The sequence below is a fragment of the Salarias fasciatus genome, chromosome 18 (genome assembly GCF_902148845.1).
Source record: "Salarias fasciatus chromosome 18, fSalaFa1.1, whole genome shotgun sequence".
NCBI lineage: Eukaryota > Metazoa > Chordata > Actinopteri > Blenniiformes > Blenniidae > Salarias > Salarias fasciatus.
The window spans coordinates 30301603-30370868 of record NC_043762.1 but is presented as its reverse complement, the minus strand read 5'-3'; the positions used below and the strand labels follow the sequence as shown (position 1 = coordinate 30370868).

The 69266-nt window shown below is 48.0% G+C and overlaps 6 protein-coding genes across 6 annotated transcripts; 3 read left to right on the top strand and 3 right to left on the bottom strand.

Moving 5' to 3' along the window:
• Nucleotides 1-3745: 3745 nt before the first annotated feature.
• On the top strand, nt 3746-4683 carry dusp28 (dual specificity phosphatase 28). The gene is made up of 2 exons (XM_030116051.1): nt 3746-4096; nt 4564-4683. The coding sequence occupies exons 1-2, from the start codon at nt 3746-3748 to the stop codon at nt 4681-4683; spliced, it is 471 nt and encodes a 156-aa protein (XP_029971911.1).
• A 4603-nt stretch (nt 4684-9286) lies between these two features.
• proca (protein C (inactivator of coagulation factors Va and VIIIa), a) lies at nt 9287-12823 on the bottom strand. The gene is given in 9 exon segments (XM_030115205.1): nt 9287-9926; nt 10002-10119; nt 10243-10361; nt 10547-10687; nt 10790-10900; nt 11661-11685; nt 11974-12120; nt 12122-12132; nt 12760-12823. Coding segments are annotated over 9 exon segments (1317 nt in total). The 3' UTR covers nt 9287-9345.
• Nucleotides 12824-16108: 3285 nt separating this feature from the next.
• On the top strand, nt 16109-31058 carry LOC115406146 (collagen alpha-1(X) chain-like). Its single transcript, XM_030116050.1, has 9 exons — nt 16109-16147; nt 16558-17068; nt 17264-17344; nt 17427-17507; nt 17596-18509; nt 27314-27683; nt 28873-28953; nt 29265-29345; nt 30136-31058. Exons 1-9 carry the CDS (start codon nt 16109-16111, stop codon nt 31056-31058), a joined length of 3081 nt encoding a protein of 1026 aa, XP_029971910.1.
• Nucleotides 31059-34208: 3150 nt separating this feature from the next.
• saga (S-antigen; retina and pineal gland (arrestin) a) lies at nt 34209-44129 on the bottom strand. Its single transcript, XM_030114788.1, has 15 exons — nt 44031-44129; nt 43090-43150; nt 40464-40508; nt 38316-38515; nt 38117-38176; nt 37971-38038; nt 37702-37837; nt 37471-37555; nt 37328-37400; nt 36031-36168; nt 35872-35949; nt 35393-35407; nt 34967-35019; nt 34808-34817; nt 34209-34335 (listed from the first exon to the last, which is right to left on the bottom strand). Exons 1-15 carry the CDS (start codon nt 44076-44078, stop codon nt 34209-34211), a joined length of 1197 nt encoding a protein of 398 aa, XP_029970648.1. The 5' UTR covers nt 44079-44129.
• A 3547-nt stretch (nt 44130-47676) lies between these two features.
• cldn15la (claudin 15-like a) lies at nt 47677-51155 on the bottom strand. Its single transcript, XM_030115406.1, has 5 exons — nt 50939-51155; nt 49150-49314; nt 48988-49069; nt 47926-48036; nt 47677-47755 (listed from the first exon to the last, which is right to left on the bottom strand). Exons 1-5 carry the CDS (start codon nt 51153-51155, stop codon nt 47677-47679), a joined length of 654 nt encoding a protein of 217 aa, XP_029971266.1.
• A 3937-nt stretch (nt 51156-55092) lies between these two features.
• On the top strand, nt 55093-64106 carry crfb16 (cytokine receptor family member B16). The gene is made up of 7 exons (XM_030115643.1): nt 55093-55196; nt 58131-58257; nt 59294-59484; nt 62863-62987; nt 63193-63340; nt 63654-63808; nt 63969-64106. The coding sequence occupies exons 1-7, from the start codon at nt 55139-55141 to the stop codon at nt 64074-64076; spliced, it is 912 nt and encodes a 303-aa protein (XP_029971503.1). The 5' UTR covers nt 55093-55138; the 3' UTR covers nt 64077-64106.
• Nucleotides 64107-69266: the final 5160 nt, after the last annotated feature.

Below are 69266 nucleotides of genomic sequence, written 5' to 3'. Positions count from 1 at the left end.
CGACTGGGAGACCTTTGATGAAAGAAGCACAGTTATTAATGATTACATTAATTTCTGTGTACAGTTAGTTGTTCCAACTAAAGAAATTAAAATATACCCAAATAACAAATCATATGTTACAAAAGACATTAAAAGAACTATAAATCTGAGAAATCTGGCCTTTAAAAAGAAGGACACAAGGACTCTACACTTTTCACATTTGAACGTTATAACGAGGCTACGGCTACACATTCAACTGTGTCATCGGGAACTTCGCTACTCCATAAACATCCATTTTCATCATGTTTTGACCTCAAAGGGGACATATTATGCTTTTATCACTTTGTGAAGTTTCTTAAAGAGATAGAAAAGGAAATAAGAACTAAAGTAAGAGAGGCAAAATCAAGATACAGACGAGATTTAGAAAATGTTTTCAAAAGTAACAATTCCAAAAAGGTATGGGACACTATGAAGTCATGACATGACAGGGATGACTTCTTGGAGTAAACCCGTTGAAACAGACAATGAGTACAAACTTGCTAATGACTTAAACATCTTTTTTTCAAGGTTTGAAATCTCTGACAGTCACCAAAAGTGTAATAGAGCCCTTGCAAATATCCAGCCAGGTTTGGACAGAATTGAGATCACCGTTGATGAGGTGAGGAAAACGTTTAAAGCAACCAACGCTTAAAAAGCTGAAGGGCCTGATAAGTGCAGTCCCTTTCTCTTAAAAAACTTTGCTACTGAGCTAGCTCCAGCTTGGCAACCAGTTTCAGTTATCGATTGATACGTGTACAGTTCCTTCAGCATGGAAAACTTCTCATATCAAACCATTGCCCAAAACTGAAAATCCAAAATAATACAAAGATTTCAGACCAATTGCCCTAACCTCAGTTATCATGAAGGCTCTAGAGAGAATCTTGCTTAAATATCTAAGTGCAACCAGTGTTAACTTGGAACAATTTCAGTTCGCATACAAAACAGGTTGTGGTACAGAGGATGCTGTGGCCGTCCTCATCCACACTATCACGAAACATCTTGATAAACCGATAAACCTAACAACTATGCAAGAGCTCTTTTCTTAGACTATTCATCGGCCTTCAACACAATACAACCGGACATTTTGATTTCCAAAGTTTCTGACAAAGCAGTAATTACAAATCTGATTGACTGGTATGCTTCTTTCCTCATCAACAGAGTTCAGCAGGTCAAAGTAAATGATACCCTGTCCTCTGCCATCACAACCTCTGCTGGTGCTCCCCAGGGCTGGGTCAGTTCAGCTTTGCTCTTTACTTTGTGTACTGATGACTGTCGGACACTTTCAAACATATCAATACCCAATCAGATATTCTGATGCCACTGTCCTGTTGACACTGTGGTCAAACAGACAGTCCCGGGCTACACCAGCAGGCCGTCCACCAGGTTGTGATGTGGAGCAAAAACAACGCTCTGGAAATAAACACCAAAAAAACAGAGGAAGTTGTGTTCGGCTTGAAACCACTAAGCACAGCTCCAGTTGTTATTTACAATGAGCCAATCAAACAGGTGGAGACGTGTAAATATCTTGGGGTGATGATAGACTGCTTCTTATCATGGAAACACCATATAGACTTCATCTGTAAAAGACTAAACAAAGAATAGATTTTCTCGGCCGCTTGCGGTCTTTCGGAGCTTCTCGTCAGGTGCTGCTTCTGTTTTTTACATCTGTCATCCTCAGCGTCCTGCAGTGCTGTCATGCTGTGTGGTACAGCTGCCTCTCAGTCACGACTAAATCTGGACTGAGACAACTGGTTAAAATCTGCTCAAAGATTGTGGGACTGCCTCTGGACGGACTTTATGAGGCTGCATATCATAACAACACACTGTGGTTGGCTAAGAATGTGGCCTCTGACCCCAGCCATGACCTGAACTCTGAATATGTGCTGCTGCCATCAGGGCGTCAGTACTTGGTGCCACGCTTCAACAGGGTCAGACTGAGCAATTCTTTTGTCCATCAGTCTATTCTGAAACTAAATGAGGAACTTAATTCATAAATCATTACGTACGAGTGGACAATCGTTTTAAATGTCTTGTGTCTGTATTTGTGAAACGTTTTTGTGTTTGTGAAACGGAGCCGCTGGAACATGTAAAACAGATTTCAGATCCTAGAATCTGACAATAAAGTATTTAACTAACTAACTGATGGTGAACCAGGAAATCCAGAGGATCTAAATGTCCTGATGGTTTCTTCCGTCCAGAGTCCAGCTGATGGACAGTGTTGGGTGTTTTTAGCAGCACTCAGATGAAGAAAATGAACGATCAAGCATGCTGTGTCTGCTGTTTCTGAGGGGAGGTTTGCTCATTTTTCAAATGTGTTGATTTAAATCTAGAAACATAAAAAACTAATTTTATCAGCACCTTGTTCTCGCCGATCCAAATCATCATCACGCTGATGTCTTCCAGAAATGTCAGCAGCTGGACTTCAGGAGGAGGCCGTCTGTGTGAAACTCTGCAGTCTGTCAGCAGCAGAAGAACAGTCGTTTCACATCCTGCCGCCTTGGACAGATACAGTCTGTTAACGTAACGGTCTGCCTGCAGGACGCTAAATGAACACATTATTAGTGCTTCCTGTCTTTTACTCCACTCTTCCTGTTCCTGATCCTCCTCTCTTCCTCATGCTCTGCGCTTCTAAATTATTTGTATTTTTTTATTCATTGTTCAAAATGCTCCCAAACTGCTGGGTTTGAGCCATCAGGATTTAATAGAGGAAGTTTTGTTTTCCAGCTTTAATTCAGCTTTAATTTAGTCTTTCTTTCATTCCAGTAACAGACTCCTGCTGCCTTGTTTTCAGTGTGTAACTCAGCAGACTCTCTCTAGTGGCTGCAGACTCTGCTGCTTCCTCCTGGAGTTGGGATGAGTCCCAGCTGCTGTCAGGCTGAAGCTGAGCGGCTTTAGGACCCAGCGGAGCGGCGCTGGCTCCCTGCTGGTAAATATAGCAGGCTGGTGTGGACGGCAGCAGCTGGGGGTCAGCAGGAGGTCCCAGAGAGCCGGCCAGCCTGGATCTGCTCTGCTGCTGGACGCAGCGCCGCCAGTCTGTCCTGAAGAGACGCAGAGTCCTGCTGGGAAGGAGGCGGCGGTGAGTCCCTCCGTCCTCTGGGTGATGAGAGTGAGACCTTCATGTTGTCCCCGGTAACGTCTGGACTGCAGACAGTCAGACACCAGCTCCTTTTAAAGGGAAACGTACTAGTTTAATGTAATATCTCTGTTTTCATGTTTGAATTAACAGGAAAAGTATGGAAGTGATATTCAGAGCTTAGAGACACATTTTGATTTAACTTTAGAATCTCTGATCACTCCTTATTATCACTGTGCTGCAGTTGGTTTTTACTGAAAACTGCCTAATTGGACTGAAAAATGAAGCTCCAGCTCCCCTGAGTCTACTATGGGTCAGTCAATTGTATTTTTTTAATGGGATCATTTCGCTGCTTTGGCTGGAGATTGAAGTTAATGTAAGATGGTGATTCTGCCTCGTGTCCACATGGATTCTGTGTTTCTGTTTGAAAGGAAGATGAGACTGTGGACTGATGGACTGAGTGTCTTTTCTCTTCATGTCTCTTACCTGGTCAGTGAAAGCCAGAGTGCATTACGCAGACTTTATGAACTGACAGAACTCCAGAATCCAGGGAGGAACCGTGTTATATCACCTGTAATCAGGTGAAAAGAACAGGATGATTTCAGGAGGCTGTCTGTGTCTGTGACCTTCAGGAAGTGACCCCTGGAGGCCGGGATGCTGCAGCTGTGTCAGGTGACCGGCGCCCTGTTCATCAGCAACGCCCGCTCGGCCTGCAGCGAGGAGCTGCTGCGGCGGGAGGGCGTCACCCTCTGCATCAACGTGTCCCGGCAGCAGCCGTTCCCCGCCGCCGCCGCCGCCGTCTCCCGGCTGCGGGTGCCCGTCTACGACGACCCGGGCGAGGACCTGTACGGCCACTTCCACCGCTGCGCCGACGCCATCCAGCGGGAGGCCGGGCGCGGCGGCCGCACCGTCGTCTACTGCAAGAACGGCCGCAGCCGCTCGGCCGCCGTCTGCATCGCCTACCTGATGAAGCACCGCGGGCTGACGCTGGCGGACGCCGTCGGGGTGAGAAGGGCCGGCGCCGTGGCGAGGGACAGGGTCACAGCATGGTCAAAAATGTGCAGCGGAGCGGTTTGAGTCCTGCAACCGTAGCTTTTATCCTCCAAGCTGGCCTGCAGCCAGCAGCCTCCCCTCCGCCAGCACACACACCAGACAGGGTCTTCAAACTGAGGGCAGGAAAACACTGATCTAAAACTAAATGCACACTGCTGTGGAGTGTATTTACATATGAATCATGAAGCTGACGAACAGCAGGTGATATTCATGGTAAATGAAATCAATCCAGACAGCAGAGGTTGGTGTGTGAGCAGCAGGCTCTGGACTGGGACTGTGCTGCTCTGCGGCGCTCACCCTCCATTCTGTCTCCAGAGGTTAGGGTTAGGGTTGATCTTCCTCTGCTCACCCTCCATTCTGTCTCCAGAGGTTAGGGTTAGGGTTGATCTTCCTCTGCTCACCCTCCATTCTGTCTCCAGAGGGTGAAGACGGCGCGTCACGTGATCGAGCCCAACCCCGGCTTCATGGCCCAGCTGCAGAGGTTCGAGCAGGAGCTGCAGAGACCTCCAGGAGAGTCCCGATCCTCCGACCCGCCGTGAGAATCTCGCGGGCTTCCTGCTTCACGCTCAGCAGCTTCAGAGCCGTTCTTCATCTCTACAGAGTGGTTAATATTTGACTTATGTAGAAAAGTCTTCATCAGTTCACTGTCTGCGTCAGTCATGCTCGCTCAGCCTGGCTTCATGTACAGATTTTGTCTTAAAAAAAAGCTGTGAAGGTTTTGCAGCAGTTCTTCACATGAATAACAAAACAAATGGCAACATATGAAGCAAATTAACTATTAGGACTCAGTAGATTCAAATAAATCAGGGAATGTTAAGATATTTGCTGTAGGACATTAGAAATGATCAAATACTGAGCATATGGTTCTGACGTTGTTTCAGTAGCACCAGGAAAAATAGAGCAAGTGAGAGATTATATAGAAAGAAAGGAAGAAAAAAAAGAGGCTTTATAGTGAAATCAATGTTGTGGTTTCTCCTGAAAATTTGAAATCATCATGGACTGAGTTAATGTCTTAGATACTATAAAAACCCATTTAGTGGATATGACATGACTGAGCTTTAACTCCAGAAGTCCTGTTCATGCCTTCACTCCAGATACTCAGACTGTCATCCATTTGTTTATTTTTATTGTTTGTCAGTCTGGAAATTAGATTTGCAAAAGATATGTGTCAGTATTAATGGAGACTGACAGCAGAAATGGGTTTTCCTTGAGAACACAGAGTGAAGCCGGAGGTGGATGTGACGCCAGCCTCAGCACACCTGCAAAACACAGCTTCTCTGTCCAGGGTCCAGAGACAAACACGTTTAGTTCTTCCTAAATTTGATCCCAGACGACAAAAAAAGCTCAAATCAGTTCCTGAAAGTCTGGCGGCCAGATGCTGCAGGCCGGTTTCACCAGTGATTCCAGCATCCAGGCAGCTTGTCAGGAGCGCAGCGGGACTTTCTCCAGGTCTCTCATGTATTCATGCTCACCCTCTCCCGGGTCAAAGGTCACACTGACTGTCATCCAACGTTTCTTACTGTCCATGTTTCACCTCAGGAAAGCTCACTGACATATAAATTATGTGTGTGACATAGGCAGACAGCTGAGACAGGGACATTTCATGTAGACATTTATAGCACAATGGTTTCTTTTTTTTTATTTGAATCTTCAGATTTAAAAAGTGTATTTTTTTTGCGGTTTAGAAAAAATGGTGAATTTGCAGTGCCTAACTGAGTAATTTTTATTATTATCTTTATTAGTGGATAGAGTTTTGAAGCTCCTGTATTGTGTGTTATTATGTATAATTAAAATTTATAATTTTATATATAATTGAACTGTTGGGTTTGTTCAGGTAGAAAATGGAGGTGCAAAGATTGAGCCTTTTTGTTTTTTAGTGCATTTGGGCTTATTGGATATAATACTGCTGTTCAGGTTCACTGTAGCAGAACACGTGAAACGGAGGTGGAAAAAACCAGAGGTGAAAACAGATCAACATATCCTCAGGACTTCATCTTACTGCAGAGAGAGAGGACTCCTCTCGTCCAAAGCTGATCCCTGGTCCCTTTAAGGAAAAATGCTGAATTTATTTTATTCAACAATGTTTAATGTAAGACATTTTGTCTTAAATTGTAAGATGAAAGAAAAAAATCTCAGGTCAAAAACCAGGAGCAGTCAGAGAAACATTACATAAAGTATGAAATGGTGATAAAAATGTTTTAAATGTGTCAGAACAGCTTCTGAAATGGCTGTTTTTTTCATCCTGTCGGCTGTATTTCAGCTCCGTCACTGTTATCTCAAGTACAACCGTTTCAAAGCTGCTGCTGGTTTTTATTTATATCTGAACTGTGAGTATTTTGTGGACAGAGTTTCAGCATTACTGCTGTGTTTTAGCACTTTATGTCTGTTAATCTCAGACGTGTCCTGCTCAGTTTAGTGCTGTTGCCATTGGGGTATAAAAGCAATATGTCTGATGACACAGGTGACGTTGAAACCAGGTCAACCTCGGTTTGGCTGCGAGAACAAGGGGAGAAGCCTTTAGAAACAGCAGCCCCTTCAGTCTACAAGCCTGTGTGTTTTGATGAAATGTGAAATAAAGTTATGTGAAAAACATTCAGCTCTGTTTTGTGTTTTGCCAGTGAGTATTTCAATATCATCCATCCATCCATTTTCGACCACTTACCCCGGCCCAGGTCTCGGGGGAAGCAGTCTCAGCAGAGATGTCCAGACTTCCTGTCCCCAGACTCTTCCTCCAGCTCTTCCTGGAGGATCCCAAGGCGTTCCCAGGCCAGCTGAAAGACACAGTCTCAGCATGTCCTCAGTCTTCCCCGGGATCTCCTCCCGGTGGGACAAGCCCATAACTCCTCCTCAAGGAGGCGTCCAGGAGGCATCCTAACCAGATGCCCGAGCCTCCTCAGCTGGTCCCTCTGGATATGGAGGAGTAGCGGCTCTACTCCGAGCTCCTCCCTGGTGACTGAGCTCCTCCCCCTGTCTCTAAGGGAGTCCAGCCACCCTACGGAGGAAGCTCATTTCAACTGCTTGTGTCCGGGATCTTGTCCTTTCGGTCATGACTCAAAGCTCATGACCATAGATGAGGGTGGGAACGTAGACTGACCGGTAAATCAAGAGCTTTGCCTTTTGGCTCCTTCTTCACCACAATGGACCGAAAGACCGATACGACTGCATCACTGCAGCTGCTGCACCGATCCGTCTGTCAATCTCACCTCCATCCATCCTCCACTCGTGAACAAGACCCCAAGATACTTAAACTCCTCCACTTGAGCCAGAGTCTCTCCACCAACCTGGAGAGGGCAGACCACCTTCTTCCGGTCGAGCACCATGGCCTTGAATTTGAACAGGGGATCCACATTCCTGTCACTTCACAGAGATGTGAACCGCCTCAGTGCATGCGGCAGGTCCAGGTTCGATGGTTCTTTTCAAAAAAACAAGCATGACATCCTGTGACTACCAAACCGGACCCCCTCCAGGCCCTGGCTGCACCTACAAATTCCATCCATAAAAATAACGAACAGAACCGGTGACAAAGTTCAGCCCTGTCGGATTGCAACATGCACTGGGAATAGATCCAAGTTACTGCCGGTAATGCGGACCAGACTCCTACTCCGGTCATACAGAGACCGGTGGCCCTGGGGGCCCCAAGGGGCCCCAGACTCCGTATTCCCGGAGCACCCCCCACAAGACACCATGAGGGACGCGGTCAAACGTCTTCTCCAAATCCGCAAAACACATGTGGACATGTTGGGCGAACGCCCATAAATCCTCGAGCCCTTATGGAGGGTCGAGAGCTGGTCCACTGTTCCACGACCAGAACAAAAACCGCATTGTTCCTCCTCAATCCGAGATTTGACTATCGGTCGAATCCTCCTCTCCAGTACCCTGGAATAGACTTTCCCAGGGAGGCTGAGGAGTGTGGTCCCCTATAGTTGGAGCACACCCTCCGGTCCCCCTTTTTAAACAAGGGGACCACCACCCCGGTCTTCCAATCCAGAGGCACCGTCCCCGACCACCACGCGATGTTGCAGAGACGTGTCAACCAAGACAGTCCCTGCACATCCAGAGACTGAAGGTACTCAGGGCGAATCTCATCCATCCCTGGTGCCTTGAGACCGAGGAGCTTACCGACCACCTCGGTGACTTCAGCTTGGGTGATGGACGAGTCCACCTCTGAGACCTCAGTCCACCTCTGAGACCTCAGTCCACCTCTGAGACCTCAGTCCACCTCTGAGACCTCAGCCACTGCTTCCTCCACGGAAGACGTGGCGACAGGATTTAGGAGGTCCTCCAAGTATTCCTTCCTCCGTCCAACAATATCCCCAGTTGAGGTCAGCAGCTCCCCACCTCCACTGTAAACAGTGTTAGTGGAGACCTGCTTTCCCCTCCTGAGGCGCCGGACGGTTTGCCAGAATTTCTTCAAGGCCAACTGATAGTCTTCCTCCATGGCCTCCCTGAACTCCTAGCAGATCCAGTTTTTGCCTCCTCAACCACTCGGGCTGCAGTTCGCTTGGCCTGCCGGTACCTGTCAGCTGCTTCTGGAGTCCCATGAGCCACCAGGGCTCGATAGGACTCCTTCTTCAGCTTGACGGCAGCCCTTACTTCCGGTGTCCACCACCGGGTTTGGGGGTTGCCGCCACGACAGGCACCGGAGACCTTACCACCACAGCTCCAAGCGGCTGCTTCGACAATGGAGGTGGAGAACATGGTCCACTGGACTCAATGTCCCCAGCCTCCCTCGGGACATGAGAGAAGCTCTCCCGGAGGTGGGAGTTGAAAGCCATGCTGACAGAGGGTTCCTCCAGACGTTCCCAGCAGACCCTCACAACAATGTCTCCTGAGCTTGAAATCTAATGCTGACAGTGTTTTTTTCCTTTTAAAATGTGTGTCTTCTTTGTTGTATTGTGTGGTGGCGATACATATATTGACACAGATGCAACACAGAAGTCAGGCAGTTGAATGTCATTCTTCAATGGCAAAGACTGAATGGATCAGTTTCAGAGTAATGGAGTCCCTATTGACCTTCAGCAGTCAGGAGATCTGATGTAGCTTCAAACCAGCACTGGAGGGAGGCTGAGTGTTAAAAAACCAAGCCTGCAGAGGGAGATGACTTTATTTAACAAAGTTACATTTCTGACACATGGAGGCCTTTGTCTGCATTGAGACGTAGACAGACGGTTTGGACCTGCATTGAGACACAGACAGACGGTTTAGACTGCCGGTGCATGGTGCTCTTTGTCCCACTGCTCCCGGACTGTGTTGATCCAGTCGTTGTAGTTCGACACCTTGGTGTAGATGCCCAGCTTGTCCGCTTTGCCACAGCCGTCGCCCCAGGAGACCAGGCCCACGAGGAACCAAGTGTCCCTGTACAGGGTGACCATGGGCCCACCGCTGTCCCCCTCGCAGGCGTCCGTCCTCTGGCCCAGGATCCCGGCGCAGACCACGTTGTGGGTGATGTTGAAGGGGTGCATCTGCCGGCTGCAGACGCCGTGGCTGACCAGCGGGACCTTGATGACGTTGAGCGCCGAGCTGAACTGGGCCGTGTTCAGGTCCTCGCTGCCCCAGCCGGACACCACGGTCATGGTGCCATTGAGGTGGAGCACCCGCTCCGCCATGCTGCGCCCCGGCAGGCAGACGGGGACAATATAGTCGGACAGCGGAGCGGGCGTCTCCAGCCGCAGCAGGGCGATGTCGTTGTCCACCGTCAGCTTGTTGTAGTCCGGGTGTTTGAAGGCCTTGACCACTCTCAGGGTCGCCTCGGTGCCTTCGTCTCTGAGACGCTCGTAATCACCTGAAGACGCAGGTCGGAGGTTTAAACTTAGCCTACTCTGATGAGCGCCTGCTGACTGGAGGGGCGGAGACTCACCCAGTCGCACTCTGAACCGCAGGTTGTTGTCGAGGCAGTGAGCAGCAGTGAGGACCCAGCTCTCGTCGATGAGGACGCCTCCGCAGTGGAACCGGCCCCTGGCGTTCAGCAACAGCGCCTGCACACACACACACACACACACACACACACACAAACACACACGCACACACACACACACACACACAGCTCAGCCTGCAGTGCCTGCTGTGTGACGGCGGGACTGTAAGGTCAGATTCCTGACCTGCCAGGGACTCTCCCCCTTCTTGCCCACTTCTCCTCCCACCATCCAGGGCAGCAGGCCGTCCATTGGCTTGGTGTACGACGACCTGCCGATCAGTAGCTGGCCACAAGATGAGGAGCCTGCAGAAAAAAAATTTTAATTACAAAATGCCAAGCTTCATTAAATTAGAGCTCAAACTGCAAGCTGAATCATGATGATATGAATCATTTCAGTTCCTGGAAGCATCAGGAACGGGCATTTTGAGACTGTGGTCTAATTTTAATAGTTGTTTTAGGACGCCGACGTCTCCCTGGAGCAGACTCACCTTTCGGAATGCATTTCCTGTGGTCGTCTGCCAGTTTGTACCCGTTCAGACAGTGGCACCTCCGTGTCGGGCCGTCCTCGCTCTCCGTGCAGTCGTGGTCACAGCCGCCGTTATCCACCGAGCAGTTCGTGGCCGTCTGGGCTGAAAGGCAGCGTTAGAAACCACCAGTGAAGAAGTGAAGCAGGAACTAACTGGATGAACGAGTGGGAGGAATGCTGTGTGTAAAACTAAGGAGAAACTCACGCTGTTCGCAGTATCGGCCCTCATACCCGGGCTCGCAGTGGCAGGCGTAGGCCTGGTACAGGTCCACACAGGAACCGTGAACACACATGTGGGACTGGCACTGGTTCCCGTCTGAAACGCAGTGTGTCTTCCTCAGTGCTCTTCAGATGCTGCAGGAACTCAAGTGTATTTTTCAAGCTGCCTGCTGTGAATATGTGTGTGTGTGTGTGTGTGTGTGTGTGCTGTGGAGAGGCGATCACGACAAGGACCCTGCAGGGTTTGTTTGAACATTATGGAGGGGTTCAATAATAGCTTCAGTCGTTTATGTGCACGGTGCTTATTTTAGATATTGTTCTGGCCTTTTTTTTATTGTTCTATTTTTCAAGCATTGTTTGTTTCACTTACATCTCTGTTTTCTTTCCTTTCACGTAGAACATGAATGTGTTTCAGTACAGAAAAATGGCACTCAGGGACGTTGTATTTCAGCTATGCTGGACCGACCGGTTGATTGTTCGGGACGTTAAATTTTCAGATGCAGGGTTGGCGTTCCCCACAGGGCCTTAAAATGTCCCACACTAGATCATGTAGAAAATCTGGGGCTGTGGCTTAGCTTCAGCCCCAACATGAGACAGAGTTTCATTTTCTCTCCATTTCTCTTTTCTGAGATATAATGGATTCTTCCCAAAATCTTTCATCAAGGGGGGAGGAGAAGATGAAGCTTTTAACCACTGAATGATGGCCGGTTGATTCAGCCCATCACATTTCTTCATCACATCTCTTTATTATCACAAATACTGACTCATGTTCTCTCTTTCTATGTCTTTAAAATACTTATTTTTGCGCATAAACATTTCCAGAAGAAGAAATCTAAGCAGGTTGAGTCTCAGCTCACCTGTATACACTGTCCAGAACTCCAGCTGTAAACACAGAGAAGAAGAAATCAGTCGTGGTTCAGTCGCTTTGAATTCCAGGGCAGACAGTTAAAAAGTCTCATTTCAGAGTGAAACTGTTATGTGTTTATTGCAAAAACTGAATTTTATAGAAGAGTTTTACATCACTGATGATAACTCCTCGAGCCGTTCAATATATTTTATTTCAATATACCTCATTGGCTGTGTGTTTTGTGTTTTGTGTTGAGCTGCTCGTTTCCTACGACTTATTGAGAAGTTTCATTGCACACGGGTGCGCGAAGTGAAACGTCTTACCGTGGCCTCCCTGGTTTGGAAAATCTCTCTGGCCTCTTCAAAATCGCACTTTTCCTCCACACACTCGCGCTCCATGGAGGGAGGCTTCAGCTCCTCCAGGAAGGAGTTGGCCCGGCGAGAGCGGAGCAGCATGTGAGCCCGGGGGGGGGTCGGAGAAGACTGAACACAGAGCAGGAACTCAGCTTCACGCCACTCCTTCACCGTACAGCTACCGACAGTGCAGCGGACCTGAGCTAACAGAACTGAATCAGTTGTCTCAGAGCTCCAGTTGTGGGAAGTGCCTTCTTTGTCACGCTGCTCAGCTGATGACAGCAGTCACTATGTCAACAGCAGCTGAAAGAAACCTGCATCCTGTATACACATGCATGCAACACTAAAAAATAGGTTTTCTTGTTATTTACACAAAACCATCAGACCCAAAACAGATAAAATAAAACAAGATTTTAATGTTGTTTTCAGTCTTTTCAAGTGACTATCAGATTGTTCCTTTTGGTGAACTGGACGTGTTACTCTGCTAAATACAATAGAAATGTGTGAAAATGTCATGAAATAGTGGGGGATAAAGTGTTGCAGGTTCTTTCACAACCCCACGCTGGTGTCTTGACTATTTGCTCTTTAGCTCCGGTTTGTTTTCGCTGGTGTGTCGCCATGCCTGTGGCGTGTGACCGACATGTTTGACCCACGCTTGTTTTCTGACCTCTTGTCTCCAGACACTGATTAGAATACAATACAGAGACGCCTGGATGAGCCGGAGACTCAGGGTCTCGGCGAGATCCCCGCACCCACCTGACACGCCGATGACGGACGCCGACCACAGCAGGACGCCGGCGCAGAGCAGGAGGCGAGACATGACCCGGACCTGCAGCCAATCACCACAGCTGTGTGTCATTACTGGAGGTCAGAATCAGTGTTCGCTCATTAGCAGAGACTCACCGGACGGCGGCGGAGGAAACGCTGAGTTCTGAAGGCGCTGCGGGAAAATCACAGTCACTTCCTGTTTTTAACTCGGCTTCTGTCTGATCGATCCACATGAACCCAAAGGCCTCCAAACAGAAGCAAAGCTGACCTTTGACCTCTCAATCATAATGTCAGAGACTATGGAGACTTGTGGAAACTACATCCTCAGACAAGTGGAGACAAAGAGCCGAGAGCTGAGAGCCGTTCGTACTTACATGAGCAGGATCGAAGCGACGGAGAGGAAGATGCTCCGCTGTGTGTCTGCCGTGTTAATGACTAAACCACCAGTGTTTACTGAGAGTCCACAGTCTGACGCTGAACGCCGTCTGCCCGCACTGGCAATGTCAACACACACACACACACACACACACACACACACACACACACACACACACACACACACACACACACACACGAACACAGCTCCTCGTCACCCTCCACCCACTCACCCCAGCTGCTGCCAAACCTCCACGTTCCCCAAAACGTTGCTCAGTGTTCTGATGGAGTTCTGTTCAGCATTTTGCACGAGATGCCAGGAAGAGATGCTGAACCTCATACCGTCCGTGGAATCAGAAAACGGTGCTTCCATGCAGTAAATGTTCGTGTTTCATCACGGACACAGCAGTGGAGAGTCACTGTGCTAATATGTCATATCTTCAGTATAATGTTTGAAATCAATCCATTTTGTTGTTGTTTACTCTGCTGTGTCTGTCTTCTAGTGTGGACTGTGATGGATCAGTGCTCGTTAGTGTCTTTCTCTGTTTGTAGGGCCCAAGCACCTGGAGCAAGCCACACCCGAGTCTAGGGTGACCAGATGTCCCGCTTTGTGCTGGACAGTCCTGCATTTTAAATACTTTTCACGCGTCCCGCAAATTGAGGTAATGTCCCGCATTGACAGCAGCACTTGATTTTTTTCTAAACGCAGTCTCACCGAGGCTGCATTTCATCTGGCGCTGATCAAACAGCTGTCTGTGGTCGGGACACGGGAGAGCCGTCCTCCGGGGGCGGGGCTAGCCCGCTGCCCGACCCGCCCCGCCACAAACAACAACAGCGTCGCTTCAGCTGCAGCAGCAGACATGGAGGAAACAGAGAAAGACACGACTCGTAAAAAAAAAAAAAAGAAAATGCAGCAAAGAGTGTGACACAGTTTACTCCTCCTGGTAAGAACAGTGCAGGGTGACTGCTCCAGAGGTTTCTGTGATGTTCGTCAGAGCAATTTTTCCGTTTCACATGGAGGTGAACACGAAGTGAGACGACACCAACAGTCCCAGACCTTGCAGCAATTTTTTATTCAGATTGCTGGATTTCATTTGTTGACCGTTTGAATGGAGCCTTCTTCAGGAGCCACATCTTGTACTTGAACATGTGGTTCATTATTGTTCAGAACAAACACTTTAATGTTGTGGTGTTTGGAGGTGAACGAAGGTTTCTTTGTTATCTTACATGAACCTGGGAAAGTTGCATTAAAATGAAATTTCATATACTTGAGCAGAATACCGGTACATTTTTGGGTACATTAATTATTGAAGACAACCACGACATCTCGGTGTCCCACATTGTCCCACTCAGATATAGTCTCTGTCCCACATGTGTTAAATTGGGATCTGGTCACCCTACCCGAGTCTGACATGAACCCTGCAGAGTTCTCCATGATTATTGAAGCTGTATCGCCATCATGCCATGGATAATATCACAGTCAGGTTAATATGATGATCATATGATATGTTAAATAATTAAATCAGAGGGAAAGTCCTGCAGATGTACTTAAAAAAGCCCTGACTGAAGCTTGTGCCGAGGCTGCTGAGCAGAGCTCTGTTTAGAATGATTACTGGAGAACTTTAACCTCCATTCCAGGGTTGCTTTTTGTTTTGTTTGGTCCAGTTGTCCAATCTTCTTCTTGTACTGTCTATTTCTTCCAACTATACGCCTCTGGAAGGTGGAAAAGCTACATCTTAGAAAGTGATTGAACAGCTGCTTTAGCTGCTCAGCACCATCTTCTGATGCGGTCCTCATCCAGCCACAGGCTGCAGGTCCTGCTGATTATTTTTAGGTATGAATTAAAGGATCAGGTCCGGAGAGAGGATGGATGAACTCTGTGTGGAAGGGAAGTCCTTGAATTTCTGTTAAAAATGAAAGCTTTGATATTTATAGTGGAGATTATGGAAATGCTTTTCTGTGAAGGCTCGAGTTCTCTGCTGACCTTGTTTGGCGTTTCTCGGTGTATGTGTGTCAGTCTGAACACATGACCGCTTCAAACGTGCCACATGTATGAACTCAGCTCAGCCTCACTACCGTGTCACAACTGAAAGGAGAGAGGTGTGTGTGCGTGTGTGTGTGTGTGTGTGTGTGTGTGTGTGTGTGTGTCAGCCTGCAGGGTAAGTGATCGCTGCCGGCTGTGGAAACCAGGACAGGTATTAAGGTTAACTATTCATCTATTCCTCTGCTTTGTTCCGGGTCCTGGACTCTCAGCTCGGTTTCCTGTGTTGTCCCCTTCCTTCTGGATTTTTTACAATAAAAGCTGTCCCCTGGACATAAAGGAGTCCTCTCTGGTTCCGCAGGTGACCCGGAGATGGAGTGGCGGGAGAACAGCCAACACACACGTCTGTCTGGCCGGGCTGAGATGCAGGACGGTTCCTGCTCACTGCACAGGATGCTTGATAAACAGCTGCTCTTGTTTGGGTTTTCTGTTGAGCCAGAGAAGGCGTTCAGATCAGAGTTCTCACATCTCTCAGGAAGATACTATGTTGTTTCTTGTAATAAAACAAACACTTTACAGATGATAAAACTATTACATTTTTGTTTGAACTTGTTGAAGTAACAACACTCAGCACACTCAGGTGTGTGAAGCTGTGGAAAACTCATTAGACGTCATTTTTTGAAACCCAAACAGAACTTGTTCAAAATGTCGAGCATCAAACAGCAAGAGCAGAGAATAAGATGAGCATGGAGCCTGCAGTGGAGTCACAATGAGGAGGGTGGAGTGCGATGAGGAGATAACCAGGAGCATCTCCTCTTTCTGCTCTCAGTGTGTTTCTGCTGTTTCACGCTGAAGGAGGTCACCCCCCCCCCTGCTGTCTTCAGCCTTTGTCTGTGGCTCCTCCAGTCCAGACGGACCCTCTGGTCCTGGGCGAGGCTTATTTAAGCGCCGCTGCCCCTCAGCTCGGCTCACGGACCAGAGATGCTTCTCCTGACGGCGTGGAGCGTTCAGGACCGAGCGGTGAGTTTCCCCCAAGCTCCTCAGAGCGCTCCACGTTCCACCCTGGAGATCAGGACGACTGGAATACCATGCGTAATGCATCATCATCATTATTATTATTATTATTATTATTAGTATTAGTATTTTCTGTTTATGCTTTTTTTTTAATAAATACAAAAAAATTGAAAAGGTTTTTTTATGTTTTAAGTTAAGCTTGAAATCTTTTGGAACACTTCATGCTCCGGTAACCGCTGATCAGTAAGACAGGTTAGGACGTACTGAAGACTCTGTCCTTGTTATCTGGGTATTAAAAGCTCTCGTTAAATAACTGGAACCACACTAAACTGAGTTAACTCCTCAAGAGGATCAGTTGAAGGTAAAGAGAGCGACTGAACTTTTGTCTGGCTGACCCCGCCCTTGTCCTCCTCCAGATGTTCCTGCGGTTGCTGGAACTTTGCGTCCTGTCTGCCGTGCTCTCCGCCGTCAGCGGCGAGGACGGCGAGGACGCCACGGTCTCTCCGGAAGCCCACACCCTGCCCAGCTGGTACGGAGGGAACGGGGAGGCCTTCAGCGTCGACCCGGACTCCCAGAAGCTGCCTCGGCTGCGCAGTCCGGTCGGCCAGGATTTCCTGGTTGACCCCAACACCTTCTTCAATTCCTCCGAGCTCCCGTCTGACGGGTCTGAAGAGTCGGGGTTTCCCGATGACCCCGACCACGTGGTGCAGATGTGGCCCCCTGCTGGGAACATGACCAAAACTGACAACAAGCATCGGATGTTTGACGGCCCGGCGATCGCCCCGCCCCCTGAGGACGACGTCTGTCTCATGCTGATGAGCGCGCCGGTCCCGCCGCCGCCGTCCCAGGTCCCTCTGCCCTGCATCTGCAAGTACTGCAAAGGAACGGCGGGCCAGAGGGGGCAGCGTGGAGACCGAGGCCGTCCGGGTACGGAGAGCTCTCTTAAAAATGATTTAGCCGTCCAATCTCAGCCTGTTTAAGATTTTAGAGGCTTTACTGACCCCCAGAGGGAAATGAGGTTCTAGAGTTTAGTGGCGCTCAGCATGGTGGAGGTGGCAGCTCGTCAGAGTCTGGATCTGAACCGGCTCCCTGAACGCAGATGTGGTTCCAATGTGTGATCAGGTTCTCCTGGGAGCCTCGGGAGGAGAGGACCGACAGGGTTCAAAGGTCGCCGAGGATTCACAGGCCTGCCGGGGATTAAAGGTGAGCAGCTTAATACCCTCAGGCCGGCTGGGGGTCTGCCTGTGGACCCTGTCCTCCTGACGGTTCTGGGGTCATGTTCCAGGTCAGAAGGGGGACGTCGGACAGGAAGGACAGAGCGGCACGCCCGGCTCCGTGGGGTCGAAGGGAGAGCGAGGATTCAAAGGTCAGAGCAGACGGTCCTGAAGGTGGATCCTGATACAGACAGCTGTTCAGGTCTGAAACTGGAGATGTATGAACATGTTGTGTTCCAGGAGAGAAGGGCGATCAAGGCCTGACGGGGGGCCCAGGAGCACAGGGCCCACAGGGAGAGACCGGCGTATGTCCTGCCTCCTGTCAGACTGTCCCGGGAAGACCAGGCCCACAGGGCTTACCTGGACCCGCCGGAGGTCAAGGCCTGCCAGGGGTGAAGGGCCTTACGGGATCCAAGGGTGTGAAGGGAATTAAGGGTGACCCCGGTAGAACGGGTGACCCCGGAATGACTGGTGAGAAAGGTGATCAAGGCGAGCAGGGTGTGTGTGAGTGCACGGACGGAAGAGACGGGACTGATGGACAACTGGGACCGAAGGGGGACAAAGGGGACAAGGGGGCCACTGGTGCTCAGGGCGCTCAGGGCACCGCGGGGGTGAAGGGGGACAGGGGTGATCTGGGCTTCCGGGGGCCTCCCGGTCCGTGCATGTCTCCGGTCCGGTCTGCGTTCTGTGCCAGCCTCCGCGACTCGTTTCCTCGGAGGGACTGGCCCGTGGCGTTCCCCAGAGTCCTCACCAACCGGCAGGGACACTTCAACGCCTCGCTGGGCGTCTACACCGCCCCGGCCAACGGCTCCTACGTCTTCTCCTTCCACCTCGCCGTGGCCGCCAAGCCGCTGAAGGTCGGCATCTTCCTCAACTTCCAGCCCGTACTGAAGAAGACGGAGGCGAACTACCCGACCACCGTGAGCCAGAGCGTCGTCCTGCGCCTGAGGACGGGGGACCGGGTGTGGCTGCAGGTGAAGGACGAGCAGACCAACGGCCTGTTCAGCGGCCCTGAGAGCACCAGCACGTTTTTAGGGTACCTCCTGCACCCCGACTCCTGTCAATTACCCCTCGGTCGAGATTTTGTACACCTGGAACCGCCTGGCAGCGGAGGGTACTCCTGGGACGGCCCCCCGCCCACCACGGCCCCTCCAGCCATTTAGAGTCCCGTCATCGTCCACAGACATCCAGTCCCTCTCTGTCCCAGAGCCACACAGAGGAGGGAGAAGACAGACAGCAGCTCCTGCATGTGTTCCTGTTCATGACTCTTGGTTAAACCAATCATCACCACTGCTTCATCCGGAAGAGACGAACGACTGCTTCACCTGTTCCGTCACACGACTCCTGTTCCAGGTGGCCGTTGAAAAAGTGTGTGCACGTGTTGTGAATACACTCTAAAAACAGAATTTGAAACAAAATAAAATTCCAACTATTGGATCAGTTGTGAAGCATCCTTTCAGATGAAGGTACCTTTCCTGTAGCTGTGTGGCTCGTTCACACTCGTGATTCTTGCTTCATGTGTGAACGTTTGTTCTGATCATGCACCTAATCGAACAGCTGATCGTTGGGCTTTTTCATCCAGCTGTAGAGGGTCAGGTTCATCCTCATAGTGGATTTGTTTTCACGTCTTCACATCGGTTTGCTGAGGCCGTGGTTCACCATTCACATTGGAATAACAACATCCTCGCCTGGTCCGACTGATTCGGCTGATTCTATATCAGACTTTAATGAGTTTGAACAACATCATCCTGAAACCATTTGATGCTCAAGTACCAAAAAAATTCTGATTGTTAATTTGAAACATTGTGTTAGTCGTCTAATCTGACGGATGTTGAAGGGAAAAAGTAAGAGATTGTCGGAGTTTGTTTTCTTTTGTCTGATAAACATTGGTTCCCTGAGTTCTGGGCTCTGTGTAGGGACTGCAGCGTACCCTGAACCCCGTCATCAGGCGCTCACACACTGATGCAGCTCCAGAGCCACGGACTCACCACAGACCACAGGAGCACTGACCGCTTCACCGTGCAGTCCACTGCTCCACTGCGCCGACCTCCAGGGTTCACCAAGGTAACTGAAGAAGAAAGAGAGATACCGGGGAGGAAACGAAGTGTGGTTGAAGAAATGACGAACTGCAGGATTAATGAAGAAGTATGGACAGAACCGTCAGGAGAACTATGAGCAAAGCAAACGTGTTGTTTCATGTTGCAAATTGTTTGGCCCCCTTCTGAAATAAAGTTATAAAAATGTTTGAGTCTTACTCACATTTCTAAAAAAGTATTGACCCAGTTAAAGAAAATATAAGAGAGCACACAACGAGCACGTTCACCAAAGGTCATTATCTTGTTTCTACATTTCACAACCAGTCTCATTATACTTCACTCACTGGAACAGATAAAAACTCCTTCTATCTATGTTCTTCAAATAAAAACACACGTTGGATGTGTTAGTCAGCTGCTACCGGTGTTATCAAAGCTGTGAATATAAGTGCAAGTTTGAACTATAATTAGTAAATTGGCAGAAAATGCAGTTTCCTTTATTTTAAACAGTGTAGAGTTTGATTATAGTAATGAAATCAAAACAGCATGAGCCCTAATCAATAAAGGTTTTCTTCCCATTGGGGAGTTACAGTCCTAAATATGGAACATTTTCTCTATTCATCACACTCCAGTTGAAAGAAATGAGCATACAGTGTTAAACAGACACACATTTGGTGAAAACAAACGGTCCAAAACAAATTCATGCACATTTTCTTGGATCATTTATTTCGAGGACATTCATACTTCATCCAAGCTTCAGACTTTAGGTTGGTCAGATATGATAAGTTTAATTAAAAATCCCACCAGAGAGCACACTGCTGGACTGGCTGGCAGGTTCATCATCATGAACATGATCTGAGCTGCCTCACTCAAACTAAAGCCTGTGGGCCTCTGAGAAACCAACTCCCAGTAAAGACTACCACAGCTGTCCACAGCTTCCTGCTGTGAGTGTCTTGTCTTCAAATGTAAGCACCCCCCTTCCTTTGACTGTTGTCCTCATACACCAGCCCCCAAAACCCACCTCTGCCTTTATCCCAGACGGGTCTGACCTTGTTCATTCTCCTGTGAAAGATGAAGGCAGCTGGGCGAGTGCTTGAGCGACGGTTTAAAGCTCGTGTCCGGAGTTTTGAATGAGAGGTTTTTTTAATCCAACGTCTCAGGTTCTGCCCTCCCTCTGCTTTCTGAGCGACCAAGCCACGCCCCTTTAACTGTGCACGTGCATTACCCGTGGGATCAGAATGAGAGCCTCCGAGTCCTACAGCATCCTCCATGTTGAGCTGTTTACGGTGGATGTTCAGCAGACAGTGGATATATCTGCTGCAGAGCTAACTCTCCTCTGCTGGGCGAGCGACCGTGCTCTCTGGCTGCTCCACACGGTGATTGACGGCACGACAAGGCCGAAGCTCGAAATCTATTGGCTGAAGCTGACCGGCGCTTTTTCGGATAACATGGGGGTCTATGAGACGAAGGCGGAGCTTATGAATAAATTTTCACATTGTTTTATGCTAATATTATATTATTGTATCGAACCAAACTGACACATTTACGCTCTGTTAAAAAATGATTCATACATTGGAAACAAAGGGAAACTCCGGACACCAGCTTTAAGGTCTCTGGACTCACTGTTGACAAGCAAGCACAGAAAACACAAAAGGGAAAATGCAGAAGCTGAGAAATGTTGGGTCCAGATTCTACTCCTCCATCATAAACAAGAGCCCGGGAAATTCCAAACATCTAAATAACATCTGTCGTCTACAGCAGTCTGCCCCCCAGTGGCAGACTCACTGTCTGAGGTCGTCCAGCTCCTTCACCGAGGTCACACAGGAAGAGGAAGAGGAAGAGGAAGAGGATATCATCAGAAGAAAGAAGCCGTCCCCCTGTGCCCTGGACCCCTTCCCCTCAGCCCTGCTGAAAGCCAGCATCTCTGCCATCTCGCCCCTCATCCTAAGCCACTCCCTCCTGACTGGTCACATCGCCTGCTCACCTGTATTCAAACCTGCGATCAGCAGACCCACCCTGGTCCCTCAAGTCCTCTCCAACTCCAGGCCATCTCCAACCTTCCATTCCTGTCAGACGTTTAGGAAAAAACAGTTGCAGCACAACTTCAGGATCATCTCAAACACAACAACTGGTTTGAAAAGTTTCAGTCTGCCTTTCGCCCTGGCCATGGCTCAGAAACAGCTCTGGTCAGGGTCTCCAGCGGCCTCCTGATGGCTGCTGGTTCACCATCTCCACTCGTCCTGCTGGAACCCTGCAACGCACCACTGGACTATCCAATACTGTGCAGAGAAGCAGAGAAGCTCGTCCACGCCTTGTGTCCTCCAGGCTGGACTGCTGGAACGCCGTCCTCCTCAGGATCCCTGGCAGGAGCCTCCAGTGACGACAGATCCAGAACAGAGCTGCCAGGATCCTGATGAGGGTCTGCAAACACCGTCTCATCACCCCATCTTCAAACCACCTCACTGGCTCCCTGTCCCACTCACAGTCCAGAACAAGGTGTCCCTCTAGAGCAGGGGTAGGCAACTTTTTGACTCGCGGGCCACAATGAGTTCTAACATTTGACAGAGGGGCCGGGCCAGGAGTACTGGACCGTTTGGGCCGGATATACTAAAGCACTGCATAAAAATATTTTGAATACAGCAAATGATGTGAATAATTTCTGTCATGCCTTTTAAAGAACTTTTAATTAGAAATATATATATATATTTAAAATTCTGATTCATTATTTTTTGGAGAGATGTGAGGACTATACGAGGGGGGACCCAAAAGTTCCCGGACTGTGGTTATAAAAAAAAAAACAAGAAAGATTTCAGACTTATGGCCGTTATATGTTGCTACAGCATATCTGTGAAAATGTTCACCTCCCAAAGACACACAGGCAGCTCACAGCCAGTGTTTATGTTATTACAGTCTCGCTCCCTTCTTCGAAAAATCCGAAAATGGCGGAACCTGATTTTGTTTTCTACTGGGAAAAACGGCAACAGAAACACTCACCATGATCCACACCGCGTACAAAGATGAGGCTCTGGGGAGAACACGGGTCTATGGGCGCTTTAAGAGTGGTCAGATGTCCGTCGAAGACTCGCCTCGCTCCAGCCGACCCTCCACCTCCCGCACAGAGGACAATGTCCGCAGAATAGAAGCTGATCTGCTTTTTTGACGTCAAAGGGACGGTCCACAGCGAGTCTGTGCCGCCGGGGCAAACCGTCAACCAGGACTTTTACCTGGAAGTGCTGCGGCGCTCTGGGAGGCGGTCAGGCTGAAGCGGCGGGGCTGTGGGGGAGGGGGACTGGTGGCTCCATCATGACAAGGCGCCAGCGCACAGGACTCTGCGGTAAAACAGCTCCTGGTGAAGAATGGCATGGCCCTGCCGCCCCATCCACCGTTCTCCCTCGATTTAGCATCTTGCGACTTCTGTCTCTTCCCAAGAATGAAAAAGGAACTGAAGGGGTGGAGATTTGATGATGAGGAAGAGGCGCAGAAAAAAATCGAAGAACGCTCTTAAAGTGATCATTACGCAGGAGTTTGCCGACTTCTTTGAGCAATGGAAATCCTGGCTGCAGCGCTGGATTCAAGCCAAAGGAGGGGACTGTGAAGGTGACAGTGTTGATTTAATGTGAAAATAAAAAAATAAAAAGTTATAACCACAGTCCGGGGACTTTTGGGTCCCCCCTCATAAATTCAATTTTTTCCGCTTTGATTCACTCTAAAAAATGATTCATGGGGTTAATTAGTTGAGCTTAAAATCATGAGCTTTTTCGGCATAAAAGAATAAAGTTGTCACATGGACTTATTATAACAAGGTGGTAATTTGTTTTAAGAGGTTAGTCCGGCTGAAAATATTGGGTCAGCTAGTTGAACTTAAAATCAAGAGCTTTGTCAACATGACATCTAAATTTGATACATGGACTTATTATAACAAGGTGGTGACTTATTTTAAGAAGTTGGTCCAGCTTGAAATCGGAAACTGTGTCAACTTAAATATGTATGTATATTTTCAACAAAACCTGTCAAATTCAAATTGAAAAAACTTCATTTGTCCCCAAGGGCAATTCAAAGGCCAGACCTGAAATCAGCCACACCTCATTCATTGTCTGAGCTGAATCAGGGACTGAAATTTTGCTGTATATTGAGTTTTCCCATCAGTTTGCCCAAATCTCAGACGGCACAGGTGACAAATAACTGAAAAACATAAATGTAAAAAATACACTTTAAGTAAGACAAAACAAACAAAAGTTTTCATAAATATTTTAGGGCTGAGTTTATGTAAGATGGCCACACGATGGTGCAGTGGTTAGTGCTCATGCCTCACAGCAAGAAGGTCCTGGGTTCAAATACCGGCCGGGGCTCAGGCCTTTCTGTGTGGACTTTGCATGTTCTCCCCGTGTGTTCATGGGTTCTCTCTGGGTACTCCAGCGTCCTCCCACAGTCCAAAAACATGCATGCCAGGTTAATTGGTCACCCTAAACTGCCCCTAGGTGTGAATGTTTGTATATATGTCAGACTGGTGACCAGCAGCTGGGATCGGCTCCAGCCACCCGCGACCCCGAAGCGGAAGATAATGAATGAATTTATGTAAGATTTTCAAACCATGAGGTAACCTCACCTCTTTCATACGTTGCTTCACCTTAATTTTATATAAACCGTTTCACTGAAATTAAGTTGCTTCACCTTAATTTGACATGGACCAGTTTATTAAAATTATGTTGCTTCACCCTAATTAACTGTTTGCAGGTTGAAGTAAATTATGTTGGTTGTCCTTAAATGACTGAGTTTCGACCATTAAAAGTCCTGTTGGATTTATTGAAAGGTTTTAGTTGGAATTTCTTAAAAAGCTTTTTGCAAATTGTTACCTTAAAGGTGCATTGAGGAGTTTGCACGTTTTATGCGAAACAGCGCCCCCTGCAGGCCTTGGGCATAATGTAGCTTAGTGAAAAACTCGTCCCTGTGTCTCGCGTGCACGGAAGAGGGGAACTCCGTCTTCGCTCGTTTAGTAGCGCTCAAGTAAGATTTAAGTTTCTTCTCCCTGGTGGAGTCTGTGTGGAGCTGCAGTGCTAGAAGCCAGTCTGTTCTGACTTCCTGGAAGATCCTGCTCAGTTGTTGCTCACTAAGCATCTGGCGGAGTAATGGCGGACAAAACGAAACTTATCCAGCCGGAGCGCGCATTACGTAATTCCTTTCAAATTCTCCCCAAAAAAACTCTGGAGCCGGACCGGCACTGTGACTTTCAAGTGACAGTTTAGCCTGTTAGAGGTTCTGGTAATGAATATGTCAGGGCACATTGTACACAGCATTAAAAATGTGTAACATATTTATGGTGGAAAATAAGTATTTTTAAGGTTGTAAAACTCCTTAATGCACCTTTAATTGAATTAAGCAGAGCCGTTACATTATTTCTTAGAGTGTTGGAGAAGGTCCAGTGGAACAGCCTCAGGGGAGGGAGAGCAGAAGGTCTGCTTCCTCTTCTGTAAAGGACGCCTCCTCTTTTGGTTAATAAACCAATTTATTCTGGAGGCTCCAATGGTTCCAAATTTAACAGAACTGTGCTGTTTTCATATATCAGTTTATGAATTTGGAATTTAACATAGTCCCTGGACTGAGGAGGCACCTTCTGCAGAAGAGGAACGAGAGAAAGGAGGAACATCTCGTCCTCTGAGCGGCCTGGGCGGTGGAGCAGGAGGTGCTTCAGGTATGGACCTCAGGGTGTCCAGCATCTCCTTCTGCCACTCAGTAGGCCCGGAGTCGTGGAGCCTCTGTCTGCTTCTCTTCCTCAGACCTTCAAAGAAAAAGTCAAATGCGAATGCTGAGAGCGAAAACATGTTTCACTGAAAAGTTTTTACACAAACAAAACTTGAGACAATTATTAAGAATTAACTTTTGTACAAAATATTAAACTAACATTATCTGTAAAATCAATCTTTAGTTTTAAATATTTTAAATATGAAGCCAAATATATTCATGGAAGTTTTGGAGAAATTTATGTAAATTACACACTCCAAATTACAAAAACTAAGTACATTTTTAAAGTGAAGACTTTCCACACCTGGTGGTGGAGCAGCAGAGGAAGGGCCAGCCTGCAGCAGAGGAGCCAGCTGTGGAGGCAGCAGCAGGGGGGGGCCAGGCAGGCCCAGGGAGGACTCTGGCTGTGGTGAGTCCTCCAGCTGGGTCAGCAGCTCACCTGGTTCGAAAGGGTATAATAAAAGAAATAAAAAATTAGACCTCATAAGTGTAAGCATTTGTATTGTTATCAGATTGTTTTTACTGCTATTATAGCTGCTGCAGCTACACTGATGACTACTACAGCAAATGACATTAATATTTAATTACATGAAAACAGTGGTGGGCCGTCAGGGCCTGCAAAGCCTTCTCTGCTGGCCTAAAAAGTATCTGAATTACAGACTGATGTAAATTATATTTTGTCCATAAATAATTAATAAATGATTCCAAACGGTATGTTGTGGTTCCTTTCATAGTTTTCCCGTGGTTGCGCTGCTTCCAGACATGTTTTTTTCATATTAAATCATTTAACCAATCAGATTTCAGGCATCATCTGTTGCTAGGGTCAAAGAAATCTGCCTGAGGCCTTCACAGTCTGTTCCTGATGGCGCAGTGAAGTAAAGTGAAGCGTCAAACAGACAACTGCTTCAACCAATCAGAATTCGAGTTGGCGACTCAGCGCCTTCTAGCTAGCTACACTAACAACAGCAGATCCAGGCCCTCTGATTTACATTCACCAAGAGATACAGTAGGGGGCGGTATGCACCTAAGTTGTTGGTCGCCTACCACAATTATTCCAAAGAAGAAGAAGAAGAAAACCTGAAGAGAAATAAAACTTACGCCAGAAATCCCACAGGGCAGCTGGACTTTCAGCCCTGGCTTTATGGAACTGAAACGCTGGATAATCTATATGACAGAGCAGTTGAACTCTTTTTGAGGAAGGAAAGGAGGGTGGATTGTGTTTTCAAATAATCGGGATTTTGGTGAGTAAAATGTTCCTCTTTTCCTAAATAATATTGCTGTTTTATTGAGTTGTTGATGCTCATTGTATGTGCACAGATGTAGTAGGAGACTTGTGCACTTCAGCAAAGGCATTTATTCTGGCTGCACAAGTATCTATCTGCTGTGCAACAACTCTTTATGTGCATATCTGCACAATAAGAGTTTTTTTTTTTTTTTTCTACAGACATAAAATAGTGTTGAGAGAGAGGTGCACTGGTTCAGGCGGATCTGTTCTGAAGGCCTTAGTGTGAAATGCACGGTCCGCCACTGCATTACTGTATCAAGAAAATAAAGATTTTCCACACAAACTCTAAAATCTACACAAAGAAAACTGTCCTTTTAAAGGAAATCATTGTAAATATTTATACATTTTATTGCCTTTCTGAGCATGTAACCTAACATAAGTCTTTAAATTAGCACACATTACTGGTTGCATAACATTAATGTGTCACAGAATACTGGAAAATAGGAAAATGAATGACTGAAAGGTTTTGTTGGTTTTTTTGAAAAGGATGATTAGGAAACGGGAGTGGAGCGCGATCGAGCGATAAACAGACAAGCATCTCCTCTTTCTGCCCTCAATAAATTTTGGCGGTTTGAGTGAAGGAGGTGACGGTAAAGACGTTGGAGAACAAAGACACACCTTCACACCTCCCTTTCTCCACCTCCTCTGACCGTCCTCCGCCTTTGTCTGGGCCCGGTGGGTGAGACAGAGCCTGAAAGGAGTTTTGTTTTGGTGAGGCCTATAAATGCATCAGAGCAGCCGGATCTGGGTCAGACGCTCCCCCATGATGCCGTGCGGCTCTAACAGAATGGTGAGTTTCAGCTCCAGTATTTTAGTTTTTATTGATGCTTGCCTCAGATTGCTCCTTCCTCTGCCAGCCTGGTCTGAAACCCTCCTCCTCTTCTTTTCCTCCGTCCTGCAGACGTCGAGGCTGCTCATCCTGTCCTCTCTCTGCTCTCTCGGGTTGCTAACAAGCGCCGCCGAATACCAGTTCAGTGAGGACGGCTCCACGTATGACTTCCGACGGTCCCGGGAGCCGGGCTCGGCCGAGGAGGGCTCCTGGGACCCGGACTGGGAGCCGCCCGGCAGGAACAGGTCTCCTCTCTCTCCTCCGTGGGACAACCACACCTCCAACTACCCCCCCAGCACTGACCTCCAGCAGAGGTTCTGCCACATGCTGATGAACGCCCCGGAGCCGCCGCCGGTCAGCCAGCTACCCTTCTTCTGCATCTGCTCCTTCTGTAAAGGAACTCTGGGAGCAAAAGGAAGCCGTGGAGACCGAGGCCTTCCAGGCATGTCCACCACTTCTTCCTCTCATATGCATTACACTGCCTGTAGTGCTTCACTAACAAACCTTCTGAGTGTCAATGAAAATACAAATGCCTTAATGAATGAGGGTTTCTGTCTTAATGAAACCCTGAGATCTGTAGCGGAGCCAGAGCGGGGGCAAGGGGGCGGTCGCCCCAGGGCCCACAAGGTCATAGGGCCCCGTTTCATGTGATGTGTTCACATTTAATCATAAAAAAATTATTATAATAAAATGTGCAGTGTGTGCAAGAAGGTATACGCATATGATTGTGGTTTCAATTTGCCAATTCTTACATTACGACTGTCCATGAACGCATCAGAGCTGGAAGCCAGCGCTGATTGGCTGTGCGGCATGAACGAGCTTTTTCTTTTGCACTTGATCTGAACTCTTTGGAGGGAAGTTAAACAGTATGCTAAACACTATGCTAGCCACCAGCAGTACTACCCAAAACCTAACATCGAAGCCACTGGTGAGTCAGTGAAACCTTCAAAAATATTATCTTTATCAGAAAGCTGTGGTCTTAAACACCTGACTATCTGAATGTGCCTTGTGTTGCTCTCAACTATAAGAGACCGCCGAGTCTATTGTTTTTTCCTAATATACGTGAATTCCAAAAGATATAGATAGCTGTGTCTGTATCTATCTGAATAGATTGTGTAATTTTAGACCAGCTGTGTTCATTTTATATTTAAGCTGTAGCAAAGATGGTACAGATGTGGCCTGTGAGTTTTTATCTGAGCTTTCAGCACCATGGACAGCGGACGCTCTGAGACTGACACCTGTCAGGCTGCATTTGTGTGTGTGTGTGTGTGTGTGTGTGTGTGTGTGTGGTGTGTGTGTGTGTGTGTGTGTGTTTGTGTGTGGTGTGTGTGTGTGTGTGTGTGTGTGCGCGTGTGTGTATATGTGCATTTGTTCTTAAGAACAAGTTTGTGAACTGGTTTGTGACTTTATTCTGCTTTCTGAGGCATAGAGGTTTGCTTGGCTCAATAAAAGTGAGCATTAGTGCGTTTGATGGTAGCATGAGGGATTGTTTGAAAGGTAAAATTATTATCATAAGGGCCCGTGGAGAATGCTCCGCCCCCTCTGTACTGAGACCCACGCTTCGCCTCTGCCTGAGATTTAATGCAAAACTGATTATTTATTATTTATAAGTGACTTTAACTGTTCTCCAGGTGTTCCTGGGAGTCCTGGTCCAAGAGGAAAGGTGGGGTTCAAAGGTCAACGAGGATTCATGGGTCCTCAAGGCATTAAAGGTGAGTTCTGGTATTCAGTAACATGAACCATCGTCACTGCAGAACCTTCAGAGGCGTGTAACGGTCACTGTCCAGCAGGAAGCAGCTCTGTCCGGTTATAGACGCTGAAACCTCCCAGTGTGTGTGACCAGCTCATGTTTTATGTGTCCCTTGCTTCGGATTGGTTCATAACTGTTTCCCATTCTGCTGCTCTCTGAAACAATACTGAGAACTAAAGCCAGCTGACTTTGCTTTGAAGTAAAAAGCTGATAAGATAGAAGCTGCTCCTCTGTTGAATGAACGTTCTCGATCCTTTCTCTCTGCTGTTTCAGGCCAGAAGGGAGACCAGGGGGAGAAAGGGCAGCTGGGTAAAAATGGCCTCATTGGGCCAAAAGGCATGCGAGGAATAAAAGGTGTGTATTCATCCTGTAAGATCACACTTCACATGTTTGGAATTCATACTTTGAGGAGGAGCCCAATGAACGCACCAACAATACCAGCACACAATGCGCTGTCTTAAGTAGCACAAACTGTTTATTTACAGGAGAAAAACCTTTTAATCAGTTGGATGAATCATGAAATCTAGTCGGTCCAACACCACAGAGGACAGAACTGGCACAAATTAGTCATTATTAGCATCATGTAAAGCTACACCGCTGCTGATTCATCAGGATCATGTTCACACTTTTCTCTAAGCGCTCATTCAAGGTGAGGAGTGATAACTGAAATGTAATACCCAGCATATCCTCACATCTCGTGATGAAGAATGTCCTGCTGTCGCCTCTCTGTCATGTCAGTGTCCTGCCGTGTATTCATGTTTTCCAGCTTCAGCATTCTATTCAACACATCAGGCTCATGCCTCAGTGTCTGAACATGAAATCTGAACTTCAGAAAGTTTGAAGTATTTCAATTTAACAAGCTACACTGAAAGTTTTGCACAACACACTTTACCGGAATGACCACTGAGGTCCAGACGCTCGAATCAAAGGTTCCGGGTCAGACTGGGTCAGCTCTCTGGGTTTAATCTCACGCTGGAAACAGGTGAATTTCGATAAATGTTTATTGTCTTTATGAGCAGAAATGTTTGCTTCAGGGAATAAAGTCTGCTGAGAGACCCTGAGAGAGGACGTCTCAGCTGAACCACAGTGGTGAAACCAGCTGTTTTATTTTGGTGGGGAGTAACGAGCATGTTCCTGTTTCCAGGAGAGAAGGGCGATCAAGGATCAATGGGCGTCCAAGGCCCACAGGGGCCCCAGGGAGAGACCGGCATATGTCCTGCCTCCTGTCGGAATGTCCCCGGAGCGCCAGGCCCACAGGGCCCGCCTGGACCCGCTGGAGGTCGGGGCCTGCCAGGGCTGAAGGGACTTATGGGATCCAAGGGCATGAAGGGGGCTAAGGGCGATCTGGGTAGAACGGGTGACCCTGGCATGACTGGAGAGAAAGGCGATCGAGGCGAGCAGGGTATGTGTGAGTGCACGGACGGAAGAGACGGGACTGATGGACAACAGGGACAGAAGGGGGACAAAGGGGACCAGGGGGCCACTGGTGCTCAGGGCGCTCAGGGCACCGCGGGGGTGCAGGGCAGTAAGGGGGAGCTGGGTTTCCGGGGGCCTCCCGGTCCCTGCTCCCCGGCCGTCCAGTCGGCGTTCAGCGCTCGTCTCAACGAGTCGTTTCCTCGGAGAGACTGGCCCGTGGCGTTCCACACGGTCCTGTCCAACCAGCAGAGACACTTCGAGGCGTCCATGGGGACGTACACGGCGCCGGTCAACGGCTCCTACGTCTTCTCCTTCCACCTGTCCGTGGCCGGCAAGCCGCTGAAGGTTGGCCTGTTCGTCAACCACCAGCCGGTCTTCAAGCTGACCGAGGTGCACATCCCCACCACCACCAGCCACCAGGTGGCGCTGCACCTGCGGGCAGGCGACCGGGCGTGGCTGCAGGTGAAGGACGAGCAGACCAACGGCATGTACAGCAGCCGCGAGAGCGCCAGCACCTTCTCAGGGTTTCTGCTCTACCCCGACTCCTGCGAGTTCCGGATCGGCCGAGATTTTGTACATTCTGAACCACCTCGGAGCGGAGGGTACTCCTGGGACGGCCCCCAGCCCACCACGGCCCCCCCGGCTAATTAGCGTCCCGTCATGGTGTCTCTCTGCCTCTGTCCACCGTGGGAAGGAGTCTCTTGGAGACGAGCGGCCGTGGACAGCTGGGACGTCTTCTCTGCAGTTTGGATTCACAGTAAACCCAGAAAAGAGTAAAGGCCTCAGTATGCTTCTCCGTCGCAGCGACGTCGTTCCTACGCCGGCAGCCCGACGCCGCCACTGAACATATCTTGCTTCTGCGTCAAGGGAACGCCCTCCTCTGCAATTTCACCGCCAAGCCGCTAGGGGGCGTGGCGGTGTCTTTGTTTCGCAATCGGCAGTCACAACAACGCGGCTTCCGTAGCTCCAGCTTTACCTAAACATAGATCTATAGACATAGATATCTAGACGCGTGCACTTACCACACATAAATCTGCATTTATGACATATCAGGCGACGCCGGGCTGTGGAGGAGAGGCTGAGCGGACCGTGATGAAATATTGGTGAAGCTAATGAGCTTTTGGACGATTAAAGCCGTTTTAGGAGCGGCTCTACACATAACCCCGTCTGCTAACAGTGCTAACACTGCTAACAGTACAGGGATGTGCGCCGCTCAGTTTTGGATCTAAATTTCTCCCGAAGCACTGTTGGGATCAGAGAAGCATTCAGGATATTGTTCATTCTATAAACAATGTGAAAGTGGACCAATCACAGCCCTTGATGTTCACGTCACCACGCATCGCAACGACACGTTGTTAGCATTACCGCGGGACGTGGGGGTGCTGGCGGGGCTGCACCACCCAGTCTTTTGTCACGCAGTCACGCCACATATTGTATTTCTCACGATGAAAAAAAAAATCCCGGTAAAGTTGTCTGGTGTGCCGTTGGCGCGCCGCTGGTATCCCCGTTGGATGAGGGCGCCCGGGCCACGCTCCACGCTCGTGCCCCCCCCCCCCCCCCCCCCCCCCCCCGGATGAAAGCGCAGCACCCTCTGTAGACAATACGTTCCCGCGGCCATGGTAGTTATGATTTTTGGGAGGTGCGCGTCAAGTCCTAGCGTAGGGCCAACGTAGGGCGCGACGTAGACGGCGCCCTACGTATGTCGCTGCGACGGAGAAGCATAAAAAGGCCTGAATAATGTAGAACTGACCAGAGGAACAGCGCCCTCCTCTTATGATCAACAGATATTGCTGAAGCTCTTCATGCTCGTCTCTGCTGCTGCTGTTAACTCTTGTCTTGAGCTTCCTGTCGCGCCGGCCAGCTGTGGCTTCTCTGTTTTCTCACTTTCAGTCTAATCAGGCTGGTGACCGACTCTCACTCTGGGAACTTTTTAAATCCTGGCATCAGACTTATTGCCAAGAAACTCTATTTAACAAGCAAAAAAGATCACTTAGCATTTTCAGTTGTTGTAATGCACTCTCAATCTTTTTATTTAAAAAATAGAAATGGGACATTTTGAGGTGAACAAAAGAGTAAAAAAAGATTGTCTGAACTCCAAATCCTTTTCTTTGGTTTGTTGTGATTTTATCTGAAATTAAAGTTCCTTTTCTGTGTTCCGTGCTCGTCTCCTCATTCACTCATTTCCCTCATTTCCATATATATCTGTGTTTTTAACCTTTCCTGTTTATTTTAAACATCGTAACAACAATCAAAGACCCAAGATCCAGAGCAGTTTTCAATAAATAAGTGAAAGCAAGGTCTCTGACAGGACATGGAAGAAAAACAGGCTGTTCTGAAGTTTCCACTCAGAGGAACATAACAGTCACACTCCAAACCTTTCCTCAGAGTTCTGTGGTGAACCCGCTAGCTTGAAGATAATCCCCAAACTCCAATTCAGGGCTGAAAGCAGTTACTTTTGGGGAAAAAAACAAGAAAACACAGAAAGAAGACATCACACACTCCAACGTTTACACCTATGGTCATTTTAAAGCCACTAAAAGGCATATTTTAGGAGGAAACCAAACACACGAGAAGAACATCTATCTCCGGGACGGCATCACACAGCCTGACAGGAAGTGAGAACATCAAGAAGGAGCAGCAGAGCAGAGGTCGGTCCATCAATCAGCTTTAATGATCAGTGTTGAAACAGGCCGATCGCACCGAGCGGCGCTGCTCTGGAGAAATCTACGCTTCTGCAAGAAATCTGAGCTCTGAAATATTCAGCAGTGAAATCCAACAGCAGCTTTGAAGAGGTTAAAACTTCAGCTTCACTAAAAGAAAGTTAGGTCACGCTTTACTTGAAGCACCCGGTATAACACATTGTAAGTAGTTATCAACTCTCATAAATGATCACAATGCTTTATAACTCACTATACAGCATAGGGTCAGGGTTAGGTTTGGAATTATAATAAAGAAAAGCACGGGCAACAGAATTTTCTTCATAGTGCAACAATGGACCCAGGGGGGTATGTGCAGGAAATTGGTTGTGTAAATAAGAACCTGGAAGTTGATAAAAAAGATTAAGACAAGAGAAGCACCCTAAAGGGATTAAAAAGTACAAATTAATAAATAGCGTATACAGCATAGGGTGAGGGTTCGGTCCTGGCACTGTGATCATCTATGAATGTTTATAACTATCGCTACACGCGTTATAATGGCATTATAATGCTTTATAAATGTACTTATAATGTGTTATACAGGGGGGCTTCAAATAAAGTGTTACCGAAAGTTACTCTCTATCGTCCACAAAAACACAATAAATAATCTCTCATGTCACATAAATGTCAGCTTCATCCAGATAGCAGCTGTTCTGACTCTTCTGTTACATCTAATGTTAAGATCAGCAGAGTTCCTTCTCCTCTGACACACTGCTTCTGGATGGTTGACTTTGAATAGAAATATTCTTTTCCCACAAATACAGTTCACATCACAAGAGAAAACATATGAGGGACTATAATAATAATGCAAATAACGAGAGATTAGTATTAAGAGGGCTGATATCAGCTTCACTGAGGTTTGTTCATCTCTGATCTGATAGTCTAACACACAGTCTAACAATAAGTCAGAAACAGTCCATTTCACAGCTGATCACTCTCATATTTCTCTGCAGTGATTACAAGCTAAGCTGTGAAGTAAACTAGGAAACTATTTGGAGCAACGTGAAGCAGATCTACACAAAGCAGCAGGCCGGTCCACACTGTGGTCCTTCATCCACTCGTTTGGGACCGAGGAGCCGGCGGCTCAGCCTCTCTCACTGCAGGGTCATTTTTCTTTGGGCGCCATGTCGTCGCCTCCCGACACGTTCCCGTCCTCGTCCTCGTCGTCGGCGATGATCCCCTTCAGGTAGGAGCGCTTGAATTCCTGGAACACCATCTCCTCTTCCAGCTCGCTGTGAAACAGCAGCGTTAAATCTGAGCAGCTCAGCACTCTGTGAGAGATCTCAGTGACTCGGATTATTCTTATTAAGACTTATAGCGGCTGCTGAAACGTTAAAGATGAAATTCTTAAAATTTTCCCCCTTTAAATAATCCTAATTTACAAAATGCCAAACTAAAAATGGGCACAGAGAAACGGGATGTAGAAAAAAATAAATGCATGAAAGCGGATAGAGTCGATGGAGACGTTGATAAAAACGACAACAAGGCCTGGGAAATGAGCTGTAATAGAACTGATAGGGGAATAAGATCCTGTCCCTGGATAAACGGGGCAAAAGACACGGGAGGCGGAGACATGGACACCAAGTGGCTCCAGAAACACATCTCTCATCTGCTTTTAAGGAAACTCTGATTCACTCAGTGTGACAAACTAACGACGGAGCTCCTCTGTGAAGGAGAAGAAGGAAACAAAGTTTTCATATTTACCTCTCCTTCACTGATGGCAGCAAGAGAACAGAGAGAGATGAACACTCATCACTCAAGCAGCAATCAAGACGTCTGTTTCCACAAACATGCACGACGCTTCCCCAGATGTAGATGGAAAAGCTAGCAGTGTGCTGGAGGTGGGAAGTGTGTGTTCCTCACCTGCATCAGGTTTAGGATGCATCAGCTTGAAAGGAACTTCCAGACCAACCTCACTGCCGGTCAGGAAAGAGAAACGCAAGCCTCATGAATTACAGTATAACTCAACATAACAGCACTGTTTATGATGTCTTCACAGTCTGGGCTCTAAAAGCCATCAACATTTCAAAGTGGAAAAGTCTTAACACTTCATGTACCACTTAAAGCCTAATGAAACGAAGCTTTACAAAGCTAAACATATCTGTGAGATGAAGAGACATGGAAAATCCTCAGGGGTTAGTTTTCTCCCTCGACGAAAATGCTAATCATTATTGTCATAACTATGACTGTTGCATTTGTTGGTTTGCTTTTGCCAGAAGTTGAACTCTTCCGCACTGAAAGGCTGAAAGGAGTGATCGTTTCATCCAGTACAAGCAGGCCTTGACCTACCTTGACCCCATCATGCTGATCCCGGTGCAGGCGGCAGGAGAACCAGAACACAAACAGTGACAAGCACAGTGACGGAAATTAATGCTCAGTGAAATTAAACATAGATTATTTAAATCAGAACAAGATAATTACCGAACACATAGGAACTACAGAATGCAAAGATATGTTCATGACTTGTGTTTGATTGATAATAAGCTGTAGAAGCATAAGATACATTTTTATCCACATTATCAAGTAATGCCTGAAGTCAAATCATATAACTGTGATTTGTTTTGTTTTGTGATAAATCACTTTTATTCTTATTTAACCTTCATTCCTACAGGTGGGCCCCATTGAGACCCAGGGTCTCATTTTCCAGAGGCCCTGTCAGCAGCAGCAAACACAGAGTTACAGCAAATCATATAAAAGATCATCTGTTTCCTTATGTGGATGAAATTGTGCATACTGAGCCGCCTCTCTCACACACAGCAGAGACTGACCCTCCGACGATGAGCTTCACCATCACCCGGTAAGAGACCATGATTCCCATGACCTCCTTCAGCACGCCCTCTTTGACGCTGGAGAAAAGAGGAAAAACAGACGTTTATTTCTCTGCTGGAGTCTGACAAAGCTGATGTAGAGACAGTAGCCGGACTGACATGCTGGACGAGGCCAGGTTGGTGTCCTCGTGCTTCAGCTTCCCGTCCAGAGCGATGCCCCTCCTCTCCCGGTTGTTGGCCAGCAGGGGCAGCATGGAGTAGACCTTCTGCAGGGTGGCTCCAGCAGAGACCGAGTCCCTGACAGACCAGAGCACACCTCATGACCTTCTGCTGCTGAACGTCCTGCTGACACTCTGAAGGTGCTCAACAACAGATCTCATGTGGCTCGAAGGCTTAACAGACGTAAATGTCACAAATTATCCTCTGTGATGAGTTTGCATGTTCTTCCTGGGGGTTTGTGGGATTTTAACAGGTGTAATTTCCTCCAGTTCCACACTGATCGTGGTTATGAGTGTGTGTGTGTGTGTGTGTGTGTGTGTGTGTGTGTGTGTGTGTGTGTGTGTGAGTCAGAGAGTCTTTCTCTGCTTCTCCTGTGATGAATGAGTGACCTGAGACCGCTCTAGCAAAGCGCTAAGTAATCAGATTACAAGGGTCATGTTCCAGCCATGTTTCTGCTGTCATAAAGCCTCTAACATCACTCTGACGGTGTTAGTGAGGAGGGACGTGTCCCACGGGTCCAGCCTGTCCTCTGTTCATGGAGCGGCGGACAGTGTCCTTTCTCTTCCAGTCTCTAGTCTTTTGTCTGAGGTGAGATCTGATATCTGCGCCCCGGTTCATCCCAGGTGAGACCAAGTCTCCTCCACACCGTCGCTCTCTCAGTTTTTATTATCCAAGTGGGAATTCAGGAAACGTGAGACTGTTGCAGTGTTGTTGTTTTGTCTGCTATCCCTCCAGTCCTGGAACTGTAGAAGTAAACAACCAGTCTGAACAAAATGAACAAACTAAACTAACTTCTTATAAACCTAAAAATAATTATAATTTGCTGTAAAAATATCCGTGGAAATATTACAGCTGCAAAATGACAGTCAGCCCAGTCCTCAGTCCTCACTGTCAGGTTAAACGTACTCAACTTTCTTTAAGACATTAGGAGGCTCTGAAGTTCATGTTTAGGTGCAAAGAAATAAATGAAATCCATTATTCTCTGTATCACTGATTACATGAAAATATTAAGCAAACTCAATACATATTACGCACTTTTATGAAAAAAATGTTTGGAAAATGTAAATAATATTTTTGCAGAGTGTTTTTATCTCATCAGGATCACGATACTCTGATGCATGTAGTGTTGAAATAATAGTTTCAGTGTACTATTTAACATGTGGTTGTGTGTCAGTTAAGTTAATTCTGACCACACAGGCAGTGTTGAAGTTCTTCGTGTTTCTGTGCCGATTATTACCCAGAATCCTCGATGTCCACACATTTGACGTAGCTGTCGTTGGAGTACAACACCACCGTGGCCACCTGGTCCACTGGAGACACAGGACAGGACAGACGTGACGTCCACTGCCAGACTATGTTAGCTAGAAAAGCCGTGTGTACCGGAGAGGAGGATGTTCTTGATGTTTTTGCTGGAGTTGTTGGTGACGTTGACGTGAACTTTGATGGTTTCTCCGTGATAATACACCTGGAGGCAGCGATGAGAGCGTGAGAGGCTGAAACCGCTCGGAGCACGTTGGAGGAGAGACTGTGCAACTTCTACAAGCACAAAGACTCCTGGCTCAGTGGGAGCTGAAGAAGCAGGGGGGGCTGAAAGCTTTCTGCGCTCCCCACCTCTTTGTCCAGACTGGCCTTGACGTGCAGCGGCTTGTCGGACATGACGAAGTCTCGCGTGGTTTCCACACAGGGCGCCGTTCCCTCGCTCTCTGGACCGTACTGCACCTTCCTGAGCAGCAGCTTCACCGTGCTCCTGCACAGGAAACCGCAAACATCTGAATTCAGCACCGCGAGACATCGGTTCTTGAAAGATACACGACTAGAGGAAGGCTTGGTTTGGACAAACACCTCAGAGAGCCCGGCTCTGCTTTTGGCCTCAGACTCACCTCTTGCGGACCTTGGCGTCCTGGCTCTCGGCGCTGAAGGCCTTGATTTCAAACTCCACGGCGCATTGCTACAGTTCAGGACAGGAGAGAAGAAACGTCACCATGCAGCGAGGCTCTCTCACGGCGGCTCACTACCAGGGTCCCACCTTGCCAACATCGTGGGGGGCTGGCTGCAGGGCCACCGAGCAAGGCAGGTTATCTGGGAACTGAGGAGACAGACCGTTCAGGAACCAGTTCCCCTGATGAAACGCACAAGTGTTCATGTCTCTGACTGCGGCTGTCCCTTCCTGCAGACATTCCCCTGTTCCTATGTTTCCCTCTCTGACTCTGAATGCCATGTGGAACCTCGAAGAAGAAGGGGTAGGCGTTGGTCCCCAGCTTGCGGAGCAGCCGGGCCTGGCTCTTGGTGTGGACGCCCTTGTCTCGGTCCTGCAGGGGCGGGTAGACCTGGCGGGTGGACAGGTACAGCTCCCTGCGGAAGGCGATGCCCATCACGTCCATGTCGTCTCTGCCGTAGCGGAAGGTGCAGCTCAGCGTGACGAAGGCTGGAGGGGGCAGAGGGGCAGCCGTCAGAGACCCTGAGACCCCCGAGACCCCCCGAGACCCCCCCGACCCACTGAGGAGCAGCCGTCAGAGACCCCGAGACCCCCGAGACCCCCGAGACCCCCCGAGACCCCCCGAGACCCCCCGACCCACTGAGGAGCAGCCGTCAGAGACCCCGAGACCCCCGAGACCCCCCGAGACCCCCCGACCCACTGAGGAGCAGCCGTCAGAGACCCCGAGACCCCCAAGACCCCCCGAGACCCCCCGACCCACTGAGGAGCAGCCGTCAGAGACCCCGAGACCCCCAAGACCCCCCGAGACCCCCCGACCCACTGAGGAGCAGCCGTCAGAGACCCCGAGACCCCCGAGACCCCCCGAGACCCCCCGACCCACTGAGGAGCAGCCGTCAGAGACCCCGAGACCCCCGAGACCCCCCGAGACCCCCCGACCCACTGAGGAGCAGCCGTCAGAGACCCCGAGACCCCCGAGACCCCCCGAGACCCCCCGACCCACTGAGGAGCAGCCGTCAGAGACCCTGAGACCCCCGAGACCCCCCGAGACCCCCCGACCCACTGAGGAGCAGCCGTCAGAGACCCCGAGACCCCCAAGACCCCCCGAGACCCCTGACCCACTGAGGAGCAGCCATCAGAGACCCCAAGACCCCCCGAGACCCCTGACCCACTGAGGAGCAGCCATCAGAGACCCCGAGACCCCCTGAGACCCCTGACCCACTGAGGAGCAGCCGTCAGAGACCCCGAGACCCCCCGAGACCCCTGACCCACTGAGGAGCAGCTGTCAGAGACCCCGAGACCCCCCGAGACCCCCGACCCACTGAGGAGCAGCCATCAGAGACCCCGAGACCCCCGAGACCCCCCGACCCACTGAGGAGCAGCCGTCAGAGACCCCGAGACCCCCAAGACCCCCCGAGACCCCTGACCCACTGAGGAGCAGCCATCAGAGACCCCGAGACCCCCCGAGACCCCTGACCCACTGAGGAGCAGCCATCAGAGACCCCGAGACCCCCCGAGACCCCCCGACCCACTGAGGAGCAGCCGTCAGAGACCCCGAGACCCCCAAGACCCCCCGAGACCCCTGACCCACTGAGGAGCAGCCATCAGAGACCCCGAGACCCCCCGAGACCCCTGACCCACTGAGGAGCAGCCATCAGAGACCCCGAGACCCCCCGAGACCCCCCGACCCACTGAGGAGCAGCCATCAGAGACCCCGAGACCCCCAAGACCCCTGACCCACTGACCACAGGGGTCAAATTACAACCAGGCTTTACACTCAGGCCACTTCATGAGAATCGTATTTGTGGTCAAATTAAAATAGCTTCCAGAGCAGCTGTTGATTGGTCCTGACATGGAGGAGTCGCTTGGTTTTGGTCAGAATTTGAAAAACGACTAAACAGTTAAAACTGTTTTTGTTCCTGACTTTAATGCCGTTTTCAGTTGTACATGCTCCCAATTCTATTAGATTTTATAAAAAATTACGTTCACCTAATTTGGATTTTGTTAAACATTGTATACTGTATATTGTTAGTAAATCACTCTGATGATAAATGCCTTTTTCCAAAGGCAGTGAATTGCCAGTAAAGGTGAATAATATTCATTACAAGTCCAGAAAGCACATCCTGGTGTCGCTGAGTCAGCGTTGGAACAAAAAGCAGACTCCTGCAGTCTGGGGACAGCAGACGCTGCTCATGTGAGACGCTGCCAGCAGACATCCGATCGTCAGGGTGGACGTCCTGACTCAGAATCATTTATGAAGGACAGTGACATTTGCTCATTTCATTTGCTTTAATATTATTATTAATGTCAAAGTGGCATTTTAAAATGGAGGAAGCAGACTGGGTGTTAAAGAAAGATAGATGTTGTGAATCGAGTCCAGATCTTCGCTCTGCTGCTCAGCTGGTGATGAACAGTCATGAGGTGTGTGTTGGTTTCTCACCTTTTCTGCCCTGCAGGGCCTCCGGATCAATCACGATGACTCCATCTAGTGGCGACAGACAAACAAACCAGAACTCTTATGATGGAAGATCAAACCACAGCTGGAGAACACGGATCAGGAAGCTCCCGTCTGAATGCTCCTCACATTTCTGGAGTCTGGCTCCTCAGTGACACTGAGTCAACAGGACTGAGTGATGTTTCCTTATATATTATTATATCAAATGTATTTCACACGCTTTGAGAAATGATTGATACGTTAAAACATTAAAGAAAAGCCAGTAAGTATCTGGAGAAGATGGCCAGCACTGCTTTTCCCTGCAGAATAAAGAATATGGAAAAATGACACACGGCCACTTTATAGTCACTGAAGCAGGGTTTGATAAAATTATCTTTAAAGACTGTTAGAAAACACCCTGAATTACTGTGATTGCCAGGCCTCTGAGTGGCTTCATGGCAGAACTTGGAAACAGTTTTTGCAGCAAAGAACTTGATTTTTAATTTGTGAACAAGCTGATTTTCTAAGAAGGGATTTGAATATTCTTTTAAAACCTTACGATAATAGAAAATAAACATAAAAAATTTATTTTTAGAAACCTGTTTATTAAATAAAGACCCGTTTTACTTTGATTCTACAGATTTTAGCCTCAGTGATAATTTGGTGAAACAACATGTCTGTTATTCATTTGATGCATTACAAATACCTTTGAACTAAAGAGTTTTTGAGAGAATATGTCTTGTTTGTGGGGCATATAGAGACTCTAAAAAGATTGTTCATTACTATATACTGTATATGTAGTGACAGTGGATTTGAATCCTAATCCTTAAACAGGAAGTAAGAGAAGGCTCTCAAGGAAATCAGTCGTTGTGATTCTGAGTTGAACCAAACATGTCAAACAGAAGCATCAAGCAGCCACAGCATGTTTCACAATGGAGCTTAATCTGCTAATCGAACTGCAGTATAACAAGAAGGCTGTAGCGGAGCCAGAGCGGGGGCAAGGGGGCGGTCGCCCCAGGGCCCACAAGGTCATAGGGCCCCGTTTCCTGATGTGTTCACATTTAATCATAAATAAATTATTATAATAAAATGTGCAGTATGTGCGAGAAGGTATACGCATATGAGTGTGAGCTCCAATTTGCCAATTCTTACATTACGACAGTCCATGAATGCATCAGAGCTGTAAGCCAGCTCTGATTGGCTGTGCGGCATTAACAAGTTTTTTCTTTACATTTGATCTGAACTCTTTGGAGGGAAGTTGAACAGCAAAAATAGAGAAGGAAAATCACCTATCTGCACAATCAAAAGAAAAGGAAAAGACAGAAAAGAGAAGTTGGTTGCTTCTTGTTATCAACTAACTTCTTATTTTTCATCAACACCACACCATGGCCGCAGGAGCCTAACAACGCCGGTTGCGGTGAGTGAAGACGAGGCTGTGCTAGCCGCTAGCGGTTCTTCTCAAAACCTAACATCGGAGGACCACGAGGAGCCCTGCAGCACAGCCGCAGCACAAACACTGCCAGATTATTTTGTTCCACCACCAGCAGCGGAGGTCAATGTCTGTGCCAGTAGCACCGGCGAAGACCCACCGGTATCGGACAGCGGAGCACCCGGCTCCTCTGACACCCGCCTCAGCACCACCATATTAAATTCATGTTGGTTTTTTGGAACGACTTGCTTAAAAGGACCTATATCTTGTCTAATTATCTACAAAAAACATCACTCGACATCAACATTGACGTGGATCTCCTTGATACAGCAGTGGCTCAGATCAAAGAACTGCGCACAGATGCGGCCTTTAACAGCATGGAGAGATCCGCAAAAACGTTGTTTTCCACGTTACCTCAATTGTTTTGTTCGCCGATGTCCAAGTATTATGGAGGAATCAATTGAACTGCGGGCACCAGCACAGACAGAGCCATTGGTGAGTCAGTGAAACCTTCAAAAATATTATCTTTATCAGAATGCTGTGGTCTTAAACACCTGCCTGTTTGACTGTGCCTTGTGTTGCTCTCAACCGTAGGAGACCGCCGAGTCTATTGGTTTTTTTTTTTATTATACGTGAATTCCAAAAGATATAGATAGCTGTGTCTGTATCTACCTGAATAGATTGTGTCATTTTAGACCAGCTGTGTTCATTTTATATTTACGCTGTATCAAAGATGGTACAGATGTGGCCTGTGAGTTTTTATCTGAGCTTTCAGCACCATGGACAGCGGACGCTCTGAGATGACACCTGTCAGGCTGCATTTGTGTGTGTGTGTATGTGTGTGTGTGTGTGTGTGTGTGTGTGTGTGTGTGTGTGTGTGTGCGTGCGTGCGTGGGTATGTGTATTTGTTCTTCAGAACAAGTTTGTGAACTGGTTTGTGACTTTATTCTGCTTTCTGAGGCCTATAGGTTTGCTTGGCTCAATAAAAGTGAGCATTAGTGTGTTTGATGGTAGCATAAGGGATTGTTTGAAAGGTAAAATTATTATAATAAGGGCCCGTGGAGAATGCTCCGCCCCCTCTGTACTGAGACCCACGCTCCGCCTCTCTAAGAAGGGAAATGTTTCTGTGCAACGTTTAAAAAAGACAACAGTTCATACTGACTGTGTGATGCTATTCTATCACCCCAGCGCCTCCAAACTCACCCACAGGATCCACAGAGTCAACGCGGTCCACGAAGTCTCGTTTCCCCATGTACACGGCGACCTGGGGCGACCAGAGCAGTGCAGAACAAAGCATGAGCAGTGTGGAGGTTTTTAAAGTATCAGCGTCATTTCCTTCACTGTACTTCATTTCTTTGAGGATCTTGTTCATCATTCATGTCTTGGCTTAGAAGTCACATTTTCAATGTTTGATGATTTTAAACACTGGAACTGAAAAATCTTAGCTTTCACTGGAAATCTACAACCAGTTTCCCTTCAAAATAAACATTCAAACTCTGATATTTGGTGTTTTCAGGATGAAGAAAGAAGAAAACATTATTTTTTAACATTATTTAAAAGATTTGTCTAACTAAATGATTAGTAGAATGCATCTGTATAATCTTGAGCTGAATTATCGACTAAAAATTACAGGTTTTTTAAAGCTTTTTCCAAGACAAAAAAAGATTACTGATGGCAAGATTACTGATGACTCCATGCACTCTGATTATAAACATCTTATTAAATCTGACTAAAGAACTCTCAAAAATGTAATAAACTTTGAATACAAATAAAAATAAATATTAAATAAAAATCAAAAAATTGGTGATGTTATAGTTCAAATACTCATTTTTCACTCAAGAATGCTCAAATTAGGCAAATTAAAAGAACAGTGAAGAGTAAAGTGAGTCTGACAGTTGGATCGATTCTTCCCCGTCAGACTTGTTGCTGACTGTAATGCTTGGACGGACTTCCAGAAATGTTTCCTCACACACATTCCAGTTCCAAAGACTGGACAACCCCGAGACCACGTGCAGACTGATGAGTCCATTTTATTTTAAAGGAGCTGTGTTACAGTCCCATCAGATCCCAGTGGCAGTGCTGTGGAAATGTTTCCAGCAGGCACCAGCAGAGGATTGTGGGAGGATCTTAGAGGCTCCACTCACCGACTTGTCCCTGGACACCTTCTTGAACACAACGTTTTTGGGGCTCATGGTGGTGAGGATGACAGGGTGACTGGCCGTCAGCGGATTCTGAGGAAGACATGCAGGTCAGTGTTCTCAGAAGAGCCAGTAGTTGCTGTTCAGCAGAGGAAGACGTCTGTCAGCTGGAGCTCCGGCCTCTCCTCAGCGCTCCGTGGAGTCCGGAGTTCTTCAAATGTTCTGGGGATTGAATCAAGCAGGACTCAGTTCCTGAAAGGTGCTGCTGTCGCGGAGGCCTCTGGGTGTCTCTCTGACCCCTCTGACCTCTCTGACCTCTGACCTCTGACCCCTCTGAGCTGAAGGAAAGGCCAGAGTAAAGAGGAGCAGACGGAACTCTGGGAAAGTCAACCAGGCTTCAGTGTGAGTCTTCAGGTTCATATTAATGCCCTACTAACGACTTTAAGAGCAGCTAGTTAAAGTGTTAGTGCAGAAGTCGGAGGTGTCTTCCAGCCTGGGAAACTGCTCTTTGTAAAATATGAAGCAGAGGAGCGAGTCAGAAGTCTCTTGGTTTTGGACTCTCAGGTCAGCTTTACTCTCCATACCGGAGAGTTTCTGTTTCATGCTGGTTCCAGCTGGTTCCAGCTGTAGCTTCCTGCTGTGGCAGAGAGCTGCATCAACTGACTGAGCACACGGAAATCTAATGATGTACCATTCTATCAACACATTGAAAGAGAATAAAACTCATGTATCTGTAATTCTAATGAACCTGCATGCATGTTGTAATTTCTGCGCTAAACTGAATTCACTCAATTCTCATGATATCTGGTTCATATGTGCATAAAATGACCGTCGTCATGGGAGAAGTCCTGCTGTGGAACCAACAGTCTGGAAATTCATCTGAGAGCTCCACAGTGAGGGGAAAAGCCCGGGAGATTATCAGCTGAGGGTTTATAACCGGCCGTTTGCTGCTGTGCAAACATCAGTGACGGCCGCTGGACGCCGGGCTGCCTCGGGAAGATGAGCCAATCAGAATCAAGCATACAGCGCCTCCGGAAAACACAGGGTCAGACCAGCAGCCATCACTGCAGTCAGCTGCTCCACCCAAACGCTTCCTCTGGAAACACACACACACACACACACACACACACACACACACACACACACACACACACACACACACACACACACACACACACACACACACACACACACACACACACACTGTTTCTCCTTGCTGGGTGGATGAAGGTGAGACGGCCGGCAGACTCAAAGCCACTTAGCCCCTCGACCAGCTCCAGCTCCCTAATCCCTTTAAACCTCTCCGACGCTCCTCACCCCCCCTGAACAGAACCGCCCGGACATCAGGAACATTTCAACAGCTGAAGCAGGAAGGCAGTCGATTAACATACGCATTAGAACACACTTGTGATGCAAAGTGTTGTCAGTCCGTGTTCTGTTGGTTACCGCGCTGCAGAAAACACACATTCCTAAAACAAAATGATCACATGACGTTACCGGTCCAGACAAATGAAATTCAGCCTCCTCGGTGGTATGGAGGAGAAGACTTGACTCTCACAGCGTGACGTTTCAAAACCATGAAGACGCAGTGGATTAGAATAATGACAGAAACAGAGTGTAAAGAGTTCAAACAGTAATCCAGCGTCTCCTGTTCATCTGAACCCCAGACAGGTCCGGTCCACAGCCACTGTCCCAGAGCTGAGCATGAACAGAGCTTCAGATGGAGAGCGACTCACCTTTGTGTGTGAGTGTGTGTGTGTGTGTGTCCAGGAGTCGGAGGACGACTCAGGCAGCCTCTATAAGTAAACACCTGCTGCCACCACTGCCTCCTCTCAGGCCCTGTGGGCCAATCAGGAGGCTGCATCTGAACTTTGACCAACCCGGGATGCTCAGTGCCACACACACACACACACACACACACACACACACACACACACACACACACACACACACACACACACACACACACACACACACACACACCCCCGATGTGAATGAGCCGGCTGAGAGGATTGCAGCGGATCCCCGCAGTCAGCACAACAGCTCAGATTAAACTGGCACAAGAAGTTTTCTTTTTTTTAAAGTTTGTTTTATTTGTTCTCACTCTGAGTTTCTCTCCATCACACACCGTCCACTGGTTCCACCGGGAATGGTTTTGAGTTTAGTTCACATAGTGGAATGCTGCAGGAGCATATCAGCAAACGTCATGAAGAAGATAAAGAAAGAAGGAAAAAAGGAGGGAACTGTTGTAGATAAATGACAAATAATGAAACAACACACAGAAATGTTATTTGATGGAATTCTTTTCTAATTGTACTTAAACTTTATTCTGGTTAGCCATTTTGAAGTAATTGTATCTTGAGGAAGTAACGCAAACTAACGGTTTATTACTGTTTAGTAGGACGTGTGAAATATTGGTGCTGGAATCCAAATATAAGATATTTTGCTGCCGCTGAGCTGTATGAATAGTTAACATTAGGCAAACAGGCATGAAGATAATATGATATGTTGAAGCTGCCAGAGGCAGACTGAAGGTTACACAGAGCAGGTCTCCTGTGTGTGTGTGTGTGTGTGTGTGTGTGTGTGTGTGTGTGTGTGTGTGTGTGTGTGTGTGTGTGTGTCTATAGATAGAGGTGGAGTGATGCGGTGCAGCTTTAATCCAGTGTTCTGCCTGTCAGCAGGCGGATTACCAAATGCAAGACATTCATCATCATTATGGAGGAGATTACAGTGTGCGCGTGCACGTACGCTCACGCGCACAGCAGCATGTGGAGGAAGGCAGGCGGTCACGCTGCTTCTGTATGAGCTGAATGAACATAAATCTCAGAACACTGGGATTGATCCGGTCAGTGAATTGAATGCGATGCAGCAATAATCGTCTCGTTGACCAGCAGCTCTGCTGAGACGAAGACCAGGAGAGCCTTCTGTGGCCTGCAGCCTTCAACTACTGGTCAGTGGTGCCACGATGCCTTTATGTCAGTTTCATTTTACAGTTTCTCAAATAGGAGAGGAAAGAGTGAAAGCAGATGTGGACGTGTCCCCGGCTCAGTCCAGCTGGCAGGTTGAAGGTTGGAGTCCCGTCTGGTGGGCGAGGGTCCACAGCCCTGTTCCTCCAGACAGAGACAGGCACAGGAACTCTCACCCGAGCTCACATCGCACCGAAACCCATCCTGAAGAGCTGCGTCCGCGAGGGTCAAACCACGCTGGGCAGCTTTCAGCAGCCGTCCTGTTAGTGAAGGCGATCCTGAGGCAGAGTACAGCCGGCTAACACTGACACAACAACCGACAACCCGTCTGTTATGAAAAACAAACTTTATTCTGATACAAATGACCTCCAAGCAGGATTTCTTTTTACAATCAATTACAGTCAGCTCATTCGATTCTTAGATCAACATATTCATCTTTTAAAACGTCTTAAAGGAAACAGGAAAAGAACAGAAAACACAACAAGTCGTACATGTGGTATAGAAGACAGCGTCATGACAGTGTAATGTGTTCAGTAATGTAAATCTGATCCTCTGAGCCTGACGGCCCGTCGCAGCCAAGCTACAGCTCAGACAAGACTTTCAACAACAGATGAGATGACGCGTTGTCCTGTGAGTGTGTGTGTGTGTGTGTATGTGTGTGTGTGTGTGTGTGTGTGTGTGTGTGTTTAGACGTAGGCTCTGGAGCTGTCGACCGATTTGGGTGCAGGTGTGTAGACTTTACTTGGAGGTTCTCCATAGTAACCTCTGCAAAACAAGAGAGAGCAAATCAAAGTGAGACCAGACGACACACACTCCGTTACATTACTATGCAGGAACATGGCTATTTGGTGAGCACATCTGTGCTTTTACTTTTTTTTTTTTTTTTTTTTAGAAACAAAGTATTCATAACATTGCTGAGGTGTGTCCAGGTTTACCTTTTCTGTCCAGAGGAGGCGCTCTTCATTGAGGTGCAGAGTAAAATCCCTCCGATGATGCTCAGAGAGGCTCCGGCCCAGCCGATGAAGAGTCCGGCGCCCAGCTCGAACCTGCAGCACACACCAGACACGCTCAGCGCCAGCAGGAGGGCCCATTTCACAAACTCACTTTTTAGCTCAAAATCTGCTGGACTGCACTTGTTATGATACTCAACAAGACAAAACAAATCTCGGGTCATTTGAAGTGAAATGTGATTATTCATGAAAAAAAAAAATGCATTGGTTTTATACAGCGCTTTTCTGGACACTCAACATTGCGTTATTTATTCACCCCATGGTGGTGGTAAGCTACTGCTGCAGCCACAGCTGCCCTGGGGGGGGCAGACTGATGGAGGCGAGGCTGCCAGTCTGCACCATCGGCCCCTCCCACCACCAACCATTCACTCTCACACTGCTTTAATACCAGGCAAGGTGGGTGAAGTGTCTTGCCCAAGGACACAGTGGCAGTTTTACGCCTGCGGGAGCGGGGATCAAACCGCCAACCTTCCGGTTATTAGACAACCCGCTCTACCATCTGAGCTGCTGTCGCAACGACAGTATAGTAGTGTAGTGTAGTATAGTATAGTGTAGTATAGTATAGTAGTATAGTAGTATAGACTTTATGCGCTTTACTGTGCACAGTGCTGAGATGGAGTAAATATGTTCAATTGTATCTTATGTACAATAAAACGTACTGAAAACTTAAACATACAAAAAACATACATCTAACCTCGATAAACTTTGACAGAGGATTCACTCACTAGCAGAGTAAAGTGTCCTCAACGTGACTAGTCGGGCCTACATATTCGACTCCAGTTAAACGCTCGCTCACATCCGTTTGGTTTGCAGCTCAGTTTTCATGTTAGACTTTATTCCAATCTTTATTTTATACAGTGCAACGATAGGCTCTCACCAGCAACCAAACCATGCTTCACCAGATTCTCCTCACAGCTGACTTCATGACCGTATCAGATAACATTGGTGACTAATGGCGGCGTCACACTGATGTGTGTGTCGACTCACTTCACTCCGCCAGTGAACGGGTTGTTGAAGTCCTCCACCACTCTGTATGCGTACCAGGAGCAGGCCACCATGCAGCACAGACCTGAGGCGAGACAGAGGCAATGAGCATGTGACAGACTGGCAGCTTCCTGCGAGCTTCCCGCCGCTCTCCGGTCAGCTCACCGCCCAGGACGGCCATCATTCCCCCGGCGGCGGCCAGCTTGGCCTTGGCCTGATCGCTGCTGGAGCCGATCTTGATGCACTTGAGTCCGAGCAGCGAGATGATCATGCAGCCGATTCCGAGCAGCAGAGCGACGATCATCAGAGCGCGACACGCCTGCACATGAGCTGCAGAGGAGACCACAACATGCTTTACTCTTAAGAAAGCAGAAAAACAACTGGACGTGTGCACGAATGAGAACGAGAAACCTGAGCAAAAACATAAAGAAACACAGCAGAGGCAGAACGATGCTGCTGTTCTCATTTGGGTTGAATGCCACATCGGTACCCTGAATGACATTATCTCAGACATATTCAGTGATAAATGAGTCACTATTTCACTTCTGGATTTCTTTTTGTTCTTTCAAAAACAGGCTGAACGGGTCACACTGTAAATTTTATTTAAGTTGTTGACAGCTATGATCGTCTCCTTCCACGCTGCTTCATTCAAGTCAGTGTGTCAGTCTGTGACACAGACCTGGAGCAGAACTACATCAATGTATCTGAAGGATTGAGTTATGTTTTGTTGTTGTTGTTGTTGTTTTGCGCTTGTCATGAAGACAAATGAATAGAAATGGGGAAAAGGTTAAAAAAAAAATAACAAACCAAAACAACAACAACAGAAAATTATACAAATTGTTAAAAGTAGAAAAGAATGGAGAAGTGAAGCTGTCTCTGCGGACTGGCCTGTACAGCCGCAGCAGTAACGCATTAACAGAGTGACCTCTGCTGATCGTAAACGCTGCCACTCCTCTTTATGGCAGAAGACAAAGAGGTCAGATGATAAGGAGTCAGCAGAGCTGCAGTATCGCTCAGTGCTTCAGGAGCTATCTGCTCGTATAATGAGTATAAAGATAACAGCAGGCTGGACACTGAGCTGGACAACAGGTCTGAGACGAAACTCTGGCATCGGTCAAAGTGAGACCAACGCAAAACAACCAGTCCCAAGCCTAAATATCTCAGTTAGTGTCATTTTGAACAGGATTTAAATGCACGTTATTCTTTGTATTCCCATGAGAAAGACACACTTTTAAACGCCATCATCAGAGGAAGCTTGAGAACGTTTACTCTGTCGTAATGAGAAAACCTGGGACAGCTAAAAGAAGGAACTGTTGACAAACGACTCAGTTTGAGCTGAGAGACACATCAGGATCAGACTGAAGACAAGTGAAAGCTCAGTGAGCGTTTCCCTCCATTTCACCGCCCGGGAGGAGGAGGAGGCACAAAATGGCGGCCAGAAGTTACACTGCCTTCTGCAAATGTGACATTAAATACAAACAAAACACACTGAATGTACTCAGCAATACAATAAATGTGTGTTTAGTGTTGATCTGTTGTCCATATACTGACAAACTAAGCAAATATTAAATGTGATTCATTGGTTTTTTTGGCGGGAAATTCTCAGCAGCAGAATTTGTTCAAAACGGCGCCACAAAGCTCTTTTCCCTCTTTGTTTGTTTGACACGTCTACAGTTCAGTTATTTTGTAAGACTTGAGAAAGGGAGTCTTTGATTGGTGAAAGTGTCGGATGTTCAGAGAGATCCGGCTCGCTGGCTGAACTTTAACCACTGACCCCGTTACGTGTTCTCAGCTCCGGAAACCCCCCAGTTGATCTTATGTTCATTTGTTAATCACCAAACATGAAGAACGGTTCTGAATGGATAATCTCCGCCTGTCAATGAGACGCTGCCATCAGGCAGGAGACTTCCTGGGTTCTCCCCGATGGTTTCTGAGGCCTCGCTTCTGGTCTTACCTGGCAGAGCGAGCAGCGACTCGAAGTCCCGGCACTCGGCGATGCCGCCGCTGTTCTCGGCGCAGGAGTGCCACAGGTTCTCAAACTGGTGCTGGGAGATGATGACGCTGCCGGCCACGCTGGAGATCTTCCAGTAGTCGTTGATCAGCGACGCTCCGGTGAGGATGAAGCCCACGAGGGACATGAGGAACCCCACGGCTTCCACGGCCGTCGACATGTTTGTGGCGTTCGGAGAGGGCGTCGGAAGAGATCAGAGAAATCTGGAAAGGGCGACGTGTGGGCAGGAAGTGGGTCAGGAGGCCCGGTGCTCTGAGGAGACGCTGAAGGCTGCCGTCCGTCCTCCGGTAATGCCGCCTGAGGCTGCAGCTCCAGGACTTTACTCTGTGAGGGGCCATAAACCGCCGGGCCACTCCCCGGCCCTCTCGCTCGCCACCCGTCAGGGACTGCTCGTGTTCAGGACAGCCGGCCTGCCGCCACGCCCATTCTCACTCTGTTTCCTCACAGAAAGGGGGTCAGCAGGTTTCCGATGTTACGTCCAAAACAAATGTGTGTATTTAGAAAAAGTAGAAATAAACTCACTAATAAATAAACACTAAAAGTGCAGACGGCTGTCGGACGGAGAGACTCTGAGCCAGATGGGTCCACAGAGAGGGACATACTGTGGGACAAAATAAAATATAAAAAGAGCCTCCATGCAGGAAGTTCACCTCTCCTGACAGTAAAGTGCTGACGGACAGGCAGGTCCTCTGTCAAGGCGCGAATCTGAATCCCAGTCTGCCTTTCATCCTTCACTGTAAATGTATTCTGTGCTTTCGGTGATTTTTGACTCCATCAAAAGGTCAAGGTTCACAGGTCATGTAAGTTCAATATAAACAGGCGGACTGCTTGATGTTTCTTCAGCTGACCTGATTTTCACCGGGTTCCTTCCAGCTTCCCCGTCTGCGGTTTCTCCTTCACGGACCAAGTTACCAACCATCAAATCAGACAACGAAGTGAGTGAAAACAAGGTGGCCTCAGGCAGAAGCCGTCACTTTGTGAGCTTGTCGGGCATTTTTTTGGGGGTTGTTCATTTCAACATGTACAATATGATTACACAACAGGCGGTTTACTCCATAACATCTTATTTTAAAAGAAGAAAGGCGTGAGACACATGAGGAAGTGAAATCTGTTAATCCAGCAGCAGTTTTCACCTTCTAACCACCACCACAACCCCAGCCCTTCCTACTTCAACTCAAGTCACTTCCTTTGTTTTTCAGACTCCAGACAAACTGAAACCCGGCCGTCTGCTGAACCGCAGGCAGAAGTTCATGACCTTTCAGAGTTCCCACAAGCCGAGCAGCTGGTCATGAACTGAGAGGCGAGGGAAGTGCAGACGTATCGGCGCAGAGGCATGGAGGGACTGCGGAGCACGGCGTCCGCCAGCTGTCCTTCACAGGGACGCACAGGAGGATGATTCTACAGCAGGGGTGTTCAACCTGCGGCTCTGGAGCCAGATGTGGCTCTTCTGTCCCTCTGTAGTGGCTCCATGGAGCCTTCACAACATGAAACGTGAATGAGCACTGAAGTTATTTGATGACAGTTTCACACTGCGGGACTGTTGAAAATGATCAGTCACTCTCGGTTCAAAAGGGATTGAAAAAAGGTACAAGTGAAATTAGGAATTACAGCTAAAAACACAAGAAATGGGGGACAAAGAAGATAGAGCGGTTTCAAAAACCTGAAAAAGAAAAATTAAATATGGTTGAAAAAAAGCATGAAAAACTGTTTTAAAGGAGGTAACATCGATGGAGCAGCTAAAAATTACAAATTGTCAATGAAAAAGCTTGAAAAGAGGAAGAAAACTGTTAAAATCAGGTACAAACATAGTTTCACTGTTCTGAACTGCAGTTCAAACTTCATGAACGCGTCATAAGCTCTAGTTTTCGTTTGTTCATCAAAACCAAGTATAAAACTTCCTGAGCTGCATTCGCCTCATTTTAATGGTTAAATGTTTTTATGGCTCTGGAACAGCAGGGCCTGAGGGAAAGCCACCAAAACGGCTCAGAACCCTCTTCTAGAGGAACACCAAAAAACAATACACCTCTGTTAAAACTTCCCATCAATCTGATGTCTTGCTGATGTTTGAAAGCGTTTAATTGATTAGAATGGATGAAACAGACAGTGGCAGCAGTGTTTCTGTGTCACAGGTGCAGGTTTCAGCTAAACAGAGGGTAGATGGTTGAATGTGGTGTGAGCTGACCCAGGTTTTATAGTTTTATGGCTGGTGACAGTAAACGTTTGAACGTCATGAAAGTCCAAAGTCTGAGGCTACTTCATCTTTTTTTCTTCTTCCCGTTTCCGGTGAAGTGAGCGGGAACAAAAGCAGAAGTGCACGATGTTGACGGGCGAGGTGGTGGAGAATTACAATACAGAATGAATGTTGTGATGCAATGCAAACTAAATAAAATGTGACTCCTCACAGCCTGCTGTGCTGCAGCCTGCTGGTGTGAGCAGAGTCTGGGTTGTTCCTGGTTGGTTCTGGTGACATTCCACAGCTCAGAATGAGAGCTACACCACTGAATGCTAACTTTCAAGTGAGAAGCTCTGCTTTTCTCTTCTCGTCTGCGATTTATAACCATATATTCAATAGAAAAGTATTCTTCCATCCTGTTAACCAGTTCATCTCATTCATGGTCAAGGTCTGCAATTTAAGCAAAAAGCCCAATACGTCTGGACAGGTTGCCAGTCCATAACAGCTCAACACACACACACACACACACACACACACACACACACACACACACACACACACACACACACACACGTGAAAACACACAGAAAGTCTCATCCCGGACATGAAATCCACAACCTTGTCACTAAGATATGAGTAGTAATAATCGTGTGTGTGTGTGTGTGTGTGTGTGTGTGTGTGTGTGTGGTGTGTGTGTGTGTGTGTGTGTCTATACTTTTGAAATGAAGTCACAATGAAACTAGTGCTTCCCCCTGCACAGCTCAGTCCTCACACAGCAGCACATCAGGAAGTGAGGTTTACAGCAGTGACTCACAGCTGGATGATCTGAGTCTGAGCTGAATCAGTTGCTTATCAGTCTCTAAGAATCAAAACATGTAAACGAGGGCAGCATTTCCAATCAGCACAGCACTGCACTGATGTTTTGTTAACTGATACTCGTGTTACTGTAACTCACTGAGACTTATTGCTCCATGTAAAGTTTCACAGCTAATACTTCAAAGCATTTTAAACCTGAACGAATGCTTCCATTGCCACGAAGCCTCGGGTTGTTTCCAGCAGTCTGGGAGGGAATCTGCTTCTTGTTTTGCCAGTCGTGTCAGCGGTGATATATATTGTTGATGTATGTCAGAGGAGAGAGACAGAGCTCAGAGAAAGCTTTTCAAACAACAGATGGAACCAAACAACGGCCATTTTTATGTGGTGGCTAATTCAAAGAAACTATTCAAGCTAGAATAAGTGATGATGTGTGGAAAGAAGAGTGTTGGTTAATGTCACAGTAACACCCTGTCACACAGTGTTCACGGCAGCTGCGATGGAAAGATGTGATGGAACCTACAATCCAGCGTCTGAAGCAGGTTCATGTCTTCCAGAACACGAGCTGAGGAGCTCCTGGGAAGAATGTCACAGCTGGCTGACTGTAATGAACTCTTCACATTTAACTAAAGGTTTTTCACCGGCGTGGAAGCAGCAGCTTCCCACCAAAAGCACCGAGGAGGCGCTGAGGGCTGAGCAGTTGTGTAATGATTTTGGCAGGTAGACGTCAGTGAACAGCTGCAGGGAAGAAGCAGCCAGTCGGACCGGCTCTGCCGCTCACATTCTGCCTCCACCTTCTGGACTGCCAGCATTTCTCTGCAGATCCTGGACTCATCCTTCCAGCTCGCACATGGCTTCACGCGAGGAGTGCATTCATCTTCAAGAGTTTTGAACGGAATTTCAAATGCAACTCTGGAAAATTTGCCTTCCTGGCACCTGTATCATCACCAACTCCAGGGCTTGACTTTCCCGAGGAAACACTGAGTGATGAACCCTGAAATGTCCACAGCACAGATTTCTTAGGTTTCTGATACGGTGGAAGAACTCATGGTGTGATGCTGCACTCTGGAACAGAGCAGGTGAAGGAAACTCTCTGAACATGAATGGACGGCGTTCGTTTCTCCTCCCTCTGGTGTGGGCATAGGCTCTGCAGGGTCATGGCACTGACATGGACGGAGAACCTGCTGCTGACGATCCTGCTGGGCTTATTAAATGGTGAGGAAGCTTTCACTGTACGTATCTGTGTGTGTGTGTGTGTGTGTGTGTGTGTGTGTGTGTGTGTGTGTGTGTGTGTGTGTGTGTGTGTGTGTGTGTGTGGCACACCCACAATGAATGTGGAATCGCAGTTAAATGTATGGATTAAGAGACATTCAGAGACTTGTCACCACAGATCATGACTACTACATGGACATCATCACTGGCAGAGCCGTTCTCAGCTATGCCAGCTCATTCCACACCTCCTTCAGCAGGTCAGGTACAACAGGGGTGTCAAACCGAACCCCTCCTGGCAGGGGCGTCACTAGGTTTTAAGTACCAGGGGGGCTGAGCCCCCAGGAGATGCACAGGATGTGAGCGAATGCAGTGGGCGAGCATAAACGCTCACAAACAGCAAACAAAAACTGAGAAGTTGCTTTTCCACTTTTTTGGACAGATTTAACAGAGATACATTAGTATGTCAAAGTTTTAAGCAACCTTTAGATTTTTCATACAATATAACCAGGGGTCATCAACCTTTTTGACCCTGAGAGCTGCTTCAGGGTCGCCGAGTGCCGCAGAGGGCGACTTGTTACAAACTTAATGATTTTTTTAAGAGCTGCATAGTTTCCCTATAACCTAAACAAAAATAAATGTATGTAAAAGAATGAGCCACTCAATAGGTGCAGGACTTCCCCTTGTCAGAGAGAGGGAGATATATTTCAACATGTCACATGACTCACTTTGCTTTTGAAAGTCATTTAACATGAGATCACTTTGTGGCACCTTTGAATATCCTCCACTCCAAATCACACCTGGTACATGTCTGGACAAAGTATTATTTCAGGAATATTTATTTAGAGAACAATATCCACACCTTCAGATTATTTTTTGTTTGTTTCTTCATTTTAATACTGTTACTTTTAAATCCACTCAAGGGAAAATAATTCAACAACAATCCCCCCCAACTGAGTTTCAGATGGATCTTGGGTGAACCAGGCTGTTTTCAGACCTGCTGATCATCAGCTGCTTTAGACTCACCTTTCCAGAAGAGCTCTCTCCCCTCTCTCTCTCAGCTGCTCTGTCCTCCTGACTCCTACAGGTCGATGGTGAAGTGATTATTGTTAGTGTATTATTATTCTTATCCACTGCATAAAAGACTAACAAGTTAGCTCAATAGCAGCGTGTTTTTAGCTGCTACTTAGCTAGCTGAAACGTCTCTCTCTCATCGGGAGTGAGCCAGCCAGGCTTTTATTTCTTTATTAAATACACGGGGCTTTCTGCTGTTAGACAGGGGCTGGAGCTAACTGTTACCACCAGCTGTGGTAAATACTGACTTTCTTGAAAAACCTTCGTGTATTCATTTTTCCTGAATCTTCTCCTGATCTGTGGATCTGCGCGCTGCGCAGCAAGCGAGGTGGCAGAGAAAACCTGGACTGGAGTTCCAGTGATGTGGGCGACTCTGTATGAACCAGTGGAACGGACTGATAACAGCTCTGACGGGGCTCCGCCTTACACTGTGAAGTAGAGGGAAACTCACAGATCTATGATCATATTTGCGTTAATAATGACAAGTTATATGGTTATTTATTTAAACTCATATTGTGGGCACCTTATATTGAATTTGTCTGCACGCTTTTGTAAAAAAAAATAATTTAATTAAAAAAAACACCAAATTATTTAGGGGGGCTTGATATTATTTTAGGGGGGCTGAAGCCCCCCTAAAATAGGCCTAGTGACGCCACTGCCTCCTGGGCATCCTGCATGCTTCAGAGGCTTCTCTGCTCCAGCTCACCTCAGCCTCCTGTTGACGTCGTCCTCAAGCCTGTGGAAAAACCCGTCAGCAGGCTGTTACTGGGACACCTAAAACACAGAGGATGCCGGAGATAGATAGATAGATAGATAGATAGATAGATAGATAGATAGATAGATAGATAGATAGACAGACAGATAGACAGATAGATAAATGCTTAAAAGTGTCACATTACAGTTGATGGTTTTTTTTTAACGACACCTGAGTCTTGATTTCCATTGAACGTCTTGTTATTCCTCAGGTGTGTTTTATGTTTTGGGCGTAGTCTCCACCACAAATGCCTGATGCGTGCATGATAGTGAGCAGTGTTGGAAGTCATGGTTTGATGAAGAATGCGTTACGTGTATCACCCCTGCTTTGGACAGGAAGAGAAGTAATTGATTACATTGTGAAGTCAGGGACAGTTCTAGTTGCTGAGGTTATCTCTGGGTGTCTTCCTCCCACCTCCAGCTGACTAATAGTTTCAGCCTTAGCTAGTTGTGATGACAGTCACACTTCATTAAAGTCCTGTTTACTGAAGGCAGAGCGCGTCACCGATCCTGACAGGAAGATGAAACATGTCACCTTCCTGTGACTTTGATCAGACTAGATCCAGTCTGTAGCTGACAGGCTTCTTACTCCCATGATAGGTTTTCTTATAGCATTTACTGTGTGTGTGTGTGTGTGTGTGTGTGTGTGTGTGTGTGTGTGCGTGTGCTTGCGTTCTCGTATTTCTATCCTTGTCGGGGCCAAATGTCCCCACAAGGATAGCAAAACGTGGAACGACGTGCCTTGTGGGGACCTTTTTCCGGTCCTAAGCAGGAGAAACAGTGTTTTCTTGACCATGTTGTTGTTACTGAAAAAAGTAAAAGTGCAAAAACATTTCTTTAGGGTTAGGCTTTGTTGTGGTGTGGGTTAGGGTTAGGGTAAGGGTCAGGGTTAGGGGCTAGACATGAATGGGAGTCAATGGACGGTCCCCACGAGGATAGAAATACGAGACTGTGCGTGTGTGTGTGTGTGTGTGTGTGTGTGATCTTGAGGCTAACAATGGGAAGTGATGTGATGTGCTTTTAATTCCCAGTCACTGGTTGGCACACACACTGTTCAGGAGATAAAGGTTTCAGTGGCTTTAAGGTTTTGAAGGTGTGGTCTTGTCTGGACAGATGTTTGGGGGCTTCCGGCTCCAGTCAGCACTTCCATGGACTCCGTCAACATGAGACACACGCTGAGGTGGGCGCCGCTGCAGGCGCCATGCAACGCCACAGTCCTGTACTCTGTCCAGTATCAGGGGTGAGAGACACACGAGACACAAATTCAGAATATTGACACGACAATACACCAGTGAAGTACTTTTTAAACAACACCTTTCTGTCTGTTTATTTTCCACAAAAACATTCTTTCTGCTTCGGAAACCCAATAGCAAATAAAAAAAGCTCATAAATCCACCGCTGTGGAAATAAAGCATAGCTAGAAAGCACTAAAAAATTCATGTGGTAAAAATATCTGCTTGACTCTTCTGGTAAGTCTTGATTTATAGAAATTTATGTTAAAAAAGAGTAATAAATGGAAATGCTTATGTTTGTTGAAGCTAAATCAAAAAAAAAAAAAAGCACCAATGGAATTGTCCTGTCAGTGAACTGTGAAAATTTCTGTCGTTTAACACAGTTAAATATGTTAAATATGTAGTCAATAACACGTAATTAGTGAGTCCACCCGCAAATGTTCCCCAGAACAATTTAATTCATTGATGGTATGACGCAAGGAAACAAACGGCACACCCACTGCATTGTTATCAGCAGGTGTGTCTGGACTCGGCACAAAAATCAGGTCACGCTCAAATAACCTGTTGACACAAAGTTCCAATTGAGGGCGTGTGCATTTCCCCAGACATTTCACCAAAACAGCTAAATATTCACACGTGCACGAGTGAGTATATGGTTCAACCCCCTGAGCTTTTTAGCCTCGATTGTTTTCACTTTATGCAGTTTAGCCGACACACTGATTTAATGACATCTCAACAACACTCAAAAAACCACACACACCAAGGTCTGTGTTTTCAACAATGCGCTCTCACTGGATCTGAAGCCAGAAGTAAACAAAAACCGTATAGTCATGAGTACGTGACAGTAATGCCATTAAACCTGTTCTGTTGAATCGAATGCCTCGTCTGATTCATCAGGACATGTGTTGAAGCCGCTGGAGATTCAGAAAAGACAAATGAAGCCACACAGACTAGAAATGCTCAATAGGAAAGAAATGTTTAGATTAAACTTACAGCTGCATAATAAACTCTTATCATGGATTTACACTTTCATTTCACCTTCAGAGAGTTTGAGCTCTGGGTGGGGAACGGCAGCTGGGTGGACGCTGCAGACTGCCAGCAGATTCCTCACACTCACTGCGATCTGACCTTTGACCTGGGCTCTGACTCCGACTACAACCTGCAGGTCAGAGCGCAGTGCGACAGGCAGCTCTCGGCCTGGACCCGGCTGAGCCAGCCGTTCAACCGCAGAGACAGTAAGACAATCGAGTTATGCCTTTTATGTTTCGACTCATGCCTTATTGCCTTTGTGAAACCACAGGTTCAGTAAATAAAAACCAGGGTAACACTTTATGTGAAGACCCCCTGTATAACACATTATAAGTACATTTATAAAGCATTATAATGCCATTATAACATGTGTAGCTGCAGTTATAAACATTCATAGATGATCAAAATGCCAGGACCGAACCCTAACCCTAACCCTAATCCTATGCTGTAATAGTGAGTTATAAAGCATTGTGATCATTTATGAGTGTTTATAACTACTTATAATGTGTTATACCAGGTGCTTCAAGTAAAGTGTTGCCAAAACCGGTCATCAGGTCCTGATGTTGAAGTGAAGTATTGAAGTGTAGTCCTAACTCGAACCCTGTTTGACTTCGTGTAGTGCTTAGCCCACCTACGGGCTTTGCTATTGGTACTCTCCCCTGGCGCCAGCCAATCACTGAGACAAATCTGAAACCGATTCGCCAATCCTCTGTGCATGCCGGCCCACTGCCACCCCACTGCCACGCCCCTCACCGAGGGTATGTCACCAGCGCCTGCACAACACACTCCCTTCTTCTTTCTCAGCCCTTGAGACTTTCGAAGCCACTTCGAGACTTGAAGATCAGAAGATACAAGATGGATAAACCAGGCCGTGACGTGTCGCCATCTGGCGTCGGGCCTCTCACCTGCCGCAGCTGCGGTGCAGCGCTCCCAGAGCAAGACCGCCGTGAACGCTGCTTCACCTGCCCGGGCTGGCGGCATCACCGCCAGCGGGCATCCTGCCCTGCCTGTATTGCCTTACCGCTCGAAGAGTCCGAGCGGCGAGCGGCATTTTTGGGCGCCGTTTCGCCAACTTCCACCCCAGTTGACGCCAGCGCGGACTTCACAGCCGCTCCCGCCTCTTCCACTGACTGGGCCGAGTCGGGTGGGTATCTCCTCAGCTGACGCAGCTCTTCAGGCTCGGAGAAATCTGCTCGGCACGATGACTCCCTCTCAACGTTCTCAAAAATCAAGCGCATGAGTGCCCCTCCGCTAGCCTTGCGGGGCTCTTCACCTTCGCTGCAGAACACACCGGCCTGTGCTCCCGCCGCAACCTCCGGAGCTGGCGCAGCATGACTTAGCACTCGGGCTAGCAACCCAGTCACGGGCTCAGTCCCGGACTGCGGTGCTGTGTCCCGCCGTGCCGTCATTCCAGGCCAACGTGAAGCGTGACTGGGGTGCCTCGCTCACCGCCAAGGGGGCAGTGAAGGGCTACCGTTAGCACTGCTGTTGTGATATATGTGACGTTAAAGGCTGTCAGGCCAGTTACATCACTTAAGAGCAACAATCCTTCCTGTCTCACTGCGCTTGAAAGACTGAAGCATGTCAAGCCCGGCAAAGCTCTCTCCCTCTCTCGTCCTCTGCTGCCTCAATAAAGCAGAGTGTGACCCCTCATGCACACTGGATGCGATCCTGAGTCACTGTCACGCTCAGGTCACGCTCGGGTGTTCGTGAATGTCCGGATCGCTGACGAATCGGCACGTGGGTGTCCGCATGCGCGTAGAGAGAGAGAGAGAGAGAAAGAGAGAGAGAGAGAGAGAGAGAGAGAGAGAGAGAGAGAGAGAGAGAGAGAGAGAGAGAGAGAGAGAGAGAGAGAGGGTGAGGGGCCGCCCAACGGGCGACGCGTCTGTGTGGATCCCGCAATCCAGTGGCGGACCGTGCATTTCACACTAAGGCCTTCAGAACAGATCCGCCTGAACCAATCTACCTCTGAATAACTATTTTGTCTACAAAAAAAAATATATATATATACAGATATGCACATAAAGAGTTGTTGCACAGCAGATAGATACTTGTGCAGCCAGAATAAATGCCTTTGCTGAAGTGCACAAGTCTCCTACTACATCTGTGCACATACAATGAGCATCAACAACTTAATAAAACAGCAATATTATTTAGGAAAAGAGGAACATTTTACTCACCAAAATCCCGATTATTTGAAAACAAAATCCATCCTCCTTTCCTTCCTCAAAAAGAGTTCAACTGCTCTGTCATATAGATTATCCCTGCGTTTCAGTTCCATAAAGCCAGGGCTGAAAGTCCAGCTGCCCTGTGGGATTTCTGGCTTAAGTTTTATTTCTCTTCAGGTCTTCTTCTTCTTCTTCCTTGGAATAATTGAGGTAGGCGACCAACAACTTAGGTGCATACCGCCCCCTACTGTATCTCTTGGTGAATGTAAATCAGAGGGCCTGGATCTGCTGTTGTTAGAAGCTAGAAGGCGCTGAGTCGCCAACTCAAAATCTGATTGGTTGAAGCAACTGTCTGATTGGTTGAAGCAGCTGTCTGTTTGACGCTTCACTTTACTTCACTGCGCCATCAGGAACGGATAGCGAAGGCCTCGGGCAGATTTTTTTTACCCTAGCAACAGATGATGCCTGAAATCTGATTGGTTAAATGATTTATTATGAAAAAAACATGTCTGGAAGCAGCGTAACCACGGGAAAACTATGAAAGGAACTGGAACATACCGTTTGGAATCATTTATTATTTATGGACAAAATATAATTTACATCAGTCTGTAATTCAGATAATTTTTAGGCCAGCAGAGAAGGCTTTGCAGGCCCTGACGGCCCACCACTGCCGCAATCCATGCCCGCATAGATGAGAGGGTGAGAAAGGGGAAGAGAGGAGCGGAGTTCTGGCGTCTTCCGACTGGCGGAGGTCGGTGTGCGCTTGCGTGGTCCTGGCGATGGCACGCCTGCACAGGAGGGAGAGAAAGAGAGAGAGGGAGAGAGAGAAAGAGAGAGAGTGAGAGCGAGGGGGAGCGGGCGTGCTCTCGACTCGACGTCTACCGCGCTGGTTCAACTTACTACTCTCGGATTAGTAAAGAGGAGAGGCGGAGAAAGGGCGTGAGGCTATTGCTCTCTCTAACGCATGAGCAGAGTGGCGTTTGGCCGTATTGCTCTGCGGGTCTGATATGGGAGCAGGCCAGCTGGGAGTACATTCATCCCTACGGCCTCCGCCTTGGTGAGTGCCAATAGCGAAGTCCGTAGGTGGGCTCAGCACCACACGAAGCAGAATTAGTAGTTACTAAACATAACTCCAGTTCTATGATTATGTGCGTGCCCACCTACCCAGCTGTCTTGCTTCCTTTTCTATGGCTGTTTCAGAAGAAGGAAGTGTGTTGTGCAGGCGCTGGAAATACCCTTGCTGAGGGGTGTGGCAGGGTGCCAGCGCACACAGAGGATTGGTGCGTCGGTTTTGGATTTGTCTCAGTGATTGGCTGGCGCCAGGGGAGAGTACCAGTAGCGAAGCCGTAGGTGGGCACGCACACACTCGTAGAACTAGAGTTACGTTTAGTAACTACTAATTTCTCTTGTGTTTAGCGGTCTTGACGGTACCAGAGATGACGGTGACAGCAATAGGGAACTCCCTCCAGGTGATGTTCAGAGAGCTTCCTCTCACTGGCGTTGTTAGTGTGATCGTGTGGAAAAAAGGCGCCAAGTTGCAGGTCAGGCCACACATCCATGTCTGTTTCAGTCCTCCCATGTCCGCTTGTGTCTTCATTTCATTTTTCTACCTGTTTATGCATTTATTTCTTTGGAAATAAGCATTGATAAATGAAGTCTTAATTTTATTTTATAGTCTTCTCAGTTTAAGAAAACAGTGAACTGTTGGACCTTCAGTCTGATGATCTTCGCCTTCTCTGTCTTCAGACGGCTGTATATTCGATGCCAGCAGAGCAGACGGTGTTCGCTGTGACTGACCTGCAGGAGGGAGCGACCTACTGTGTCAGAGCTCAGCTTGTGCTGAACTCAGCGCTCCACAGCAACAGCACCGAGCTCCACTGCGTGCCCGTCGCAGGTTGGTGAACACCTGAGTCCCCCCACCCCACCCCCCCCACCCCCCCCCCCCAACACACACACACAAACACACACACACACACACACACACACACACACACACACACACACACTGCAGAGGAACAGCTTAGCATGTCTCTGCTCACATCAGCCATCTGATCCAGTTAACAGAGATCAGTCAAAAGTTGAGACTGCAAAACCTGCTAGATCATATTTGTTAAAAAAAAAAAAAAAGGTGTGATTTCTCAATCTTTGAGCAGCTAAAACAACAACCACGCACACCAACAGATGATTGTTTCCTCGCTGACCTGCAGGTGCAGAGAGTGCTGCTTGGAAGACGCCGACCGCTGTGACTGTGGCGGTCTTCCTCACAGCCGGAGTCCTGTTTGCTCTGTTCTGGGCCATCGCCCACTGCAGTGCCGACGCCTGCCAGCAGCTCTTCCAGAAGGAGCCTCTGCCTCAGTCACTGGTCAGTATGTCTTTAAGATAATTCATTCAAGATAATTACAACTTGTGCAAACGTTACCATTTTCATAACTTCTGAATTTTATTTATCGGAATTGAAGTAACAATATTTGTGTCAACAAAATAATATTAAATATCCAGATGTGTTGTTTGGCCTCCTGCAGAAAGTGGACTTGGACAGAAAAACTCCAGCGGTCGCTGAGGAAGAGGAGGAGCTCATGGAGGAAGTGATCGTCGTCTTGAAGGAAAAAAAAAACATGGCCTCCCTCTGAGTTAACTGGACTTCTGAAAGACTGCCAGCCTGAAGGTCACCTGACCGCCAGTTTTGTTCAGTAACTGTTTATGCTTCACAGTGAGGCTGTGATACATTCAGGAGGTCACTGGAGGTCACAGGAGGTCACAGGAGGCATTTCCAGGCTCAGTTTGCTCAAACAGGCTGAGAGTTTATGAACTTGAAGACGCAGGGCAAGTGACTCTGATGATCTCTGCTCAGGCGCGACTGAAAACAAACAATGGCTCATTGTTGCATCCAGGTGACGGAGAGCTGAACTGGATTCAGAATTCAGGACCTCTGTTTGTTGAGAGGACAAGAGAAAAAGGTGACCATTACTACAAACCCATGAAATCCAGGCTGAAAGTGGGGTTAACTTCATCTCTTGTGCTGACAGTCTGTGCAGAGTGAGGAGAGGTGTCTACAAGTGCAGGACAATGCAGAGGAGAGAGTCTGAACAATGTCTTCCGAGCACTGTTCTTATGGTCAGACACAGCTCTGCGAGAGCTCACCCAAATCTGAGGGAGTTCACACTAACCTTCATCTGTCTGTTGTTTGTTAATTCATTCAAGTATGTTAATTCATTGTTTCATTGTACAATTTTCATTTTTTTTTTTTCATTATTATTATTCAATTCAGATGAGAAAAACTGACTTTACTCATGCTTAGTGCTGTTTGCAGTGTGTGCTGCCATCGGCAGTGCAAGAACATGAGCAAGCTTTAGGAATCTGAAAACAGCAAATTAACTTTCCAGTTGAAAGATGCCAAGATGTCTTTTAAAATGAAGGCATCTTTTCTGTTCTAACAATAGTTTTAGATCAGCTCATGTTAGTGATGTTTGCTGTATGTTACTTAGCATCTGCTAACATTAGCAATCTTTATAACATTTTTCAACTTAATCAGAACTGTAATATAGTATTAAACTTACCTTCAGCAAGCATGCACATGTAGCAATAGAGAAGTGCTCACTCAGTGTGCTCTGTGCAGGCTGCTGCTGATTGGCCACCTGATAAGGTGGCCCAGTATAAAAGCAGCCCTCTTCTCACCAATAATGCTTTTGCGCCCCTGCTGGCCTTGGCGCTTCATGTCCAGGTCAGAGGCTGCCTGGCTGAGAGATATGGCCGCACGCTGCTTCACCTTGCCTGCTGCTTCATTTCCCTCATTGTGCTTACAGCATGGGTGCTTGTTTACAGGAAACTGTTTGTGTGCAGTTCTGTGCTCCATGCTGAGGCTTTGCTGCATTGTTCAGCTGTGGCAGGTGTCCTCTCTTCAGTGTAGTAGATGCTACCACAGGTAGCTAATGCTAGTGTGGTCACAGGTCAAGTGTTGGTGGCTGGAGTCCTCTCCCTTCCTCTTGTGAGTGTGCGTGTGTGTATCCGCTGCAGTGTCAGGTATGCATGTGTATTGTTGCAGCCACATCAGCATGAAATACTGTAGTAGCATTAACAGTATTATTTCATTGATCCAGGTGCCAGTGTGATCGGCCAGCGGAGTCACTGCTGCAGGGGTCGGCAATTCGATTTGACAGCGGGCCACCTTTTTCTTGGGCATGTGATTCGCGGGCCGCGCGCGTCCATCCGCAGACCGGAGAGCGGCGGGTGGGGGGGTTATCGTCGGTAGCGGCGACATACATCTGCAGATCGGGTGGTGCGGGGGTAACGGCGGCGGCCGTTGCATGCAACCGTGGACCGGGGGGTGCGGCTGGCGGCGACGGAGGCATGCACCCGCAGACCGGGGAGGAGAACCGTCAATTCTGGGTGCGTGCGTCTGCTCCAGGGCCCGGGCCGGGGGTAATGCGTGTGTGCGTGCATTTGTGCACGCGTGTGTCGGAATCCTCTCGCGGGCCGGATTGGATGGTTCAGAAGGCCACGTTTGGCCCGCAGGCTGCTAATTGCCAACCACTGCACTACTGTTTTGTCTCCAGCTGACTGTCTCCAGCTGCTTTGTCACAAGCATTTGTTTCTGATACCTCCAACCTGCATAATGCTGTCAGCTTGTGCCACTGAGGTGATCCGGCGACGGCACAGCAGCTACGACAAAGTCAAATCCCCCGTTGCCTTGTGCAGGGCCGGGGTGCAGTCTTAACCCCCCCCTTCAGTATGAATGAGTTAATGAGTGTGTGAACATGTGGGTTGTGTTAAATGGACAGTGTTTTGTGTTATGTGTATCTTTTGTTAATTTTGATTTCTTTTGATTGCAACCCCACTGTTTTATTCCCTTCCCCTTTTGCAGTGGCTGGAGGTCGGTGGTGGCGGTGTTGGTGACCCGGTGGTGGAGTCCCTCCATTTCCTTTGCGTGTTCCTGGTGATGGGAGTATTTTTGTGTGTGTGCCACTGGTTGGGTGGTTTAGATTGATTTATTTTTCTGTTGAATGGTCCCTCCACTTCACAAACCCGGGCCCACCCACTAGGCCTCAGCCAGGGTAAATCCTCCCTTTCCCCTCCCCACTGAGTTTGAAGGTGTGGATGTTATTTTAAACCAATTTGTTAATAAAATTTGTATTTTTACCAGTGCAACCACGTCTCAAGCCGTTCTTCCGGGCAATGAACCAGTGTGCCTTCTTACATTGAATAATTCCCTGGGTGAAATTCCCAGGGTGGCGTTGTCAGGCTTATACATCTTCATTAAATCATCTATCCCATCATTGCCACACAAACATTGATTTAAAGGCTTCTTTCACTTTTAGTTAGAAGGTAAAACAAGGACTCCCCCTTGACCTGCCACCTTAAAGTGGTGGGGGAGTTTGAGCACCCACGTGATCCCAGGCGCTATGTTGTCAGAGGCTTGATGCCCCTGTAAGGTCTCCCAAGGCAAACTGGTCCTGGGTGATGGGCCAGACTAAGAGCAGGTCAATAACCCCCTACGAGAAAGTTTAAACCAAGGATTGTGCCGTCGCCCGGTATGGCACAGCCGGGCCCCACCCTGGAGCCAGGCCTGGGGTTGGGGCCCACAAGCGAGCACCCGGTGGCTGGGCCTTTGCCCATGAGGCCTGAAGGGATCACATAGGCCTGACCTCCGGCTGACGCACCATCCGCCGAGGAAACTATAAGGCATTGAGTGGCAGCTGATGGCAGGGTGCCCGGCAACCCGATCCCTGGACACAGACTAGCTCTAGGGACATGGCATGTCTCCTCGTTGGGGGGGAAGGAGCCTGAGCTTGTGAGGGAGGTTGAGAGGTACCGGCTAGATATAGTCGTGCTCACTTCCACACACAGCCTGGGCTCTGGAACCCAATCCCTCAAGAAGGGCTGGACTCTCCACTGCTCTGGCATCGCCCGCGGTGAGAGGAGATGGTCTGATGAGGGTTTGCTTACAGCCCACAGCTCAGCCACCATGTGTTGGAGTTCAGCCCAGGGAACAAGAGGTTCACATCTCTGCGCCTCCCGATCGGGGATACTGTAGGTGCCTCACTGTTGTCTTGGCTTACGTGCCGAACAGCAGTGCAGAGTACCCGGCCTTCTTAGAGTCCCTGAGAGGGGGGCTGGACAGCTGCTGTGAACGTCTGGTGGAACCCTCTGTCAGCAGGGTTTTCAACTCCTGCATCCAGGAGAGCTTCTCTCATGTCCCGAGGGAGGCTGGGGACATTCAGAGTGGACAGAGTGGAATCTGAGTGGACCATGCTCTCCACCTCCATTGTCAAAGCAGCTGCTTGGAGCTGTGGTCTTAAGGTCTCTGGTGCCTGTTGCGGCGTCAACCCCCAAACCCGGTCCTTGGCCCTTGCCGGACGTAAGGGCCAAGTGAACTGCAGCCTGAGTGGTTGTGGAGGCAAAAACTCAGGTCTGGGAGGAGTTCAGGAGGCCATGGAGGAGGACTACCGGTCCACCTCGAAGAAATTCTGGCAAACCGTCCGGCGCCTCAGGAGGGGAAAGCAGGTCTCCACTAACACTGTTTATAGTGGAGGAGGAGCTGCTGACCTGAACTGGGGATATTGTTGGACAGTGGAAGGGATACTTTGAGGACCTTCTCTATCCCGTCGCCACGTCTTCCGTGCAGGAAGCAGAGGCTGACGTCTCAGAGGTGGACTCATCCATCACCCAAACTGAAGTCAACGAGGTGGTTGGTAAGCTCTCAATGCATGTTGGACTCCGGCAGGACTGCCCTTTGTCTCCAGTTCTGTTCATAATCTTTATGGACAGAATTTCTAGGTGCAGCCAGGGGCCGGAGGGGGTCCAGTTTGGTAGCCACAGGATTTCGTCTCTGCTTTTTGCAGATGATGTTGTCCTGTTGGCTTCATCGAACCTGGACCATCATGCACTGGGGCGGTTTGCAGCCGAGTGTTAAGAAACAGGGATGAGGATCAGCACCTCCAAATCCGAGGCCATGGCTCTCGACCGGAAGAAGGTGGTCTGCCTTCTCCAGGTCGGTGGAGAGACTTTGGCCCAAGTGGAGGAGTTTAAGTATCTTGGGGTCTTGTTCACAGTGAGGGATGGATGGAGGTGAGATTGACAGGAGGATCGGTGCAGCAGCTGCAGTGATGTGGTCGTTGTATCGGTCCGTTGTGGTGAAGAAGAAGCTGAGCGGAAAGGAGAAGTTCTCGATTTACCGGTCAATCTACGTTCCCACCCTCACCTATGGTCATGAGCTTTGGGTCATGACCGAAAGGACAAGATCCCGGATACAAGCAGTTGAAATGATCTTCCTCCGTAGGGGGGCTGGGAGCTCCCTTAGAGACAGGGTGAGGAGCTCAGTCACCAGGGAGGAGCTCGGAGTAGAGCCGCTTCTCCTCCACATCGAGAGGAGCAGCTGAGGAGGCTCAACACCTCTTTAGGACACCTCCTGGACGCCTCCCTGGGGAGGTGTTTTGGGCATGTCCCACCATGAGGAGACCCCGGGGAAGACCCAGGACATGCTGAGACTGTGCCTTTCAGCTGGCCTGGGAACGCCTTGGGATCCTCCCAGAAGAGCTGGAGGAGGAGTCTGGGGACAGGAAGTCTGGGTATCTCAGCTTAGACTGCTGCCCCCGAGACCTGGGGCCTCACCTATAAAGCTTGTGGCGCACAAAACGAGCCCCAAACTTTGCGCAGCGGCTCCTCTGCACCAAAGCAGGTACCTATACACATTTTGTGAAGGGAAAAAATGCGCGTGACTTTGCGGTCCTCACTGCCAACAAAACAGCTGCCGCACAGGACCGCACAATTAGAAAAACTACATGGAGACGACAAAGCAGAAGGAAACGGAATTGAAAGTTCGT

Bases quoted from the DNA above. Each gene is read 5' to 3' on its own strand.
- dusp28 (XM_030116051.1), top strand. From the start codon at position 3,746: ATGCTGCAGCTGTGTCAGGTGACCGGCGCCCTGTTCATCAGCAACGCC. The intron at 4,097-4,563 runs GTGAGAAGGGCC...TTCTGTCTCCAG, and splicing joins CGCTGGCGGACGCCGTCGGG to AGGGTGAAGACGGCGCGTCA.
- cldn15la (XM_030115406.1), bottom strand. From the start codon at position 51,155: ATGTCGACGGCCGTGGAAGCCGTGGGGTTCCTCATGTCCCTCGTGGGC. The intron at 49,315-50,938 runs GTAAGACCAGAA...TCTCCTCTGCAG, and splicing joins GTCGCTGCTCGCTCTGCCAG to CTCATGTGCAGGCGTGTCGC. The intron at 48,037-48,987 runs GTGAGTCGACAC...TGTGTGCTGCAG, and splicing joins CCGTTCACTGGCGGAGTGAA to GTTCGAGCTGGGCGCCGGAC.
- LOC115406146 (XM_030116050.1), top strand. From the start codon at position 16,109: ATGCTTCTCCTGACGGCGTGGAGCGTTCAGGACCGAGCG. The intron at 17,345-17,426 runs GTGAGCAGCTTA...GTCATGTTCCAG, and splicing joins AGGCCTGCCGGGGATTAAAG to GTCAGAAGGGGGACGTCGGA. The intron at 29,346-30,135 runs GTGTGTATTCAT...TCCTGTTTCCAG, and splicing joins AGGCATGCGAGGAATAAAAG to GAGAGAAGGGCGATCAAGGA.
- crfb16 (XM_030115643.1), top strand. From the start codon at position 55,139: ATGGCACTGACATGGACGGAGAACCTGCTGCTGACGATCCTGCTGGGC. The intron at 55,197-58,130 runs GTGAGGAAGCTT...TTGTCTGGACAG, and splicing joins CCTGCTGGGCTTATTAAATG to ATGTTTGGGGGCTTCCGGCT. The intron at 62,988-63,192 runs GTCAGGCCACAC...CTCTGTCTTCAG, and splicing joins AAAAAGGCGCCAAGTTGCAG to ACGGCTGTATATTCGATGCC.
- saga (XM_030114788.1), bottom strand. From the start codon at position 44,078: ATGAGCCCCAAAAACGTTGTGTTCAAGAAGGTGTCCAGGGACAAGTCG. The intron at 40,509-43,089 runs GTGAGTTTGGAG...TGTCGCCACTAG, and splicing joins TGACTCTGTGGATCCTGTGG to ATGGAGTCATCGTGATTGAT. The intron at 35,950-36,030 runs GTCAGTCCGGCT...TCTTTTCTCCAG, and splicing joins AACCTGGCCTCGTCCAGCAT to CGTCAAAGAGGGCGTGCTGA.